The sequence below is a fragment of the Oncorhynchus kisutch genome, linkage group LG12 (genome assembly GCF_002021735.2).
Source record: "Oncorhynchus kisutch isolate 150728-3 linkage group LG12, Okis_V2, whole genome shotgun sequence".
Lineage (NCBI taxonomy): Eukaryota > Metazoa > Chordata > Actinopteri > Salmoniformes > Salmonidae > Oncorhynchus > Oncorhynchus kisutch.
Window position 1 is genome coordinate 27,893,263 of NC_034185.2, and position 72,089 is coordinate 27,965,351.

Here is a 72,089-nt window from a genome sequence, read left to right on the forward strand (position 1 = left end):
CACATTCCCAGTGGGTCAGAAGTTTACATACACTCAATTAGTATTTGGTAGCATTGCCTTTAAATTGTTTAACTTGGGTCAAACGTTTCAGGTAGCCTTCCACAAGCTTCCCACAATAAGTTGGGTGAATTTTGGCCCATTCCTCCTTACAGAGCTGGTGTAACTGAGTTAGGTTTGTAGACCTCCTTGTGTAACGGATGTGAAACAGCTAGCTTAATTAGAGGTGGTGCGCGCTAAATAGCGTTTCAATCGGTGACGTCACTTGCTCTGAGACCTTGAAGTAGTAGTTCCCCTTGCTCTGCAAGGGCCGCGGCTTTTGTGGAGCGATGGGTAACGATGCTTCGTGGGTGACTGTTGTTGATGTGTGCAGAGGGTCCCTGGTTCGCGCCCGGGTATGGGCGAGGGGACGGTCTAAAGTTATACTGTTACACTTGCTCACACACGCTTTTTCAGTTCTGCCCACACATTTTCTATAGGATTGAGGTCAGGGCTTTGTGATGGCCACTCCAATACCTTGACTTTGTTGTCCTTAAGCCATTTTGGCACAACTTTGGAAGTATGCTTGGGGTCATTGTCCATTTGGAAGACCCATTTGCGAACAAGCTTTAACATCCTGACTGATGTCTTGCGATGTTGCTTTAATATATCCACATCATTTTCCTGCCTCATTATGTCATCTAGTTTGTGAAATGCACCAGTCATCTCTAGGAGACAGAACGCATCTCCTTCCTGAGCAGTATGTTTATACTTGTTTGTACAGATGAACGTGGTACCTTCAGGCATTTGGAAATTGTTCCCAAGGATGAATCAGACTTGTGGAAGTCTACAATTTTCTTCTGAGGACTTGGCGGATTTCTTTTGATTTTCCCATGATGTCAAGCAAAGAGGCACTGAGTTTGAAGGTAGGCCTTGATATACATTCACTTGTACACCTCCAATTGACTCAAATGATGTCAATTAGCCTATCATACATTTGTAAAGCCATGACACCATTTTCTATAATTTTCCAAGCTGTTTCTCTTCCTCGTTTATGAGATAGACAAGTTGTTTTGCATCATATTGTAACGGTTCTCTTGTGGTGAAGGAGAGTCGGACCAAAATGCGGCGTGTAGATTGCGATCCATGTTTAATAAACAAATGTAAAACACGAATCAATACAAACACTACAAAAACCGTAACGAAAACCGAAACAGCCCTATCTGGTGCAAACACAGAGACAGGAACAATCACCTACAAACACACAGTGAAACCCAGGCTACCTAAATATGGTTCCCAATCAGAGACAATGACTAACACCTGCCTCTGATTGAGAACCATATCAGGCCAGACATAGAAATAGACAAACTAGACAATGAAACATAGAATGCCCACTCAGCTCACACCCTGACCAACCAAAACATAGAAATATACAAAGTAAACTATGGTCAGGGTGTGACACATATCTTGCTTTTTTGTTGTTCATTTTAGTTTTAATATAATCTTTATTCATTTTGTATATATAAGTACAGTGGGGCAAAAAAGTATTTAGTCAGCCACCAATTGTGCAAGTTCTCCCACTTAAAAAGATGAGAGAGGCCTGTAATTTTCATCATAGGTACACTTCAACTATGACAGACAAAATGAGAAGAAGAAAAAAAAATCCAGAAAATCACATTGTAGGATTTTTAATGAATTTATTTGCAAATTATGTTGGAAAAACTTTTATTGACCAAATACTTATTATCTCAATACTTTGTTATATGCCCTTTGTTGGCAAGGACAGAGGTCAAATGTTTTCTGTAAGTCTTCACAAGTTTTTCACACACTGTTGCTGGTATTTTGGCCCATTCCTCCATGCAGATCTCCTCTAGAGCAGTGATGTTTTGGGGCTGTTGCTGGGCAACACGAACTTTCAATTCCCTCCAAAGATTTTCTATGGGGTTGAGATCTGGAGACTGGCTAGGTCACTCCAGGACCTTGAAATGCTTCTTACGAAGCCACTCCTTCATTGCCCGGGCGGTGTGTTTGGGATCATTGTCATGCTGAAAGACCCAGCCACGTTTTATCTTCAATGCCCTTGCTGATGGAAGGAGGTTTTCACTCAAAATCTCACGATACATGGCCCCATTCATTCTTTCCTTTACACGGATCAGTCGTCCTGGTCCCTTTGCAGAAAAACAGCCCCAAAGCATGATGTTTCCACCCCCATGCTTCACAGTAGGTATGGTGTTCTTTGGATGCTATTTGGCATTCTTTGTCCTCCAAACACGCCGAGGTGAGTTTTTACCAAAAAGTTATATTTTGGTTTCATCTGACCATATGACATTCTCCCAATCTTTTTCTGGAGCATCCAAATGCTCTCTAGCAAACTTCAGACGGGCCTGGACATGTACTGGCTCAAGCAGGGGGACACGTCTGGCACTGCAGGATTTGAGTCCCTGGCGGCGTAGTGTGTTACTGATGGTAGGCTTTGTTACTTTGGTCCCAGCTCTCTGCAGGTCATTCACTAGGTCCCCCCGTGTGGTTCTGGGATTTTTGCTCACCGTTCTTGTGATCATTTTGACCCCACGGGGTGAGATCTTGCATGGAGCCCCAGATCGAGGGAGATTATCAGTGGTCTTGTATATCTTCCATTTCCTAATAATTGCTCCCACAGTTGATTTCTTCAAACCAAACTGCTTACCTATTGCAGATTCAGTCTTCCCAGCCTGGTGCAGGTCTACAATTTTGTTTCTGGTGTCCTTTGACAGCTCTTTGGTCTTGGCCATAGTGGAGTTTGGGGTGTGACTGTTTGAGGTTGTGGACAGGTGTCTTTTATACTGATAACAAGTTCAAACAGGTGCCATTAATACAGGTAACGAGTGGAGGACAGAGGAGCCTATTAAAGAAGAAGTTACAGGTCTGTGAGAGCCAGAAATCTTGCTTGTTTGTAGGTGACCAAATACTTATTTTCCACCATAATTTGCAAATAAATTCATTAAAAATCCTACAATGTGATTTTCTGGATTTTTTTTCTCATTTTGTCTGTCATAGTTGAAGTGTACCTATGATGAAAATTACAGGCCTCTCTCATCTTTTTAAGTGGGAGAACTTGCACAATTGGTGGCTGACTAAATACTTTTTTTGCCCCACTGTATCTATTTTCAATCAATAATTAATCAAATTCATGACTGACAATTTTATTTATACACATTGTAGAATAGAAGGCACACATTTCAAAAATAAATGTTGTTGTCATTAGACATAATCACTTCAATGTTTAGAATGTAGAATATTATTTGGCAGACAAATACTGGATAATAAAGAAGTCCTGTAAATATTTACCTTGTTTATGTTTTGCTTGTATAAAGTTGTTTATTATTTTTCTATTCATTGATACTCATTTAAATTATATTTTCTTTGTCTTTTTGTGGTCCCCTCGGGTTTGTGTTGTCTCTCCTCTTCACCATTCTCTACTGCCTTGTCCCCTCTCTTCCTCACTTCTCTGCTGCTCATCTGTTTGGGGACATGCTGTGGGATCTGGGGCTCTTCAGGCTTATCTACTATTGTTTGTTGCGTTTCAGGTTCTGCTTGCCTTCCACGGTTTTTGCTCTTTTGCTGTAGGCTTGTGGACAGTTGAAGTAGGTGTGCCCATCACCATTGCAGAGTGTGCACTTGCTTCCACTCGCACACTCTCTGGACTTGTGGCTGAAATCACTGCATCTCCAGCACTTGACAGTCTTACAATCCTTCACCTGGAGGTCCGTGGCATTACAGACTTAGCAGTGGTTGGTCTGTCCTGAGTAGAAGATTCTGCCACTGTGTGGACCCAACATGATGTTCTTGGGAATCTCTACAGCTTCACCATTGGTTCCTCTCTTGGTCCGGACCTTGTACCTCCTTAGGAAATTGTTGTCTACTGATTTCATGGCAAGCTGAAGGAGAGTGCAGTAGTATTACAGATATAGCTTTATGTCATGGTCAGGGACTCTTTCTGTCCAGAACTTGACCGTTATAGTCTTCTCATCCACATTGAATGGGGACTCCACTTCCCAGTCACTCCATTTCTGCTCATCTGCATTTGCTTTGCGGTGCTCAAAACTAGCATAGGGAGTTGGCTGAGAAAAAACACAATTCAAATTCTCACCGGTTTGGGAAGACTATGTAAGAATAGATGTCTGCAGGAGTGATCCACTGGGATTCAAGCAGTAGGTTTTCTGCCAGGTGCTCTCTACTAGGCACCTCTCCTTCCCCAACAAAGTGCAGCCTGATCCACAGTTGCCAAGGTTAGGTTCCACGAATGAATATTTGCTCAGATGTGATAAAGGAGGGGGACCACAGCACCCAGACCCTGTCCTGACATTGTATATTCACAAGTTAAGTTCAAGTGAATGAATTGTGTCAACTGAAAGAGTACTGTATCTCTCTTCCCAGTGCTGTGCATGAGAGTCCCATGTGGGGTCCCAAGGCTTGGGATCATTTCACTAACCACAGCTGAAGAGATACTCTCAAAAACAGTGCAGTGGGAGAGAAGAAAATCTCTCCTAAATATCTGGAGCTAGCGGCATGAGTTTGAGGCCATAACGTATGATCAAATACGATTAGTCCTTGGCAATGCCTCCCAGACTTGACACTTACCTTCAAGCACAATTCTGTTGTTCTTATTTTCTCACATCTCCATGTGACGAGGTGAGAAGGAGGAAAACGTGGAACTGAATTTGAGGTCCTCTGCCAGAGCATCTTGAAAACTTGCTGATGATCCAAAAAACATTCCTTACCCCAGGATACTTCAGCTGGTGACGATCCGGGAGAATAAATAAAAAGGAGCACTCTGTTGCTGCATAAATCTAATAGATTTATTGACAGGACAAGTAAACAACTAGCTTATGATTCGGCATGAATCGCCTTAATCAGGGCCTAGAGTAAGAAAAATGTGGGAGGTACCTAATAGTTGAAGTCGGAAATTTACATACACTTAGGTTGGAGTCATTAAAACTCGTTTTTCAACCACTCCACAAATTTCTTGTTAACCAACTATAGTTTTGGAAAGTCGGTTAGGACATCTACTTCTTGCATGACACAAGTCATTTTTCTTATAATTCACTGTATCACAATTCCAGTGGGTCAGAAGTTCACATACACTAAGTTGACTGTGCCTTTAAACAGCTTGGAAAATCCCAGAAAATGATGTCATGGCTTTAGAAGCTTCTGATATGCTATGATATACCTGTGGATGTATTTCAAAGCCTACCTTCAAACTCAGTGCCTCTTTGCTTGACATCATGGGGAAATCAAAAGAAATCAGCCAAGTCCTCGGAAAAAAATGGTAGAATTGCACAAGTCGAGTTCATCCTTGAGAGCAATTTCCAAATGCCTGAAGATACCACGTTCATCTGTACAAACAATAGTACGCAAGTATAACACCATGGTACCACGCAGCCTTCATTCCGCTCAGGAAGGAGATGCGTTCTGTCTCCTAGCGATGAACGTACTTTAGTGCGAAAAGTGCAAATCAATCCCAGAACAACCGCAAAGGACCGTGTGAAGATGCTGGAGGAAACGGGTACAAAAGTATCTATATCCACAGTAAAACGAGTCCTATATCGACATACCCTGAAAGGCCGCTCAACAAGGAAGAAGCCACTGCTCCAAAACCGCCATAAAAAAAGCCAGACTACGGTTTGCAACTGCACATTGGGACGAAGATCGTACATTTTTGAGAAATATCCTCTGGTTTGATGAAACAAAAATAGAACTGTTTGGCCATAATGACCATCGTAACGTTTGGAGGAAAATGGGGGAGGCTTGCAAGCCAAAGAAAACCATCCCAACCGTGAAGCACGGGGGTGGCAGCATCATGTTGTGGGGGTGCTTTGCTGCAGGAGGGACTGGTTCACTTCACAAAATAGATGGCATCATGATGTGGGGGTGCCTTACTGCAGGAGGGACTGGTGCACTTCACAAAATAGATAGCATCACGAGGCAGGAAAATTATGTGGATATATTGAAGCAACATCTCAAGACATCAGTCAGGAAGTTAAAGCTTGGTCACAAATGGGTCTTCCAAATTGACAATGACCCCAAGCATACTTCCAAAGTTGTGCCAAAATGGCTTAAGGACAACAAAGTCAAGGTATTGGAGTGTCCATCACAAGGCCCTAACCTCAATCCTATAGACAATTTGTGGGCATAACTGAAAAAGTGTGTTAGAGCAAAGAGGCCTACAAACCTGACTCAGTTACACCAGCTCTGTCAGGAGGAATGGGACAAAATTCACCCATCTTATTGTGAGAAGCTTGTGGAAGGCTACCCAAAATGTTTGACCCAAGTTAAACAATTTAAAGGCAATGCTACCAAATACTAATTGAGTGTATGTAAACTTCTGACCCACTGGGAATGTGATGAAAGAAATAAAAGCTGAAATAAATAATCCTCTCTACTATTATTCTGACATTTCACATTCTTAAAATAAAGCGGTGATCCTAACTGATCTAAAACAGGGAATTTAGGGGATTAAATGTCAGGGGATTAAATGTCAGGAATTGTGAAAAACTGAGTTTAAATGTATTTGGCTAAGGTGTATGTAAACTTCTGACTTCAACTGTATATCCCTGGAAATCAGATTTCATGTCAACATAACAGTTTCAAACATAGCTTGTCCAAAAGTATTATCTTGGCAAACAACTTATCATGGGGTAAGTTTAGCATAAGTACAGGGTAAATTGAGCTGCCTTGGGGTAAGTGGGTGATGGTTTCCTGTGACAGTGGTTGATGGTGCTGGGAGGTCAAAGATTAATTCATGGAATGGGGTTGTGGGATATTGTATATCTTAAATGTATGTATACATTCAGATATTCACTGAGTTTCCAGGACATAGACTGACCAGGTGTGAAGGTGAACGGAAAGGCACTGGAGCAACGAACCGCTCTCGCTGTCTCTGCCTGGCCGGTTCCCCTCTCTCCACTGGGATGCCTCTAACCCTATTACAGGGGCTGAGTCACTGGCTTACTGGTGCTCTTCAATGCCGTCCCTAGGAGGGGTGAGTCACTGAGGTGATCTTCCTGCCCCCCCCCCCCCCCCCTTGGGTTGTGGCGTGGCGGAGATCTTTGTGGGTTATCCTCAGCTTTGTCTCAGGATGGTAAGTTGGTGGTTGAAGATATCCCTCTAGTGGTGTGGTGGCTGTGCTTTGGCAAAGTGGGTGGGGTTATATCCTGCCTGTTTGGCCCTGTCCGGGGGTATCGTCGGACGGGGCCACAGTGTCTCCCGACCCCTCCTGTCTCAGCCTCCAGTATTTACGTTGCAGTAGTTTGTGTCGGGGGGCTAGGGTCAGTCTGTTATATCTGGAGTATTTCTCCTGTCTTATCCGGTGTCCTGTGTGATTTTAAGTATGCTCTCTCTAATTTTCTCTCTTTCTCTTTCTGTCTTTCTCTCTCTCAGAGGACCTGAGCCCTAGGACCATGCCTCAGGACTACCTGGTCCGATGACTCCTTGCTGTCCCCAGTCCACCTGGCCATGCTGAGGCTCCAGATTCAACTGTTCTGCCTGTGGGTATGAAACCCTGACCTGTTCACCGGACATGCTACCTGTGCCAGACCTGCTGTTTTCAACTCTCTAGAGACAGCAGGAGTGGTAGAGATACTCTGAATCATCGGCTATGAAAAGCCAACTGACATTTACTCCTGACGTGCTGACCTGTAGCACACTCGACAACCACTGTGATTATTATTATTATTTGACCCTGCTGGTCATCTATGAACATTTTAACATCTTGGCCATGTTCTGTTATAATCTCCACCCGGGAGAGCCAGAAGAGGATTGGCCACCCCTGATAGCCTGGTTTGTCTCTAGGTTTCTTCCTAGGTTCTGGCCTTCCTAGGGAGTTTTTCCTAGCCACCGTGCTTCGACACCTGCATTGCTTGCAGTTTAGGGTTTTAGGCTGGGTTTCTGTACAGCACTTTGTGACATCAGCTGATGTAAGAAGGGCTTCATAAATACATTTGATTGTTTGATTGATTGACCAGGTGAATCCAAGCTAGGATCCCTTATTGATGTCAATTGTTAAAAACACTTCAATCAATGTATATGAAGGGGAGGAGATAGGTTAAAGAAGGATTTTTAAGCCTTGAGACAATTGAGACATGGATTGTGTATGTGTGCCAATCAGAGGGTAAATGGGCAAGACAAACGATTGAAGTGCCTTTGAACAGGGTATGGTTGTAGATTCCTGGCGCACCAGTTTGTGTCAAGAACTGCAATGCTGTTGGTTTTTCCCGCTCAACAGTTTCCTGTGTGTATCAAGAATGGTCCACCACCCAAAGGACATCCAGCCAACTTGACACAACTGTGGGAAGCATTGGAATCAACATGGGCCAGCATCCCTGTGGAACCCTTCGACACCTTGTAGAGTCCATGCCACGACAAATTGAGGTTGTTTTGAGGGAAAAAGGGGAGGTCCAACTCAATATTAGGAAAGTGTTTCTAATGTTTAGAATAATCCGTGTTAATCTCTCTGTTCAGTATCACTTAGCCTTCAATTTCTTGACCAGTTGTCTGGGACAGCGATGGTGTTTCGATGTGCGAATTCGTAGTTCTCTGCATTTGAGGCTACTAAGCCCATGAAACTGGTCCGAGAGATTCTTGATATGTTCAGCAAGCTCAGACTCCATGTCATCAGATAAGACCTTGTGTGCCTCTGCTACTCTATCATGGCCTCTCTTTCGCTCATGTTTGTTTTCTTTTTTGACAATGTACATCTTCAGTGTCATTCAGTCTATTTGTTCATCCCTGCTGCTTAAATGGACTTAAATGGACTCCTTCCCTTCACTCACTTCCTTGGCTGCTCTCTCTAGAACCTCAAGGGAGGCTAGACCCCTGCTTGTTTTATGTTTGTATACACGGGGCATCTTGAGTTAATATGCATGACACATTGCAAAATTATTATGCATAAAACGGACAAAATCTAATCATCATTTGTATGGGGTATGGTGGCATCTGGCAAACATTTTGACTACATGAAAGCCAATTTATGCTTGAATCGAAAATGTGATCGGAGACCACAAAACAATCATAAAGCTATGTACTTTTACAAGGATCATGAAACCTATAACACAATATATAAATGTTTCCATGTGGTTTCTTCCTTCACAGAAAAATTATGACCTGACCTCTCCCTACATTTTTGGTCACATGATTCATTTTGTGTATGGTTTAATAGAAACAAGGGATCTAACCCATTGGGTCAACTCACCTTACTCTCCCCTATATATGAATGAGTTATCAGCTGATCCCATCACTGAAACATTGCTAACAAACCACCAATACAAAAACCCACTCAGCCAGCCCTCATAAAGTAGGGCAAAGGCATTTCAAAACTGTTTGTGTACCAGCTGAAAAGTTCTCCCTGAAATGCTTGCTACATGAGTAAAATCAGCATATTATAATGATAAAACATTTGTATTTCCTTGTGAGCAGATCAGTACCGTGGAACAGCATTTCTCTCCGATCATTAGAGCCAGACCCATTTGGTCAGTAAAGTCATGATAATTTGATTATTCAACTTGGTTCCAGTTGATAATAACAGGGTGCCTACCAAGTAAACTTTAATAAACCAGGACCATAAAGCATACAAATTATAACCAAGGCATGCAAACACAGTAACCTTTTGAAAACTGTGCTAAACTCAGCAAAAAAAGAAATGTCCTCTCACTGTTAACTGTGTTGAGTTCCAGCAAACTTAACATGTGTAAATATTTGTATGAACTTAACAAGATTCAACAACTGAGACATAAACTGAACAAGTTCCACAGACATGTGACTAACAGAAATGGAATAATGTGTCTCTAAATAAAGGGGGGGGGGTCAAAATCAAAAGTAACAGTCAGTATCTGGTGTGGCCACCAGCTGCATTAGGTACTGCACCAGATTTGCCAGTTCTTGCTGTGAGATGTTACCCCACTCTTCCACCAAGGCACCTGCAAGTTCCCAGACATTTCTGAGGGGAATGGCCCTAGCCCTCACCCTCTGATCCAACAGGTCCCAGACGTACTCAATGGGATTGAGATCCGGGCTCTTTGCTGGCCATGGCAGAACACTGACATTCCTGTCTTGCAGGAAATCACGTATAGAACGAAAAGTATGGCTGATGTCATTGTCATGCTGGAGGGTCATTTCAGGATGAACAGGAAGGGTACCACATGAGGGAGGAGGATGTCTTCCCTGTAATGCACAGCATTGAGATTACCGGCAGTGACAACAAGCTCAGTCCGATGATGCTGTGACACACCGCCCCAGACCATGACGGACCCTCCACCTCCAAATCGATCCTGCTCCAGAGTACAAGCCTCGGTGTAACGCTAATTCCTTCGACGATAAACATGAATCCGACCATCACCCCTGGTGAGACAAAACCGTGACTCGAAGAGCACTTTTTGCCAATCCTATCTGGTCCAGTGACGGTGGGTTTGTGCCCATAGGCGACGTTATTGTCGGTGACATCTGGTGAGGACCTGCCTTTACAACAGGCCTACAAGCCCTCAGTCCAGCCTCTCTCAGCCTATTGCGGACAGTCTGAGCACTGATAGAGGGATTGTGCGTTCCTGGTGTAACTCGAGCAGTTGTTGTTGCCATCCTGTACCTGTCCCGCAGGTGTGATGTTCGGATGTACCGATCCTGTGCAGGTGTTGTTACATGTGGTCTTGCCACTGCTAGGATGATCAGCTGTCCGTCCTGTCTCCCTGTAGTGCTGTCTTAGGTGTCTCACAGTACGGACATTGCAATTTATTGACCTGGCCACATCTGCAGTCCTACTACATGCCTCCCTGTAGCATGCCTAAGGCACGTTCACACTGATGAGCAGGGACCCTGGGCATCTTTCTTTTGGTATTTTTCAGAGTCAGTAGAAAGGCCTCTTTAGTGTCCTAAGTCTTCATAACTGTGACCTTAATTGCCTACCGTCTGTAAGCTGTTAGTGTCTTAATGACTGTTCCACAGGTCTTTGTAGAAGTGCTCAGAAAGTGACTTTTTGGACATTCAAGAGATGAACATGCTCAAAGTTTACTCGTTTTGCATACCCCACCATACCATGTCTTCATCACTGCAAAATATAAACGGATTGGAATTGATATAACTTAAAAGCTTACAAACTGGGTTGAACTGGAGTTCACTCGTTTTTAGATCATTTACATTAAAGGTTTAAAATTGACATCTCTTTTATTTAAAAAAAATGTTTTTTCATGAAATAGTCAACTAATTTGGCACCACTGTTTGCTAGCTTTTAAATTATATCAAACTCAACTGTTTATTTTCCAGTGATTAGGACATGGATGTCTCATGGCATGGTATTCAAAATCGGTCAACTTTGAACACCTTTATCTACTGAATATTTTGTCATTCAGGTCTGACCACTTCTTCCATGGGCAAACATGTATAGAATGTTTTGTTAAGGGATGGTGTCAAAAAGGGATTGAATTTAAATGGATTTACCCAATATTCTTAGTGGTTCAGTGTTTTTACACTTGAAGACAAACAAGTTCTGAGAAAAAGTCAGTCTTGACTTGTTGGTTTTCCTGGTCCATTTTTTCCCACTGGTGGAATTCTAATGAGGTGTTTTAACCAGGGCCGGCCCGCCAGTTAGGCAAGATTATGTGGCAGAAAATTGACGAGGGTGCAATTTTCCAGCCTAAACTGACCAAGACGTACATCCAACAAGACATAAAACCTCACATACAATTTGGGCATATGGGCTATTTAGGTTAGCGCTGATGTGTGATAAGAGGTGTCCTCTTTGTCAAAAGTGGTGGCGCTCCACCAACATTCCGTCAAAAACAAATCTAATATAAATCATGTAGCATATGGCAGTAGAAAGAGTGGCAGACTCAACATTAGACAGAAGAGTTAATTGCATCAGGCCTCACATCATCAAGAGGCCTTGTGAGCTGGGCATACCCATGCCCTGTATACCCATGCTCCGCTAAGTCCTCAACTGGCAGCTTCATTAAATAGTACCCGCAAAATACCAGTCTCAACGTCAACAGTGAAGAGGCGACTCCGGCATGCTAGGCAGAGTTCTTCTGTCCAGTGTCTGTGTTATTTTGCCTATCTTGTATTTTTATTGGCCAGTCTGAGATACGGCTTTCTCTTTGCAACTCTGCCTAGATGGCCAGCATCCCGGAGTTGCCTCTTGACTGTTGACATTGGTGTTTTGCGGGTACTATTTAATGAAGTTGACAGTTGAGGACTTGTGAGGTGTCTGTTCCTCAAACTAGACACTCTAATGTACTTGTCCTCTTGCTCAGTTGTGCACCGGGGCCTCCCACTCCTCTTTCTATTCTGGTTAGAGACAGTTTGCGCTGTTCTGTGAAGGGAGTAGTGCACAGCGTTGTACGAGATCTTCAATATCTTGGCAATTTCTCACATGGAATAGCCTTCATTTCTCAGAACAAGAATAGACTGATGAGTTTCAGAAGAAAGTACTTTGTTTCTGGCCATTTTGAGCCTATAATCGAATCCACAAATGCTGATGCCCCAGATACTCAACTAGTCTAAAGAAGGCAAGTTTTATTGCTTCTTTAATCAGCACAACAGTTTTCAGCTGTGTTAACATAATTACAAAAGGGTTTTATAATGATCAGTTAGCCTTTTAAAATGATCAACTTGGATTAACTAACACAACGTGCCATTGGAACACAGGAGTGATGATTGCTGATAATGGGCCTCTGTAATATGTAATAGATATTCCATTAAAGATCAGCCGTTTCCAGCTACATTAGTAATTTACAACATTAACAATGTCTACACTGTATTTCTGTATGGACAAAAAATGTGCTTTTCTTTCAAAAACCAGAACATTTATAAGTGACCCCAAACTTTTGAATGGTAGTGTACATGTTATTCAATCATTGCACCCACACTGCTTGCGCGCCTCAGCTAGCGTCTGCGTAGAAATAGATTCTATTTGTGACGCTCAACACGCTGCAAGTCCGGCCTCTCCCATCTCCTCATTGGTGTTAAGGAGCATATATCCACGTGGGTGATTGAAGTATGAACTGAAGTCCACACTCCAATCGGTTGTGGTAATGCACCGTAAAGTTGGTTGCCAACCGCCATATAAAGTTCAAAGTAAAAAAGAAGCCTGAGGATTAATTGTCAGAGTAGAGGATTTTGTGCATTTCAGGTAAAATAACAACCCAATGTTTATATCCCAGGACAAATTAGCCAGCAACAGCAAGCTAGCTAGCTAAATTGCCATACATGTTTAATGCTTTTCGACCTGTCCCCAGATGTATATAATTGATTCAGAGTTTGTTTTGATATTTAAACCTGTGTATCCTGATCGTGTCTGGGGTGGGGGTACAAAATCAAAATGGTCAGCATGTTAGACCGCTGCGCCACTTGGGAGGCCCAATCCACAGTTTTGAATGCTTATCAATTGCCTTGCATGAAGTATCAAAATACTAAAATACTATTTAAACAGGACTCTCATTTAAATGTTAATTTTATTCTTTGATCACAGAAACAATGAGAAAATATGTAAAAATAAATAAATAATAAAATTTTAATTATATAAAGCAGCCCGTGTAATCATCTGCCAGATAACACACCGGAATCGGCCCGAGCCCCAAGTAATACATTTGGGCCAGATAACACACCGGAATCGGCCCGAGCTCAATCCCTGCATCCTAGACATAATACTGCCGAAGGTGGCCCAGACTCAGGCCACATGACCACATGACATCTGCCAAGTCGGACTCTCAGCCGAGTGCCCCGACTCTCAGCCGGAATCAGCCCAGATCCACTGTGCTAGCTGGGATGGTACTCTGTAGCGGTAAGGCCAAATTCAATCAAATAATACAAAGTAAAAATATATATACCTACAGGGATCCTAAAATTCATAGCTAAATGATCCTTGGTATGACCATCTTAAAACAATTCCATATGTTAGCTTAGTAGAAACCCAGCCCCGTAGGTAGGAGGCCTCTCCCTGGGGCCTCCAAATTAAGAAGGCCACCCCTGCCTATAGCCTATGGTAGAAAGAGTATATGGACTTTTGACAATGTCATGAGACAGACACTTTTACATCACTCTCCTTTCTCCAATCAAATAGCCTAACCTAAATGGTGCCCAATTCAATAAAAAAAATGTGCCTCTATGAATATGGCATGTTAAGAAACATCATATCCTGCAAACAGGACAGGTCAGAGTAAAATGGACAATATGGAATGGAAAATCAGGCTCCTCACAACTACTGTCCAGGAGTTTCACCATGTGGGAAAATAAAAATACTTCTGCATTTCCCGTTGTGTAAACACATGGATTCACTCCTGATAAAGTTGAGTAGGTGGTATTCAGAGCTTAATAGTCAGAATTATTAGCCACAGGAATAATAAAGCCAATGCTGTTTTACAAACAGCAGGCCTACCACGTAGATGGGCATCACAGGAGGCTGCCGAGGGGAGGACGTCTCATAATAATGGCTGGAACAAAGCAAATGGAATGGAATCAAGTACATGGAAACCATGTATTTGATATCATTCCACTCATTCCGCTATAGCCATTACCATGAGCCCATCCTCCCCAATGAAGGTGCCTCTAACATCCTGTGATGGGCATTCATAAAATTCCATTGTGGGCCGACACTGTAGGCTAAACCCCAGTAAGCACAGACCAACGCCGACTACGTGTACTGGGGGGGGGGGTGTTCCGGACTGTCCTTGATTTCAACATCCACAGACCGGGTCCAAATCTGAACCAAATCATAGACATCTATGTTTCACAAGTTTGGACAACACAGTACAGCAGAGTACAGTACATTACAGTAAAGTACAGTACACTGGAGCACAGTACAGTAAAGTATAGTTCTGTACAGTAGAAGAGTACAGCACAATAGAGTAATGTATAAAGTACTGTATTGTACCATACTTTACTCTAATGTACTCTCTAAATGTGTTTTCAACTTTTGTTCAGAACCTGAAAAAATACTTGTTTTCAACGCCTGTAAAATATGTATTTTAAGCGTCCGTGAAATGCATATTTTCACCTTTCTATCAGAACCTAAAATTAACCTAACTTCAAAGTCTGGAAAAAAGACATCATTAAAGACGTCTTCAACATAATTTTGCTTACTGGGACTATTCTAGTTCCGTGGGGGTATACGAGGAGGGCAGCAATTTCTTTTGGTTTTGTATTGGTCGGCAGAATGGCCAAGACCAGGCCTGGTTTTAAAGGTTCATGGATGCCTGCCAGGTGGATGTGAGTGGGTGGGGGGAGTCCAGGTCCAGATCTCCTCCTTTTGTTTTTTCCTGTCTTTTGGTCAGAGTAAATTTCTCCAAATTAGTCTGATGCTTCAGACCAGAAGCTCTTGACTGACTGCAGTTCACTGTGCTGCTCCCCACTCAACAAATACCCAAGGCAAGAAGAGAGGGGAAAAAAACACAGAAATAATGTCCTTAGTCAAGGAAAACTCTTTGGACATGGTGGTGAAGAAAGACAGTCTCAAGTTGTTTTTATGAATGACCCCCAACTGGGAGAGGAACAGAGCTGGGGACAAAGATCACGTCGGAGGAATGATCTTCACTGAGAACTATTCAGAGAGGATGTCTAAAAACCCGAAGAACAATAACCCACATGGACAAAAAATGTGAATTTTTCACTTTCTTCAGGAAGTATTGTAGACTTGAGAGAGAAAGAGTAATTTATCCCCTGTTTATATTTCAAAGCCGAAAGGGGCTAATGCAGTTCACTGATAATAGCAACAATCTTTTATAAATACTGTATGTTGTCATCTTATCTTTTAACTTAGGAACCTGTCAGTGAGGCATGGCTCATTCCTCTGCATGGTTTCCAGAGCTGTTCTGTAAACTCCCTAGACTCTGATTACTTTAAAGGTTTGTATATATTTCTATGAGGGCTATACTTGATCTGGACCATGAAAAATAAAGACCACATCTGCTTTTATCAAAGGTATGGCTATAAATGCAAGTGACCTCAGTAATATCCAGTTGAGTTTCTTTCCACACTGTCTGCTATGTTTGGCCTTGCTCCAGTCCTGCAGACCTGGGTATGTCGAACATCTCAACAGGGATAAAGACAGTGTGATAGTAACCTAACGTAGTAGGCATTGAAAGTCACCTGAATGAAGTCTCCTCTTCCAATTTTCAGGGGAGAAAGTGAAGTTGAAATGGCTGTATCCTGAAAATTTATTTCTTTCCATTTTGGGGATTTGTGTGTATTGTTTTCCATAGTTAGATATACTGCACGGTTGGAGCTAGAAACAGAAGCATTTTGCTGCACCTGCGATAACATCAGCAAAATATGTGTACGCGACCAATAAAATTTGATTTGATTTGACTACATGGAGAGTGGTCTGATGGTGTCCATTGAGTGAAACAGCAACTGAGATTCACCACTTCCCCCTGCTGGGCTGAATGTATTACACATGGGGTCATAACACCTACTGTACTGTACCTTGAGAAAGTTTTCACACCCCTTGAGTTTTTCCACATTTGGTTGTGTTACAGCCTGAATATAAAATGGATTCGATTGAGATGTTGTGTCACTGGCCTACACACAATACACCATAATGTCCAATTGGAATGATGTTTTTAGCAATTTTTACAAATTAATTAAAAATGGAAGCTGAAATGTCTTGAGTCAATAATTGTTCAATCCCGTTGTTCAAGCCTAAATAAGTTCAGGAGTAAAAATTGGCTTAACAAGTCACAAAATAAGTTGCATGGACTCACTCTGTGCGCAATAATAGTGTTTAACATGATTTTTGAATAACTACCTCATCTATGTACCCCTCACATACAATTATATGTAAGGTCCCTCAGTCAAGCAGTGAATTTCAAACACAGATTCAATCACAAGGCCAGATACATTTTCCAATGCTTAGCAAAGGAGGGCACTTTTTGGTAGATGATGTGCCCTTTACTAAGGAGTGCCTTCCGTCTGGCCACTCTACAATAAAGGCCTGATTGGTGGTGTGCTGCAGAGATGGTTGTCCTTCTGGAAGGCTCTCCCATCTCCACAGAGGAACTCTAAAGCTCGGTCAGAGTGACCATCTGGTTCTTGTTCACCTTCCTCACCAAGGCCCTTCTCCCCCAATTGCTCAGTTTAGCCGGACGGCCAGCTCTAGGAAGAGTCTTCTTGGTTCCAAACTTCTTCCATTTAAGAATGATGGAGGCCACTGTGTTCTTGGGGACTTTCAATGATGCAGACATTTTATGGTACCCTTCCCCAGATCTGTGCCGCGACACAATCCTATCTTGGAGCTCTACGGACAATCCCTTCAACCTCATGGCTTGTTTTTTGCACTGGCATACACTGTCAACTGTGAGACCTTAGATAGACCGCTGTGTGCCTTTCCATATCATGTCCAATCAATTGAATTTACCACAGGTGGACTCCAATCAAGTTTTAGAAACATCTCAAGGATGATTAATGGAAACAGGATGCACCTGTGCTCAATATCGGGTCGCATAGCAAAGGGTCTGAATACTTATGTAAATAAGGTATCTGTTTTTGTGTTTAATACATTTGCTAAAATTCTAAAAACCTGTTTTCACTTTGTCATTATGGGGTAGTGTGTGTAGATTTCTGAGGATTTTTACTTTCATAGAATTGAAATACTTTCAAGAAGGCACTGTATAATCTAATGTATATTAACATATCAAATATTACTGCCTACTACATGTACATGTAGTAAGTACCCTTGCACGAGCATTGGCGGGTGCAAGCTATCATGGCTTTTAGGAACAGGAGCCTATCTCCTGTTTCTTTGGCGTGAGCCAGCTTGATGCACAAGTACACCCCCTGGAGGGACACAAGTGTATCGCTGGGCCTTACCTCCATTCTGTCTCCTTAATGCTGAATGCCAAGCAGAGATGTACCGGATCCCATTTTTACAGTCTTTGGTATGACTCGGCCCGGGGATCCAACTCGCAACCTTTCATTTTCAGAGTGAGCACTCTAACCACAAGGCCACAAAGTTGGTATAGCACCTATTAGACTTCTGCTCAGTTAGGCCCATGAGAGGCACTTGGAGTGCAATTGTTAAGTTTCCCAAGGCAGTGAGCAGAGACCTTTGTCAAACTGAAAATGTCACTCATGACTCATGTCTCGATGGTCTACCTCCATATTGACAATCCACCCCCACCTCCACATTCTGACCACTCAGAGGATTCTTGAGACTCATAGGACTCTAAAGGGTCAACCCAATACATAAGGGTAGAATAGCTCATGCTCCATCGAGCAAGACTCTGGCATATTTGCTATAGTGCAGGCTAAAAGCAAGTAATCTTGGCTATCCCCGCTGTGCTGAGAGAGATTAAAGTGCCAGTTCCTGTATGTTTAATGGTGCTGGTCAGCGCTGAGGTCACATGACCACCTGTTAGCCACCTGTGGGTAGCTTTCACCACTGAGGAGAACTGTGTCAGGAAACCATCTAGTCTGTGTGAGAATGCCGCTCTGGGGCATCTGCAACGCACAAAGAGGAAGTGAACAGCAAAGGGACAACAGCAGTGGGGGGAATCTAATCTGGGTAGTGCTTCACAGATCTGCACAGCATGAGAAACCCTGACATCATACCAGAGACCTCTTGCAACTTAATTGAATCATCGGTTATGTTTGTTGTCCCTGAAACCATTTGGTGGAGATGTAGTGACGGTCCTGTGCCAGGTCGATGTGACCTTTGGTGAAGCTTAATTGTTATTCCTTCCTGGGCAGCCCTCCTACTGAAATCTAATCAAGTCTCAGCAGAGGCACGAACTTAAACTAAATACACAGCAAAAATAGACACAAGAACATTTGGATACACAAGCACTTCGGTTCAGCCAATATGGAAACATTTTATCATTGTATACCTCAGGCTCTTGATAATATTTTCCTTTTTACAAAAATTGGTCTTCTCACTGGCCACCTCCCAGGGGTGACCCTTTTAAAAAGGTCAGACAAACACAACTCAACCAAAGAATAATACTGACCTCAGGAGATACTCCAGAAGCTCCAAACTAAAACAAAAATGCACCCCGCTGCAGGAAGAGTTGAAAAGTTTTCAAACATTTAAATGAGAGCTCTCAGGAGCCTATAGCGTCATTGTATCACAGGCGATGTGTCCTGCATGGGATTTACATTTAATGGACCCAGGGGCCAGCTGGTGGCATGCAAAGCACAAAGTTTGTGTTTGTGTGTGAGATCATTTGTATTTCTGTGAGCAGTATGTCTGTGTGCGTGTGTGTGTGTGTGTGTAACAAAGGCGACATTGGAGTACGTGAGGATAGAAGCTGGCGCTCTGGGAGAGCCAAGCGGAGGGGGAAGGAGAGGATAAGCACCTCTCCAGAGCATTTATTTTTCACAGGCCCCTTCATTTGGCAGACAAGGGTATGGGAGGGGTGCTTGGCTGGGCAGAGAGAGCGGGAGAAAGACAGTGAAAGGGGGGATACCCTTGTTGGTGCTCAGATGGGTGAAGTTTCACGTCGCTGGCACATCAAGGCACCGCCTGGCATCACATCAAAAGATGAGCGATGAACACACACTGTGGATATTGTGAATGTCATCATTCAGTCATGCCTCTCTCTTTCAGGCTAGACTTGGAGCTGACTGACAGGACAGAGTCTGAGAGGACTGCTGTTCTAGTAAATCTTTGTCTGTGTGCTTTGCTAGTTTTATTTCACAGTTAATATTACAGAAAGGGGCCTTTTTGCAAAGCCCCTTTTCTCCATATAGGCTAATTGTGTCCAGTTGACTTCATTGGATGCAACAGCCCTTACAAGTTACTCACCCTGGAAAGCCTCTTAGTGACAGCTACACCTTAATTGCATACCAGACTGTGCCCATCAATTTGGAGAAATCCAGATATTCCACCGCATGGGAATTAAATAAACTAGCTTTGCCGTGCTTCAAGTACGAGATAGGATCATGTTAGATTTTAACATAGACATGGACCTAGTAATTTATTCCTGGCGTCATGCCAATCTCTTATATTTTGGGGTTCTTCCTTGGGGTAACAGCCAATAGATCATCCCCATTGGCAAAACATTGATTGCAAAACAAACTATTATGCTATTTCTTCCCACAATGACATTAAGTAGTGATGGGTGGATCACGAAACAGGGTTGCGTGTGGCGTCATTCTCTCTATTTTGGTTCCTCTGACCATTTCATGTTGTGCTTAGCAGTTTTTCCAGAGGAGCAGGGTTAGGAAGGTAAAATTTCCACACAGCCATAACTTCCCATCATGACATTAAACCAGGGAAGGGCAACCAGTACCCCCTTTTGAAGCCCCCCCACCCCAAAATGTGTAAAACAGCTAATTTTCATCTCCACCCCATAGCAAAATGAGCAGAATTGCATGAAATGAGTTAGAGAATGTTTTGCAATTTTCTCCAGCCCATGGAAAAATGTGTAGAATTGCATGAAATGAACTCTGAAATGTAAATAAATGTATCTCTGCTGTCAAGAGAGGGGCCACTAAAATGTTTTGCTCGCAGTGTGTGTGTGTGTGGCGGGGGGGGGGGGGGGGGGGGTATGGATGTGGGTACACAGACCAGAGAGAAACTGCGGCCCCTCACGGTGAGTTCAGATTTTTTTGTGGCCCCCATCCCCATCAAAGTGGCCCATTAAACCAACATTGCCTGTGTCCCCCAGTGCTCACTATGAAAATGTCAGAGCAGCTCTTTTCATCCGAGCGAAATCCTATATGATTTACTCCCTGTTCCTCTGCCGAGGCGCCTGTTTGTATAGCACTGTGTTTCATTTGAATATCAAAGCCCACGAGAAGGTGTCCAGACACTTTAAATGCCATTTTTGGGGGGTGTCTTTCAAGAACTTTAACTGATTAAGTGTCCACGACGAAAGGAGAGGGTCACCGAAACAATCCCTGCTTTGTCATTACAGGTCCATAGTAATCTCTGTCTTTCAACCTTCCACACCATTGATGAGACGATTACCGGAAAACGTACATTTGCATCTCGGTATACAGCTCTTTTAAGGTTTCACCATTGGGATGAAATTAAATTGGTAGAATTTTTGAATAGCAGACCACTAGAGTTTGTGCAACAAAGCTGTGAGTGTTAACATGCCTCTGACGCCCCCTTGTCACATTCCAGCACATTCAGTCTCCATACTGTTCTTCCTGTCAAAGTGTACATGGTGACTATGGGAAATACTGAGGAGAGAGAGACACACTGGGGCCTCTGGTGACAGTTGTCACAATGCAAAAAGACAAATGGGTGAAAAAAGTATTGTAAATCATTCAGGAAACAAAACATCAAATGCTCTGTTTGACAAATGGGTGACTTGTCCTTGTTGAATCCTTTATTTCAAGGAGTAAGCTCAATTCCAATGCTGTGTTCCAATGCTCTGCCTCAATCCAATATCAGTGAAAAACCAGGAATTCATCCAGACAAGTTTTGTCATCTCAATCAATGCATTAAATGAATCATAATAATTGACTGGATTTATATAGGGCCTTTCCACCTACAGTAGGTGCTCAAAGTGCTTTACATAGTAAGGGGGGAAACTCACTTCTTCTACCACCAATGTGTAGCACCCGCTTGGGTGATGCACGGCAACCATTTTGTGCCAGAATGCTCATTGCACATCAGCTATCATGGTTAAAACTGATATATGTCAATTGGGAATCAGGGGGATGATTAGGTGGCCATGATTGAATGGGGACAGGACACAGGGGTAAAACACCCTTACTTTCACAACCAGTGCCATGAGATCTTTACACCCACTTAACGTCTCATCCGAAAGACGGCATTCTACACGGGCAAATTCCCTTTCACTGCCTTGGGCATTAAGATCTCCTTAGACCAGAGGGAAGAGTGGATCTGGTCTCGCATGTAGGGACTGACCAGGACCAACCCTGCTTAATTTCAGAGACAAGACAGCAGTAGGATGCAGGGTGCTATGCTGCTGACTTTATCTCCACTAAAATGGAGAAAGGCATTGCTATTGTCCTGGAATTTATTTTTGTGCTATGTTGACCTCTCTCTGAGGCAGATCCTGAAAATGAGGTACACCTGTAAATCATGTGAGATCACCCTATATTTTCAAAGGGGCTCCGGGCCATATCAATGGTTTCCCTTTCACAAATTCCCAAATGAATAATTCTACTGAAGGTGTCAAAAATCAAAGGGATGGTAAAACCAAGGGGCAGGGGTGTAGAGGCCAAGAATATTATTCTTGGATTTATGCATTTGTACTTGCACAGAAGAGGTGACCAGCCCATCCCTCCCCTTCCACTGGGAAAAGACTTGAGTAAATCAGAAGTCTATGCAATTTTATGTAGTTAGTTGTTAAACTAAGTTGCCTGAGAGCATTGAGTTCATTCAGACCCCTGACAACAAAATATCTCTAGCCTATAAGCAGATCTTACCACAATGAATGGTTTCTTTCATGCCAGTGACAGAACCCATCTAAATCCTGAATGAAAGAAAACAAAAACATAACAGTTCTGTTCTATGGTCTTTATTCTTCTTTAATTAATCTCTGTGCGGTTTCTGTGACGTTTATCATCAACCTGCTTTTATGCTCTCTGTCCTCTGCTTATGTAGGAGGAGGCAGAGGCATGCAATGGTCTGATAACACTATCAAGCATCAGCTGAGTCTCTTTATCTGGCTGTCTGGGCTTAACAAATCCACCTCTATCTTAGTTTTTTTGTAACAAAGTCAGGACATGTTCCTTCATTGTCTTTCTCAATACCTCATCGTTTCATCTGACAATGAGCTAGAGCATAGCAACAATATCTACATCCCTATCTTTGCCGACACGATGTAAATCTTAACAACAGCAACGGGAGAAACCAAATGCGTTGAGAACTTTGTGGTCCAATAGACATGTTATATGTTCGTATACATTACAGAACTATACCTTTGCAACGGCACATGCTGATAAATTTGGACTTACATCTTCACATGGGTACAAATCACAGCGTGCATGTGCTGCACACATCTGGAAATTCTGTGCTTCCTTTACATGACCGATCGTAAATTCCGAGGGACGTGAAGTGGGGCAGGAAGTCTTAGCTCATGCTGAAAGAGTAACATGAATTGAGTACATGCAAGACCCTGTCCCACTTCACGCCTGTGTATGGCATTTCATCAGAAGTTATATATGCCTTCAAGAGGTATCTGCGTATATAACTTAGAAATAAAAGTGTAGTCCATTAAAAAAAATTGTCCACTTGAAAAAAGATTTGGCAAAGTCAGCTGTGCTTACTGAATAGTAAAAGGCCAAGACAAAGTTCCAACATAAACTGAAATATTGCGTTGCGGTGGTTGAGGTGTTTTTTCCCTGCCTGGTCTTAAATAGATAAATTAAATAAATAAAAAATGGCTATCACTGAGCAATTTTTCGTGGTCACTGATTCGATTTCAAGGTATCATCACAGAGTAGCCTATTTAGGCCTCAGGAATAGGCCAACGAACTGTTGCCATTCAGAGGAACCTAGTGTTACTGCTATGACATCACTCCCTTGCTCCTACAAACATACAGTACTGTTAATACCCTGCCTGAGGCAGGGTATTACCTGCCTCAGCTAATGGGGATCCATAATAAATACAAAATACATACAGAAAACCTATTTCTCTTCTATTTTCTCTTATCCAATCCAGAAGATAACATGGGCCTCCTGTACAACACATGGTGAAATGGAGCTACAGGGGAGTTATTGTGACAAGAGACCCGCTTCTACTTGTTTCATTCTTAAATGTCTGAGGACAAAAAACAAATATCTGTGCCCTTTAGCCCTGTGTCTCTGGAGTTTCCTGCTTCAACATTAGTATCTAGTCTAATCATGCAGTACATGGACCTTTTCTCATTCATATCAGTTTAAGGTAGGTCAACGTCAGAAAAACAGCAAATACCTCCCCTTTGTACGTCCCCTATTGAATACCCATTGCTCATGCACTAGGTTGATTCTACTGCCATTAGGCTAAATTTAACTAGGCCAACAAGGTCCACTAACAGATGTGCTCAAATGTGTTGGTACCCTTACAGCTCATTGAAATAATGCTTCATTCCTCCTGAAAGGTTTTGAAATTGAAAGCCATTTCATCATGTATACTTGCATGCCTTTGGTATGTCATAGAATAAAGCAAAGAACCTGTGAAAAGAGATGAATTATTGCTTCTTCTACAAAGATATTCTAAAATGGCATGGACACATTTGTTGGTACCCCTTAGAAAATAAATAACTGGATTATAGTGTTATTTCAAACAAATGTGTTTATTTAATTAGTATCACACATGTCTCCAATCTTGTAATCAGTCATCCAGCCAGTTTAAATGGAGTAAAGTAGTCACTGTGCTGTTTGGTATCATTGTGTGCACCACACTGAACATGGACCAGAATAAAGTGGTCACTGTGCTGTTTGGTATCATTGTGTGCACCACACTGAACATGGACCAGAGTAAAGTAGTCACTGTGCTGTTTGGTATCATTGTGTGCACCACACTGAACATGGACCAGAGTAAAGTAGTCACTGTGCTGTTTGGTATCATTGTGTGCACCACACTGAACATGGACCAGAGTAAAGTAGTCACTGTGCTGTTTGGTATCATTGTGTGCACCACACTGAATACGGACCAGAGAAAGCGAAGGAGAGATTTGTCTGAGGAGATCAGAAAGAAAATAATAGACAAGCATGGTAATGGTAAAGGCTACAAGACCATCTCCAAGCAGCTTGATGTTACTGTGACAACAGTTACAAATATTATTAAGAAGTTTAAGGTCCATGAAACTGTAGCCAACCTCCCTGGGCAAGGCAGCAAGAGGAAAATCAACCCCAGATTGAGCAGAACGATAGTGTGAATGGTAGAAAAAGAACCAAGGATAACTGCCAAAGAGATGCAAGCTGAACTCCAGGGTGAAGGTACGTCAGTTTCTGAACGCACCATCAGTCGCTTTTTGAGCAAAAGTGGGCTCCATGGAAGAAGACCCCGGAGGACTACTTTTGAAAGAAAAACAAAGCCAGACTGGAATTTGCTAAGACGCACATTGACAAGCCACAATCTTTCTGGGAGAATGTCCTTTGGACAGGTGACCTGCAAAAATATCACATTTTGACTCATATCAGCTCTGTGTTCAGAGACAAAAAAATGAAGCTTTCAAAGAAAAGAACACCATACCTACAGTGAAACATGGAGGCGGCTCGGTTCTGTTTTGGGGCTGCGCCTGGCACAGGGTGCCTTGAATCTGTGCAGGGCACAATGAAATCAAGGCCATCAAGGCATTCTGGAGTGAAACGTACTGCCCAGTGTCAGAAAGCTCTATGGAAAGGGCTGAAACTTGCAATCTGGAGAAGACACCCATCAAACCTGAGACAGCTGGAGCAGTTTGTGCAGGAATAGTGGGCCAAACTACCTGTTAACAGGTGCATAAGTCTCATTGAGAGCTACAGAAAACATTTAATTGCAGTGATTGCCTCTAAAGGTTGTGCAACAAAATATTAGGTTAAGGGTCCCATCATTTTTGGCCATGCCATTTTCATTTGTTTGTTTTTTACAATATAATGTTGAATAAAAAACATCAAGGTCTGATTTCAATTAAATATGGAATAAACAATGGTGGATGCCAATTACTTTTGTCAGTGTCAAGTTATTTCAGAGAAAATTGTGCATTCTTCATTTTTTTGTGGAGGGGTAATAACAAATTTGAGCACGTCTGTACAAGCTCCACTTAAGAACCAACCATCATCCAGATATATCAAAGAGCTTGGAAATATGTTATGAGGATTCTGCTGCCTAGACACTGATCACAACAATCACTAAACCAGGTGCTTCTATAAGGAACGGTATGTGTCGGGGCGAGACTAGACGCAAATACTTTCAGAATAAACCAGGTTTGAGCATTGACACCCGGATGACCAAGAGAACCACACCCACGCTCTATTCAAAATAACAATATTTATTAAATATTCTAAGGGAAGAGGAAAGGGAGTCACAAAAGAGGTTCTTGATTAAAAAGGATTGCCAGCAGTCCAGTAGGCTAGTTCAGTTCATCCGTTGCTGTTGGGGTGTTCAAGCAGAGCGGCCCACCGTAGTCTGCTTCACGTACTGCACACATTCAGTTGAACTCAGTTCATTTAGTAGCTCAGTAGCTGCTCAGCGGCAGTATCTACAGTAGCATCAACAGTTGCGTGGATAGCTCACGGGCAGCTCAGGGTTTCCCAGCACAGACCTTGCCACATACACCCGATATCAGACAGCATTCCAATAATTATACAATAGGGCACACGACCATGAGGAAAAGGATAGCGGACCAACCTTAACAGAAACACCTGGTGTCAGACATTGTTACCAGAGAACTGACTGGAGATCATTATGTAGGAAGGGAAGAGAGAGAGAGAGAGGGGTGTAACCAGCACTGTACACACCTTAAATCAATCGTGAAACACAGCAAACTATGGTGACGTGCGCAAAATCAATCGTTAAGTGCAGAATTCTCAATCGTGCAAATAATTCAAAATGTGAAAACATGTAAAGTATGTGCTCAGTCAAACCACACTAGTGAAAGAAGTAATAACGTTAAGCAGGTTTGTAGAACCCTGTTACATCCTTCCCCGCTGAAAGGTCAGTGTCCCCAATGGCCATAACATAACCCAACCGTTTAACCTAAGTCTCTGTTTCTTATGGGGTGAACTCCCTTGGTGGTCCTTGTAGATCTCTTGGTTCATGAAGGTTACATTGGCCATTTTCAGCCCTGCCACAGTGGTCCCCATCTTCAGATTGGAGTCCCACGGACACCCATCTCCCACCTGCAGTCTTCCGTGGCACAATGGCACCCATCTCCCGCTCGTGGTTTCTCTGCATCACCATGGCACCCATCTCCCACTCATAGTTTCTCTGCATCACCATGGCACCCATCTCCAGCTTCCGGCTCAGCACCTGTAGGGACCCAAAACCCAATCCAGGAGACAGCAACAGGGGCTATAATTGTATCTCTCAATGGCGTGTTAGTCAGAGGGTGGCTGGGGGCTTTGTTTAGTCTAAAAGGGAGATCAACTTCCCTAGGGGGTTGTGCTGGTCTCTCTACTGGGAGAAATGAACAAGATTACGGTGCAAAACCCTCTCCCATTACTTTTTCTGGTCTGACCACATAGACCGGCAGTTCTGGGTCAGATTGTTTTACTACCACATGAGGGAGCTGCTCCAAATTGTCTGCAAGCTTACCCCGGCCCCTTGCTCTAATGTCTCTCACGAGTGTCTACTCCCCAGGCAGCAGAGGGGATTCTTCAGCAGGTGTACAGTATATCCTGTAGTGTTGTGCAACGTGTTGTTGTATATCTCAATCATTTCCTGCAGGAAATGCCAGCGCCGTCTTTCCGTCTTTCCACTCCAAGCGTCCCCAGCAAACCTATGGTCATTCCATTAAATCTTTCACACCCGCCGTTCCCTGATGGATGATAAGTAGTGTGACTTTTTGTTATTCCATACAATACACATAGATTCTTTATAAACTGATATTCAAAATGTCCAATAAGCGCCAGGGAGCACCAAAAGGCTGAATTACCTTCTGCCACAGTGCATTTGCAGTAGTAGTCTCCGTCTGGTCCCTAGTAGGGGTGGCCCAAGTATATTTAGTGAAATGGTCTACGATTACCAGCACGTTGTGATGAGGGTCTCTGGATGACCTATGCTCAGGTAGTCTATAGACATTAGTTCAAGAGGGGCTGACATTTTGATTGGCACTGAAGGTGCTTGTTTCAGACAAACTGGGCCTTTCGTAAGACACAAAGCTGACAAGTGGCACACCAATTTGGAATGTCTCTGGCTAGGTTTGGCCAATAGAATCTGGCATGGATTAGCGCTGTGGTCTTTTCTGCCTCCCAGTAGCCTGCCCTCCCATGATACAGTTCCCAGCTGTCTCTCACCAGTAGGGACAACCAGCTGGACAATCGGCTCTACCTCTTTGAGGTCCTGGAATGTCCGACACAACACACCCTCTTTCCATGTAAGATGATTCCATTCCCGGAGCACATCTAGGGCCTCTTTCGACTCTCGTTCCTGTCTGTCAGGTGGCTGCCCTCATCCTCTCCCAGAAGTCACAGCCCACTGGGCACAGACGTCAGTTCAATGTCTATTCCATGTTGGTTCAGCGTAATTTAATTGAAATGACGTGGAAACAATGTTGATTCAACCACTGTGTGCCCAGTGGGAGTGTTTAAGAATTCTTTATGGAAACCGTGCCTGACCTGTGTTAACACAGCACACATTTAGACATCTACTGTTATTGGAAAGGTTTTTGAATGTACATGTAAACTAGGCCTACCATATAACAACCATTTCAGTTTCTAACTATCTCATATTTTCATTTAAAACTCTTAAAGTACTATACCATGTTTCAGTAATAGGAATGGATCTCTGATGGAGATCATGTAAAAATGTAGCCTTAATAATCATGTCATTTTTCTCTTATAAGTATGAGAAGATAGAAAGCACAGTGCGGTTCTTGAAGGCTCTTCTTCGGAGCCAGTTATCTCTGGTATGAGTGGCTTGCAGTGACCTTCTTCTGCTTCCTGGTCTTCTGACGGCTTGTTTGTCCTCCACCCCACCCCCACACACAGGGTCTTTACCACTTTGGGTGGCATCTCCTGGAATGCCGGGTCTCAGTCCTCCAGCTGGTTTGGGATTGTGTTTTCTGGATGGAAATGAGACAAGGCATCTGCACTCTGGTTATTACGTCCTACACAATACTTGCCAATCTGGCTACCAATCTCTGCTTTCCAATTTAGCTGAGTTTAGATGTACCAGAGGATTATTGCCTGTATAAACCACAATAGGTGAGGCATTGAGGTATTCTGCAAACGTTTCAGTAACGGCCCACTTCAGTGCAAGGAATTCAAGTTTAAATGTATAGTTACCGTAATTTCTTTGAGGGATGGGGGCTTCTACTTGCAAATGAGATTACCCGTTCTTTACCCTCTTGTACCTGGGCTAGAATTGCCCCTAAGCCTCTCTTACTGGCATCTGTATACAGATGTCAGCTAGAGTTGGAGAGGTAGTGAGGGACCGTTTTAAGATTGCAAAAGACATATTACATGCCTGATTCCAGCCAGTGTGGGTAGGAGAGTCGAGATACTTTCTTGTTTGTTTAGGGGCCATCCCTGTTAACAGCTCAAGTAAGGGGCTGGCACTCTGGCAAAGTCCTTTACAAATCTAAAGTAGTATCCTGCTAAGCCAAGAAATGACCAAAGTTCCTTTACCGTTTTGGGTGTGGGCCAGTCCTGCACACACACACACTTGACCTTGTCCGGGTCTGATGATACTCCTTCAGGAGATACCCGATGCCCCAGGTACTGTACTTCTTGCTTCAGAAAGATGTATTTGTTTGGTTTCAGTTTGAGTCCATAGTTAGCTAGTCTGCTGAAAACTAAATCCATGTGATTTAGATGGGCTGATGTAGATATTTAGAAAACACAATAACATCATCCAGATAGATCAAAAGTGATACTAGAGTTTGCTATCCTAAACATGTTTGGATCAATCTTTGGAATGTAGAAGGCCAGTTGCATAACCCCAAATGCCATCCGATCAAACTCGAACAAATCCATTGGAGTTGTTAAAGCAGTCTTTTCCATAATGTGCTGGAGACATCTGGGCCTGCCAATAGCAAGGTCTAAAGTTGAGAAGTACTTGGCTTTGGTCAAACTGGCTAGAGATTCCTCTATACGAGGGAGTGGGTAAGCACCATTGTCGGTTTGTGACTTTAGTTTAGCTTAGTTTACGATAGTACACACAAAATCTCAATATGCCATCCTTCTTTCTAACCAAAACAATAGGGGCTGCCCATGGGCTAGTGCATGGGTTAACTATTCCTGAGTTCAACATACCTTGAATCAATGCTTTCTGTAACAACAGAAGCTGGAAGACAAGAAGCAAGTACAGGGTGTAAGTAAGTACAGGTTTAATCAGTAATAGCCATAAACCAAGACCAGCGTCTGGACTGGAGAAACATAACAACATCAATGCAGACACAGGAATGAAACAGAGGAAGTGACAGATATAGGGGAGGCAATCAATGACGTGATGGAGTCCAGGTGAGTCTGACGAAGAGCAGGTGCGCTTAACCATTGTGACAGGTGTGCGTAATGCTGAGCAGCCTGGCGACCTCCAGCGCCAGAGAGGGGGAGCAGGAGCAGACGTGACAGTTTTCACTTCTTGGTACATTTTTGGGAGGGATTTGTCTGTGGCGCTCTCTGACTGGGGCTATATCTCCAGTGGAGATCACATGCTGCACTTGTTACATCTTCTCCTGCCATGCCCTCTGCTTCTCATCATGTCTCCCTAACCTGCCGCCACTCCCCCAGTGCTCTCTCCCTCTGTGGGTTTATGTGATTGTGTGAGTAGAGACAGGTGTGCTGGAGGCTGAGCGTATCCCCACCAGCTGCAACCTGTTCCATAATCAAGACCTCTACAAATACTCAGCCCCACCACTTCCACGCTGCTAGATCGTAGCCTCTGCTCAGTCATTTCAAGCCGTTTGTTCCTGCTTAGATCTTGTTATCCTGTTGTGCCAGTTTTTCCCTAGCCTGACGCTGCTTTTCTCTCTGCTACAGTTCAGTACGCTCTGACTCTGGTACCTTTCTCAAGTCCCTCGTCTCGTCAGTCCTGCTTCCCTGCCCTGGACCCCCGCTCTACTGCTTCCTTGGATTCCACTTCGGACCTGGTCACCCTAACCCTACTCCTCTTGAGCCAGCCTCAGTTCCTGGTTCCATGCTACCCGCCTGAGTTTCACCTGGCCTGCACCCCATCTCCCCCCTGCTTTTCAATACATACCTTAGTTACCTTACTCCTGTCTCCTCGTATGAGTCTGCACTTGGGTTCACCTGCTCCGCCCCGCCTAACAGCACTATGGTTGTATTCCATTATCTTTACCATGGGCAGCAAATGGAGCCTGGTGCTTTTGTAACAGTGCTTGCAGTTTCATTCTCTGTTAAGGGGAAATGTCTACACCTGTCAGGTCAACTAGTATAGGCTGTTCTGTAGTCGGTTGATGTATAGGCTGTTGTTGGTGGTTATACATGTGCTAAACTGTCTTGCAAAGCCTGTTCCCCCACCCTGGATATACTCACATCATTCTATATGACGTCTGCAGGGTTCACTATGAAGGCCATGGCAAGTGTTTGGTGTCGACGTAGGGCAGTCTCCGATGTTCCTCAGTCGGATAGGCAGCCTTCCCTGCTGGACTCTGAACACAGCTTGGGTGATGAGCAACTCATTCTCAATGATTGGCTCCACTAGACACTGGTAGTTCTTGCCCTCTTCTCCTGCTCTGGTCCGACCCCACACCAGGATTTCACTTTTAACCTGGAGTCTTCAGAGGATAGCAATTAATGGTACGTACATAACCTGTAATCCCATTGGTGGCTGCAAACTTTGGTGCACACCTTCATGGCCTTTACCACACCTGCTGCTAGACGTGTCCACTAAAGAGGCAAGGCACAGTCAAATTGTCTTTTGTTAAGGTGTCCAGGCAGTTTTTTATTATGTTTGTTCCCACTAGGCCATCTGTATTGGCTAAACAATGGTCTTGGACAACCACAATACCACAGTCAGGAACGAGAACATCACCCATTTTCACATCCAACAGTACATACCACAAATATGAAATGTTCAATCCATTAGCTGCTTTTAGGGATAACCATGCTGAGGGGTCTTCCAGTAGTGTGCCCTGCTGGAAGTGTTTCTGAAAAAAATGTCATTGTAACTTGTGATCCTGTGTAGACAACAGATAGCCCTTAAAAGGTCAACTGGGCAAAAAAAACTTTAAACTGTATCTGATCAATGCACTATCATACAAATGACTGATTGGCTGAGGGAAATTGATGATAAAAAGATTGTGGGGGCTGTTATGTTAGACTTCCGTGCGGCTTTTGACATTATTGATTATAGTCCGCTGCTGGAAAAACCTATGTGTTATGGCTTTACACCACCTGCTATAATGTGGATAAAGATGTACCTGTCTAACAGAACACAGAGGGTGTTTTTAACAGAAGCCTCTTCAACATAATCCAGGTAGAATCAGGAATTACCCAGGGCAGCTGTCGAGGCCCCTTACTTTTTTCAATCTTTATTATCGACATACCTTGCGTAAAGCCAGTGTGTTTATGTATGCGGATGACTCAACACTCTACATGTCAGCTACTACAGCGACTGAAATGACTGCAACAATTAACAAAGAGCTGCAGTTAGTTTCAGAATGGGTGGCAAGATCGCAGTGCTTGAGGTGTCCCTACAGAGCCGGATTCAATCCCAGGATGTGTAACTGGCGGCTCACAATTGGCCCAACGTCATCCGGGTTAGGCGAGGGTTTGGCCCGGGAGGCTTTCTTTGGCTCATTGCGCTCTAGTGACTCCTTGTGGTGGACCGGGCGCCTGCAAGCTGACTTTGGTCTTAAATTGAAAAGTGTTTCCTCCAACACATTGGTGCAGCTGGCTTCCGGGTTAAGCCGGCGGGTGTTAAAGTGCGCGGTTTAGCGGGTCATGTAGCTAAGCCTTCAACACCATAGTACCCTAAAAGATCATCATTAAGCTCGGGACCCTGGGTCTGAACCCCGCCCTGTGCAACTGGGTCCTGGACTTCCGGACGGGCCACCCCCAGGTGGTGAAGGTAGGAAACAACATCTCCACTTCACTGATTCTCAACACAGGGGACACACAAGGGTGCACACATGACTGTGTGGCCATGCACACTTCCAACTCAATCATCAACTTTGCAGACAACACAACAGTAGTAGGCCTGATTGCCAACAATGGTGAGACAGGGAGGAGGCGAGGGCCTTGGCGGAGTGGTGACAGGAAAATAACCTCTCCCTCAACGTCAACAAAACGCAGGAGTTGATAGTGGACTTCAGGAGACAGCAGAGGGAGCACGCCCCCATCCACATCGACGGGACCGCAGTGGAGAAGGTGGAAAGCTTCAAGTTCCTCGGCATACACATCTCCGACAATCTGAAATGGTCCACCCACACAAACAGTGTGATGAAGAAGGCGCTTGGCTGTATAACTTCTTGAGGATCTTGGGACCCATGCCAAATATTTTCAGTCTCCTAAGGAGGAAAGATGTTATCGTGCCCTCTTCACGACTTTCATGGTGTGTTTGGACCATGATAGCTTGTTGGTGATGTGGACACCAAGGGACTTGAAACTCTCGACCCGCTCCACTACAGCCCCATCGATGTGAATGGGGGAGTGTTCGGCCCTCTTTTTCCTGTAGTCCACGATCAGCTCCTATGTATTCCTCACATTGAGAAAGAGGTTGTTGTCCTGGCACCACACTGCCAGGTCTCTGACTTTCTCCCTATAGGCTGTCTCATCATTGTCGGTGATCAGGCCTACCACCGTTGTATAATTAGCAAACTTAATGATGGTGTTGGAGTCATGCTTGGCCACGCAGTCATGGGTGAACAGGGAGTACAGGAGGGGACTAAACACACACCCCTGAGGGGCCCCCGTGTTGAGGATCAGCGTGGCAGATGTGTTTTTGCCTACCCTTACCACCTGGGGGTGTCCTATCAGGAAGTCCAAGATCCAGTTGCAGAGGGAGGTGTTTAGTCCCAGGGTCCTTAGCTTAGTAACGAGCTTTGTGGGCACAATGGTGTTGAACACTGAGCTGCAGTCAATGAACAGCATTCTCACATAGGTGTTCCTTTTGTCCAGCTGGGAAAGGGCAGTGTGGAGAGCGATTGAGATTGTGTCATCTGTGGATCTGTTGGGGCGGTATGTGAATTGGAGTGGGTCTAGGGTTTCTGGGATGATGTTGTTAATGTGAGCCATGACCAGCCTTACAAAGCCCTTCATGGCTACCGACATGAGTGTTACGGGCGTAAGTCATTTAGGCAGGTTACCTTCGCTTTCTTGGGCACAGGGGCTATGGTGGTCTGCTTGAAACATGTAGGTGTTACAGACTCGGTCAGGGAGAGGTTGAAAATGCTCTGAGTACACATCCTGGTAATCCGTCTGGACATGCAGCCTTGTGAATGTCGATCTGTTTAAAGGTCTTGCTCACATCGGCTACGGAAAGCATGATCACACAGTCATCCTGAACAGCTGGTTCTATCATGCATGCTTCAATGTTGCTTGTCTCGAAGCGAGCATAAAAGGCATTTAGCCCGTCTGGTAGGCTCGCAAAAGCAGCAGCTCTAGCCTTTAGCTCTGTGCGGGTGTTGCCGGTAATCCATGGCTTCTGGTTGTGATATATACAGTTGAAGTCGGAAGTTAACATACACTTAGGTTGGAGTCATTAAAACTTGTTTTTCAACCACTCCACAAATGTCTTGTTAACAAACTATATTTTAGGCAAGTCGGATAGGACATCTACTTTGTGCATAAAACAAGTAATTGTTCTAACAATTGTTTACAGACAGATTATTTCACTTACAATTCACTGTATCACAATTCCAGCGGGTCAGAAATTACTATACACTAAGTTGACTGTGCCTTTAAACAGCTTGGAAAATTCCACAAAATTATGTCATGGCTTTAGAAGCTTCTGATACGCTAATTGACATAATTGGAGTTAATTGGAGGTGTACCTGTGGATGTATTTCAAGGCCTACCTTCAAACTCAGTGCCTCTTTGCTTGACATCATTGGAAAATCAAAAGAAATCAGCCAAGACCTCAGAAAAAACATTGTAGACCTCCACAAGTCTGGTTCATCCTTGGGAGCAATTTCCAAACGCCTGAAGGTACCACGTTCATCTGTAGAAACAATAGTACACAAGTATAAACACCATGGGACCACACAGCCGTCATACTGCTCAGGAAGGAGACGCGTTCTGTCTCCTAGAGATGAACGTACTTTGGTGCGAAAAGTGCAAATCAATCTTAGAACAACAGCAAAGGACCCTGTGAAGATGCTGGAGAAAACAACTACAAAAGTATCTAAATCCACAGTAAAATGAGTCCTATATCGACATAATCTGAAAGGTCGCTCAGCAAGGAAAAGGCCACTGCTCCAAAACAGCCATAAAAAAAGCCAGACTACGGTTTGCAGCTGCACATGGGGACAAAGATCGTACTTTGTCTGATAAAACAAAAATAGAACTATTTGGCCATAATGTCCATTATGTTTGGAGGAAAAGGGGGATACTTGCAAGCTGAAGAACACCATCCCAACCGTGAAGCATGTAGGTGGCAGCATCATGTTGTGGGGGTGCTTTGCTGCAGGAAGGACTGGTGCACTTCACAAAATAGATGGCATCATGAGGCAGTAAAATTATGTGGATATATTGAAGCAGCATCTCAAGACATCAGTCAGGAATTTAAAGCTTGGTCGCGATGGGTCTTCCAAAAGGACAATGGCACCAAGCATACTTCCAAAGTTATGGGAAAATGGCTTAAGGACAACAAAGTCAAGGTATTAGCGTGGCCATCACAAAGCCCCTGATAATTTGTGGGCAGAACTGAAAAAGTGTGTGCGAGCAAGGAGGCCTACAAACCTGACTCAATTGCACCAGCTCTGTCAGGAGGAATGGGCCAAAAGTCACCCAACTTATTGTGGGAGCTTGTGGAAGGCTACCTGAAACATTTTACCCAAGTTAAACAATTTAAAGGCAATTCTACCAAACACTAAACTTCTGACTCATTGGGAATATGATGAAAGAAATAAAAGCTGAAATAAATCATTCTCTCTACTATTATTCTGACATTTCACATTAAAATAAAGTGGTGATCCTAACTGACCTACGACAGGGAATTAATTTTTACTACGATTAAATGTCAGGAATTGTGAAAAACTGAGTTTAAATGTATTTGCCTAAAGTGTATGTAAACTTCAGACTTCAAATGTGGGGATGACATTGTCAATGCACTTATTGATGAAGCCGGTGGTATACTCCTCAATGCCATTGAATGAATAACGGAACATATTCCAGTCTGTGCTAGCAAAACAGTCCTATAGCGTCATCTGGCCACAGCGAGTCACTGGTACTTCTTTTAGTTTTTGCTTGTTAGCAGGAATCAGGAGATAGAATTATGGTCAGATTTTTCAAATGGAGGACGAGGGAGAGCTTTGTACATGTCTCTGTGTGAGGTTTTTTTCTTCATCTGGTTACACGTGACATGCTGGTAGAAATTAGGTAAAACGGATTTAAGTTTGCCTGCACTAGGAGTGCCGCTTCTGGATGAGCATTTTATTGTACGCTTATGGCCTTATACAGCTCGTTGAGTGTGGTCTTAGTGCCATTGTCAGTTTGTGGTGGTAAATAGATAGCTCCGAAAAATATGGATAAACTCTCTTGGTAGGTAGTGTGGTCTACAGCTTATCATGAGAGGCGAGCAATACCTCGAGACTACCTTAAAATTAGACATCGCACACCAGCTGTTATTGACAAATAGACACACACCACCAACCCTCGTCTTACCGGACATAAGTGTTCTGTCCTGCCGATGCACGGAAAACCCAGCCAACTGTATATTATCTGTGTCATTGTTCAGCCATGATTCGGTGAAACATAAGATATTACAGTTTCTAAATGTCTTTGTCTGGGAGCAACATTATATCCTTTGCGTCAGACTGATTAAAGAAAAAATCTTTGTCCAGTTCGAGTTTAGTAATTACTGTTCTGATACCCGGAAGAGACGGTAGCATCAAGATTATGTACAAATTAAGTTACAAACAATGTGAAAAAACACAAAATAGCACAATTGGTTAGGAGCCCATAAAACGGCAGCCATCCTCTCCGGCGCCATTCTTAGATATTTGGGACAAATCATTCACTAAACCCTGAACCTCAACTAAATCTTGTAATGAATCATGTGGAAATTGAGCAAGTTGGAGTAACCCTGGATTTTAAACTTTTATTATTTTTTTACCCTTTTTTTCTGCCAAATTCTGTGATATCCAATTGGTAGTTACAGTCTAGTCCCATCGCTGTAACTCCAGTACGGATTTGGGAGAAGCGAAGGTCGAGAGCCAAGCGTCCTCCGAAATACAACCCCGTCAAGCTGCACTGCTTCTTGACACACTGCACTCTTAACCCGGAAGCTAACCGCACCAATAATGTGTCGGAGGAAACACAGTACATCTGGTGACCAAACTCCATGGGACCAACACGTTTATATTTTTGTTCAGTTATAAAGTTGGGAACGTTTTGTTTTCATCCCGCACAGTACCTGGCAGCAATACAAGTTTTTGGGTGTAGGCTGCCAATAAACCTTCAAAGAAGAAGCAGGAAGGAGAGAAGGTCACAATTCCAAGATGGCAGCGCGCTGTGTGCTGGGGTCTATTTGGACCTCTCTATCTGGTGTTAAAAGTATGGCCAGCAGCAGCAATATGAGTGTCTTTCAGAGTATAACCAATTACCCTCAACTCTCGGTTTTTGGGATTATTCAAAGTAGAGGAATTCGACAAGGTGAGATTCTCCTTGAATCCTGTTTTAGCCATATGACAGCTCGCGCTGCTAGCAGTAGCGCATTCATTCGGTAAGCTTTGCCCTTCGATAAGGGTTATTTTAGGCGTTAAAGATAGTTGTGGTAGTTGATTAGAAGAATAAAATCATTAGAACGACCACCTTGTAGTTTAATTTCTTTTTTAAAACTCACTAGAAGCACACGCTAAATTAGCTTGCCGGTGTTATGCCGAAAATCCCCCCTCGCGTGAACGCGCACACACGATTCCCTCAATGTTGCGAATTGCTTGCTAGTTAAGATTTCTGCTCTTCACTCCGTTGTCAGTTTACCTTTAGGATTTCGGCAGGCAAGAAAATGGCCTTGCCGAAACACCACACCCACTTTCTATTTTCCTTAGTTTTGTGGCTAGAGTCAAATACTTTGAGGCACACATCATTGTCAACTTTCTATAGAACAAACGTCAGGATAGGCAACCGAAATTAATAATTCATGTATGTGTGTTATATTAAACATAGGGAGTCAAATGTAGGCAAGCAATAAACATTTAGAACAACTACTAGTCGAACAAGACATGGGAGAGATCACGAATTCTGGCAAAGAGATTTATTTAGACTAATACACTTGAAACATAGCCAAACTGCAGACATTACTAGTGCCTCCCCCGCGATCAAACCGCCATACTAAAATGAAACTCAGCCTAACGTGATCATTGACAGCTGCCTTGAAGGACACAATAAAAAATACTTTCTGCTACTAAGATCAGTGAAATGTAGGCTAAACTGACAACGGAGTGAAGAACTTGCAATGAATAATTTATGTATACGCGAAGGGGGGTGGGGTGATTTTCGGCACAACACCTGTTTGTTATGAAACGGCGGCCTGGAATTGTACTAACTGACTGCCTATTTTGTTTGTTTTCAGTCGTGGAAAAGAAAGAAGGAAAAACAACAATAGTAAGTGATAAGCTATCTAACCTGTTGGTTCTTCATTGCACGCTACTCATTTTGTGTTTTCTGTGGTGATGTGATGTGTTGCGTTTATCTCTAACTATGTCGATGTATTGCTTTTAACTTAATAGTACTAGTCAATATGGTAGCCACACATTTCAAGATATTTAAGACAATCTCTATACCATGTTAGCTATCAACACTTATCTAGCTAGTAAATGTCTACAGTAGATTGGAAGTATTTGTGCGGTGCTTATTTAGTTATTGACTGTCATTGCATTCTTTCTCAGATTGAGGGGTTAACACAGGATACTCTAGCCGGACCACAGCCACCCAACCCCACAGCCCAGTGCCCCATCTACCAATGGAACCTGCAAAACAAATACAACTACACAGTAAGTGTTTTTATTGACACCTGACTGAATACTTAGCTACTGCCTCTCGACTGCTCCACAGAAATAATACGGTGGCCATGATCAGTGCTGGTCCCCACACTCACATCTCCTATGTGTCTCATGCATTTTATATCAGTATGTGTGCCTGTGTTTCTGTCTACCAGTATGTGTGCCTGTTCTGTGAGCTCAGACCTACAGTAATTCCCTGTGTTTTGTCTTTGTCAGGATGTCCTGTTGCTCAGTCAGTTCATCAGGTCTGATGGAGGAATGCTGCCTCGTAGAGTCACTGGTCTCTGTGCCCAAGAGCACCGCAAGATTGCCATCTGTGTGCAAATGGCGCATAGAGCAGGTACGATACTCTGTGTGTCAGCTCTGGATACTCTACTATTGTGACGTGTATTTTCTTCAAGATGGTAAACGTACTCTATTCCAGGTCTTCTCCCCGATCACAAACCACCTCTCCCAGAGGGACACGTACCAAAGAAGCCCAAGCCCCAGCTCAACAGGTAACTAGTGTGTGTGTTTTTGACTCCTGAAGTGTCTCCGAATGTACCTTCTCACACCTGTATTGTTTCTTGTTAGACCTCTCATAACATTACCTTTAACATTAACACTTGTACGTCGTCTTTCGCTAACCTTCTGTTGTCTCTGGCCAACTCACACCTGTGTCGTTTTATCACACAGATACCTGACTCGCTGGTCCATTGATTCAGTGAAGCCCATCTATAGGGCAGGGCTGAAGTGGTGTAAGAATCGCATCTCTGTCGGCCACCCAGCTCTCAGAAACAATGTACAATACGGCAAGAAAATCCTCTACCTGAAACATTGACGACATGGGGGCATGTCAACCCACAGCAGTAGGAGTCGGTGTGGGAGGGACATAGAATTGCTGCACCCCATCTATCGGATGTCTATCCCCATGGAACTCCTGCCTCATTTGGGACTCGTCCATTGACTTTGAAAACTAGCCTTTTGAACAGCTGAGGGAGCGTTTGTATTTGTCCAACCTATTTAGTGGCCGTTACCCAATTGGAACAAGTCATTCGGCGCAATACCCAGAAACAACACCCATTCCGTCATTCGGCCTTTGAAGATGCCCTGAAAATTAACTCTGGAAAAACTAAATTTATCCCAAGGGCAATTGGGCCAGTGGAACAACTCTTTCAATGTAGGTGGTATGTTGACATTGTGTACTTCAAGACAGATGTGCAAATAAAACAGATCTGCTTACTCTCCCTCCACTAGCTGTATACCGTGTGGGATTGCATGAGTAAGCATTTACTGGGCCTATTAGCAGAAGTAGCCAAGTGCATGTGAAAGTAAACTGAATGATTTTTGTTTCTGTTTATTTATGTTAAATAACAGGAAAGAAACATCTATTGCATAAATATAACTCAGTTCTAGCTGCTTTCAATGTGGGTGGGGATGAAACACTGCTTTTCTCAGATGAGTGGTTGATGGTATTTTTTAAATATTTTTTTCAGTGTCTCACTGGCTCGTTTAAAACATGAAGTGCAGGCCCAGGTTCTTTGAGACTGTCGCCCATGTAGATGAATCTGTGCTAGGGTGTCAAGGGTTCTTCATAGGTGGTCAGGCCCAGCCACAGCATGCTGCTGATCACACACAGTACTGCTGTGCTCAAACCGCTAGAGCCACAACCCTACACACACACTGATGGTTTGAAAGTCTTTATAACCCCCATCTGCTGCTCCTCAAATGACTCTTCATAAATCGGGACCACGTACAGGTCTCACATTACTCCCATTACTGATTCCGCTATTCCCAATGGGGGGAATCAAGTCCCAAGATACGCAGGTGTAAATGGAACTTATTCCTTTTTCTCACTGCGCATTCTGACCTTGAACTTAAGCATGAGGAAACCGGTACCAGGGAGCTATTTGTTTGGGGTGGAGATCACAGAAATGGAGGTGTGGCAGAGGTCTGTCTACTGATATACTTATTCTGACCTTAACTTAATTCTACCATCTTTACACGTGAAGAAATCATGAATAAGGTCAAGTGAACCTGTCCGTTCCAAGTGGAAAAACCTCTACTTTCTCTTTTTAGATAGAAATAACAGCCTTCTCCATGCACTGTAATTTATACATTGGTCATATACCTAGCTCTTATCAATCTGGTTGGATAAAACTATTGTAAATACAGTGCCTTCAGAAAGTATTCACATCCCTTTTTCCACATTTTGTTGTGTTACAGCCTGAATTTCACATGTATATTTTGTGTCACTGGCCTATCCACAATACCCCATAATGTCAAAGTGGAGTTAAAACTGTTTTGAAATTAATCAAAAATGAAAAGTTTAAATATCTTGAGTCAGTAAGTATTCAACCCTTTGCTTTGGCAAGCCTAAATAAGTTCAAGTGTAAAGATGTGCTTAACAAGTCACATAAGTTGCATGGACTCACTGTGTGAAATAATAGTCTTTTAACATAATTTTTTAAAGGACTACCTTCTCTCTGTACCCCACACATACAATTATCTGTAAGGTCCCTCAGTTGAGCAGTGCTGTATCACATCCATCCGTGATTGGGAGTCCCAAAAGGTGGCACACAATTGGCCCAGCGTCGTCTGGGGTAGGCTGTCATTATAAAGAAGAAGTTGTTCTTAACTGACTTTCCTAGTTAAATAAAGGTTCAATTTACATTTTTCTTTTAAAAGCTGTGAATTTCAAACGGACTCGATCACAAAACCAGGGAGGTTTTCCAATGCCTCGCAAAGTGCTATTGGTAGATGTGTAAAAAAAATATTGAATATCCAATTGAGTATGGTGAAGTTATTACACTTTGGATGGTGTATCAATACACCTAGTCACTACAAAGATAAAGGCGCCCTTCCTAACTCAGTTTTTGGAGAGGAAGGAAACCTCTCAGGGATTTCACCATGAAGCCAATGGTGACTTTAAAAGACTTGCAGAGTTTAATGGCTGTGATAGGAGAAAACTGAGGATGGATCAACAACATTGTAGTTACTCCACAATACTAACCTAAATTACAGAGTAAAAATAAGGAAGCCTGTGCATAATGAAAATATTACAAAACATGCATCCTGCTTGCAATATGGCACTAAAGTAAAACTGCAAAAAATGTGGCAAAGAAATTAACTTTGTCCTGAATATGAATGACTCTATTTTAACAAACCTAATGCAATGGTAAGTCTAAGAAGCACAGGCATACTGTTGGTTCAGGGGTGTGTCAGAAATATTTGAGCTATTTTCAGTATCACAATTATCGGCGCACTTGCTGGTGTGGGCGCAAAAGGGCTGGGTTTTGATGAATTAACAAGTTGTGGGTGGGTCGAGGCTTGGCCCCTCACTTGTCAATCAGAACGCGCTCCATGGCAAAATATGTGATTGCTTCAAGTTGTCCACAATAGCATTCACACTGATATAGGGGAAAGTCTTACTGTAAATTTGATTATTAAAACGGCCCAAAAAGAGACAGAATAATTTTTATTAAATTCTTAACACTCGCTATTATACTGCTCCCAAATAGGCCTATGTTTTACGAACATAACCGGAACCATGTTACACATCAGATCGCATTCACATATCTCCAGAAGTTGCAGTGCATGCGCGCCACAGACGTAGTAAACATAAATCCAGGAAGTTCAATCATTCTAATAAGATTGCTTGTTTTTCGTTTATTTTTATTATAACCAATCTGTTTAAAAAAATAAATAATAATAAATACATGTAATTATGTTTTGAACAAATGAAACGGAAAACAAGCAATTATTACAGGTTACAGATAACTTCTAAATACGAGGTTCAGGTGTTTTCACCAAGGTTCTCATCTCTCGTTTAATGATGCTCATGGACACGTAGCCTACATCATGGAAGGGGTTTTACACACGTTCAAAACGGGACCTGCATGGCTAAAATAATGTGGGGCCTGCCTACAATTCATAGATAAAAAGGGAATGTCAGCTCACTGTTTTACTCTGCTCAAACTTCATATTTAAATAAAGCTTTGGTGAGAAGGATTAATTTCCAAGTGGAGGAGCCAAAGCCTTTGTTGACTGTCTTGACTATGCGATTGCATTGGGCAGGACAAGAAAAAAGCCTTAATTGAGAGGAGGGGAGGCTATGCTTGATTTTTAACCTAGATGCGAAGTACACAGGCACCAAAAGCACATTAGGCTTCTCTTGGATAGGCTGTTTCCACTGTCAAAATGCATGCCATAACCAACTGCGTTACCGATAAAACCAGCTTTTGGTTGGTCTTAAATATCCTAATTAGCACTTTGGATCATGTTTTTAAGGACACACGACAAATATTTCCATCCCTCCCATCTGAGCACAAGCAAGCTGATATAAGACAGGTAAATTGCCAAACCTGGTGTTAGGGCTTGAAAATGCCTGTGCTCCAGTTTTTGCATGATGAAATTGCAAACTAACGTGCGTTTGACACTAGCACCACCTTAACGCTCGCCAGAAATGGAGCCCTAAGCGTTATGTTTGGGGCAAATACAACACAACAGATCACTGAGGTTTTTTTAGGGTAAAAAGAAACGGAATAGAGCTAAGCACAGGCAAAATCCTAGAGGAGAACCTGGTTCAGTTTGCTTTCCAACAGACACTGGGAGACAAATTCACCTTTCAGCAAGACAGTAACCTAAAACATAAGACCAAATATACACTGGAGTTGCTTACCAAGATGACATTTAATTTTCCTGAGTGGTCTAGTTACAGTTTTAACTTAAATTGTCTTGAAAATCTATGGCAAGACTTGAAAATGGCTGTCTAGCAATGGTCAACAACCAACTTGACAGGGCTTGAAGAATTTAAAAAAGAATAATGTGCAAATATTGTACAATCCAGGTGTGCCAAGCTCTTACTTACCTAGAAAGTTTCACAGCTGTAATGTGATTCGAACATGTATTCACTCAGGGGTGTAAATACTTACTTTAATGAGTAATTTCTGTACTTCATTCTAAATAAATTTGCAAACATTTTTAAAAACATGTTTTATTTGGTCATTATGGGGTATTGTGTGTAGATGGGTGTGAGAAAACCCCCGATTTAATCTATTTTGAATTCAGGCTCTAACATAACAAAATGTGGAATAAGTCAAGGGGTATGAATACTTTCTGAAGGCACTAAATAGGCTACATTACTATTGTTTTAGGTCAATCTTTTTAATTTTTTTATTTTACCTTTATTTAACTAGGCAAGTCAGTTAAGAACAAATTCCTATTTTCAATGATGGCCTAGGAACAGTGGGTTAACTGCCTGTTCAGGGGCAGAACGACAGATTTGTACCTTGTCAGCTCGGGGGTTTGAACTTGCAACCTTCCGGATACTAGACCAACGGTCTAACCACTAGGCTACCCTGCCGCCCCGTTACCTTATGATCGCTGGAGAAGAACGGGAAACCAGTTATATGGCATGAATTTGAAAGGCATATCATAACATGACAGGTATTTATGCCCCTTTACCACAGTGAAGTATGAAATGCTGTGTCATTATACCAAAGTGTAATTGTGTGGCCTACTTGCAAGGATCCAATTTGGAGATGCAAACCAAATGGGATGACAAGGCAGACTAACAACAAATGTAACATTTGTGCTCTCTAGATTTTTTAAATCATATGCCCTGACTGTTATTGTTTCCTTCAATTTGTAGGGTATATGTTCAATATTATTAGCCACTATTGTTAGCGACTGTAAGTAATAAGCACATACAGCATATTTAACTACCAATTTAGTGTTTGTTCCCATCAATTGGTAGTGGTGCTGTGGGATTATTTAAGATACTCTTTGAAGATGGGCAGGGACTCTGCTGTCCTAGCTTCAGGGGGAAGCTGATTCCACCATTGGGGTGCCAGCACAGAGAAGAGCTTGGACCTGGCTGAGCAGGAGCTGCCCTACCGTAAGGGTGGAGGGCCAAGAGACCAGAGGTGGCAGAACGGAGTACTCAGGTTGGGATGTAGGGTTTGAGCATAGTCTGAAGGTAGGGAGGGGCAGTTTCTCTTGCTGCTCCGTAGGCAAGTACCATGGTCTTGTAGTGGATGTGAGCATCGACTGGAAGCCATTGGAGTGTGCAGAGGAGTGGGGTGACATGGGAGAACTTGGGATGGTTGAACACCATGTGGGCTGCAGCGTTTTGGATAAATTGCAGGAGCTCCCCGCTTGTGCCAACAGCGAGCTGCAGTAGTCCAGACGGGAGATCACAACTGCCTGGATTAGGACCTGTGCTGCTTCCTGTGTCAGGTATGGTTGTACTCTACATATGTTGTAATGTAAAGCATGAACCTGCTCTGTGCCAGAGCTATCAATGACAGCTATTCCAGTAAATTGGGTCTGTTATTCTGTTGATAATATACTTATCACGTATTGCAGTTCCATGACCAAAATAAACTCTCCAGTCAGGTTGATGTGATTTCATCAATTCAGTTTTAGTCAAGGGCCAAAAAATTCTTATTGATTACAACTTTTTTCAGAGAAACCGCTCTGCGATGGTGTCTACTTTCCACCGAAACTCACATAGGTGGTTTCAAACTCAGCGTGTGGATGTCCCATACTCGAGGCATAGGGAGGAACCTCGTAGGAGGACAGGCATGGCTGGTGTATTAGCATAAATGTGGAGTCGATTACAGAAACTTGCCACATACTTCCAGGCAAGTCTAGAGGATATATATGGTGAGAGGGGGAGCTTTACTCAGGAATCCCAGAGGAAAGCACCTGTCATTGGGTGGAGATCTACCACGTTGTCCCTAGAGACTGTCATCAGCCTGGGTCTCTCTCTCTCCCATTCTGCAAAGCTGGAGGTCTGGCCAATAACGAGTTCTCAGTGAGGGCGATGCTGTCACGTGGCACAGATATCAGTTCAATGTCTAGTTTTGATTTACATTTGGTTGAGTTGTCAATAAACATGAATTCAATGTGAAATCCACCCCCTCCCCCCAAAAAAATACAATTTAATTGGATTTAGGTTAAAAGTTGATTGAAAAAATACAAAATGCCTTTATGTTGATTACTCTTTGCAGGTTTCCACGTTGATTCAATGTCATCACATAGATTTTTGGGGGTTGAAATTATATGGTAACAACGTTGATTAAACCATTTTTCCCCCGGTGGGGTATAATGAACAGTAAGCTGATTTGGAAAAACTATACACACTTGCAGTGGCGACCCGTCATTCAGGGCAGGTGGGGCAGATAATATATATATTTTGTTGTTATTGCCTGTTTTGCATGTTATTTTTGCATTAATGTGTCACATGTCAGTTTGCAAACAATGTAAAAAATAATAATAATAATAATAATTGAGTTAATAAAGCCGCATACAAATATGGTCTATTTTTTGCTTTCTTGAGTAACGCAGCTCCAAAATGCAGGTGTTTCAGCCCAGCTCAGTGCTTTCTGTGGTGGTGGTGGGGCAGCCAGTGGAAAATTGGGAGCGTAGTGGTTGGTAATGTTCTCTAGTTGTGCCGTGATTGGCTCAGTGTTCTGTCACTCATGGGGACACTACGTCACCGCAAAATCTACGGGGAGAGCAAAGAAATTCAAGCCCCTTGGGTGCTGCCATAGAGTTACATTAGAAGTGCCCATCCAAGAAGGCTCAAGGTCATTGGCCATAGATAAAATGACTTCAAATCACGTTATATCTACTGTAGCTTTGATTGGACTGATCATGTCAACATCATACTTTCAAAATCTTAGCTAGCAAGCTAGAAGTCATCATCGTGAATCAAGTTGACAATCTACTGGCAAATACTTTTCAATCCTTGTCATAGGAAGAGAAATTATGAAGAGAAATTATAGATAAAACGAATCAGTGCTCATCAGCCATAAACATTACACAACAGTGGTTTGGTTTGGAAGGAATCAGTGTCTAACTGCAAGCATTGCAAAGCAATCACTAGTCTGCTACTCAGTGGAGTAGTTGTGTGGTCCAAGTCTGGGTTTAAGGGTCTCTTTTCTAAGTTTAAAAGGTAAACATTCAACATTGGCCATGCTGTCAATCCAGCATGACTTCTGCCGCTTTCAAAACACCTGGAAACTCAGAACTGGGAAATCTCAGACTTCAGTGAGTTCAAGAAAACTGGGAACTCGGACAAAAACGAGCTCCGACTGGGAAAATATGTTTTGAACGGTCATCCAACTCGAAATTCCAAGTCGGGAACTCTGGCCTTTTCCTAGAGCTCCAACCTGAATATCACTAATGTCATGACTTGACGTTGTTGTTTTTTTAAGGCTGTAAATGAGGTTGAATGAACTATTTTTCTTCGCTCATAGCCAGATGTAACAGTTGTAAGGTGTTGGTACCGCTGTTGGGACAGCATTCTGTAGGCCCTAACAGTTTGTGGGCACCGTTTGTCACTGTTATAGTCCAATTAATGTATTGTTCAGTTTTGTGTAGTGGCTTTGCTGGCATGCAGATTTACATGCTAAAATCACCAGCGCACACACACACACACACACACACACACACACACACACACACACACACACACACACACACACACACACACACACATTTACACACCGCAGAGACACTCATCCCTGTTAAATGAACAGCTGTGAGATGTTTTAGACACAGGGTCAGGACACACACACAGTATTATTTATCACTTGTCCATAGCAATCATTCTGTTGAGCACGCAACAAACACATTTTGATACATGTTCAGACTAACTACATCCATATATACTGTATTACATTTATCCCTGGCCCTCTGTTTTGGCTTCTGGTTTAATCATGTTGGCTTCCCTTGTGAAAAATATGGTGACTGTATATAATATTGTCTGAAATGTATCATTCTAAAACTCAAGGCTAGACTAACAGTGGGTGGTGTGCCCAAGGCTTGGCCTGAAATATAACTATCTAAAGGGAAAGGCTGTCAGCTTTCTTTCAATCCCATCCCAGATTGAGCACTGAAGACCAGGTTGAATACTACCCAGGGAATTACTTAACCATGTTCTAGAATGTATATTCCATCTGGTGAAGATCCACAATCAGCAGAGCAAGGCTTCCATTGACCATTTTGCAGACTCATGAGTTTATCCATTCAGCCTTGCTCACGTCCTCGCTACTGACCCACGACTGGAACTGCTGTCAGCAGATAGACCTACAGCTGTTTTATATGATGTGTTAGCCAAAACAGCCAGCTTTACAGAGCAGAACAATAAAATATGGAGTCAAGATCCAGAAGAGGATGCCTGGATAGTTTCCTCACAGAAAGACTGGGCTCTCAACTGCCAACCCAAATCATTGTCAGCGCCAATAACAAGGCTGGTTTAGTATAATAGTGCATGGCCACCAGAGCATGTCCAACAGAAGTAACCTCATGCTCATATTACATTTTGTCTCCCACAAAGACTCTTTGAAGGGCTTTTCAAGGAACTCAAGGAACTGGATCTATTTGTAAAGACAGACAATTTATTGGAAGGAAACTTCTCCCATGGGGGGAAAGTTAGACCGACTGTACCTGTTAGAATGGCCCTGGTAAAGAAGTGGTGTAGTGAGAGATTTGGCACTCTGTTACCTTTGGGGATGTCCTAACTCAGAGGGTCCACAAAGTTGATGGAGGGATCGAGGTCAGCCAAGTCCAGGATGGATTTTTTCTTCAGGTTTTTCGGCTCAGTGAAGTGCAGGAAGCACCTGAGTTTATCCATCTCTGAGGAGGACCTGCAGGATAGACAGAACACACACAAAATCACTCATTCCCTCACTCAGTCACTGACAGCATGATATGATTCTGTCCAGGTATGAGAGTGAATACACAGTACAACATATGTGTACACTACAGATGCACAATGTGCAGTGTGTAATATATGATGGTCTGGATTCTGGTTCCAACTTCCAACACACTCTGGGCTAAAAACCACACAGCTGAGTCATCATCTCCAGGCAAAAACACACACAGCTGTGTCCCATCTCCCAAAAGACTGAGCATATTCTCAACTGGTAACCACCACACTCTACGTGGAGCCACCCATTTCATTAACTACTTTGAACAGTAGCGCTACCCTCTGCACCAGACCATGGGGACTCTTAATGGAGGTGCCACGCAGGACCACAGACACCTGCTTATCAATGGTGTGGACAGTGGTGGGCAGCCTATTCTCCTCATTCCCCTTGATCTGCAACCCAAACCAAACATCTGTCACAACATCCATTACTCATCACTCTGCAATAATACCACACACAGTCACCACGGTCATCTGCATCAAGTTACTGCACATTCATCACTTATTAATAAGCAAAACACCATTAGCCTAGTTCAACATTCAAACAACATCATTTGTCACACACTTCTCCTCACCATGACGTCCTCCTCCATAGCCTCGCCCCTCTCCCCTTGTCTATGTGTGCTCATACTTATGTGAGGTGTCTCCCACGTAGCGACCTTTTGCTGCAGAAGAAACCTCCGCTAGCATTGCCTCAGTGCGGCAGGGGGAAGCCGGTGCCAGTCCACACAGTTGAAACTGGAGTGGGGAGAGGATACAAACACATGTGTACAACAGGGCACACAGAGAAAGTAGAGAGAGAGAGATATAGATCAAGAGAGAACATCTGAAAAGAAGAAGGGATCACAACCCCAAAGCCACAAGAGTGACTTGCTAAAAGCAAGTTGGCTATAAATATTGTGGTGAAAGAGGTTCTAAACTATATCCTTTGCACCGCAAAAAAAAAAGGCTATTATTATGACTCATCTCGTCATCTGAGACCCCTTGTGCAATGAAATAGTCACCCTGTATGCCCAGAATTTGTAGATAGTTCCTCAGGATGACCAGGGAAGTCTGCAGGGCAGCTTTTTGTTCACTGCTCAAAGTTAAACCGTTGCCAGAAACGAGGTCCAGAGAGTAGAATAACGTCTTGGATTCCATTGCATATATACAGTCTGTATCACTGAAAAGTAAATACTTTTATTTCTATAAAATAAAGAAGGGGACAGCTGCTAAGCAGGCTCAGTTGCCAGTGTAAACAAATCTCCTTAGTTACGTTTAGTCACAGCAACTGCTGGTTGCTCCCCCAAAAGGAGGCCGCGTTCCAGACCGCGTACAAAGCAGTCGCCATAGAGATCCTAATTCCGAACCCTTTAAAGTTCAACAATGGTCTAAAAATCGCAGCCGTTGTGGTCAGGGAGAAACCTAAACCAGTCCAATTGGAATAAATAGCAGGTGATTATTTCCTGATTTTACTTATTCAGAAAATAAAAGTAAGGCATGTGATATATGAGAAATTGTGTAATAGAATTATTGTCAACATAAAATACTGTCAAACAATTATAAATACAGTTTATAAGGGTTTTATACCAATTTTCTGTATAAATAGCCTCTAAAAATATATGTAAACAGACCATAAATGTATACATTTTTGTTTCCTTGGAAAGCTATGAGTGTTATTATATGATACCATATCAGTACTTGTTGCATTTAAAACTTGTCTAAGTCCTATCTTCAACTGACTTCAGACAGTGTATGGCTGTGGATTGACTGTAGTTGTTTGAATGGAATGTTGACATATTCATACAGGAAACGCCACATATTCGTTTAACCAGTTATTCGAAGGTTACATGCAGTACATTAGTCTTGGTGCTAGGCTCTGCTCCTTCAGGGGTAGCTCACTGCCAGAGCATGCATGTAATAATAACAGGCAGAGAACATGGTATGCCAATCCCCCGGACTAAACAAAGCTGAGCCCAAGCAGATGGAGGCTGGGTTGGGTGGTGAAAAAGCAGAAAACAGACATGCATAGCGAGTAACGCATGTAACAGGATGTCACCAAGACTACTAGCACATAGCTTGCGGATTGCAGCCATCAGTGTGTGCAAACCTGGTCAACTAATAGACTGACATATTAAGGTTGTGTGATGACTCTAATCGGTGCAATATCACCTGATGCTATCACTCGGGTTTCCTGTATAAACCTGCTGCACTTTATTTATTTTGAAAAAAATAATGAAATGATTCCTTTAAAACTGTCTGGCTAGCTAGCGAGCAAACAATGCAGATAATCTTCAAATTCATTGTTTTACACAATATCTTATCACAGCACTGGCACCAAGGTTGACCAACTCCCTTACCAAAATGGCATGACCTTTTATACCATAATAAGAAAATACTTGTCCATTTTGTATTTGAAATCCTAATTTATGGCAGTCCTGCTGCACAAATTACGTAGTGACTGCTCGAATCTGACTTTTCTGGACCTTTCTTCTCAGCAGCTAAAGGTCCCTGAAGCTTCTGTAACTTGTGCAAGATTCTCTACTTTATGCTGTACCCAGTTCCACGAGGGGGCTAAAGGAGGCTTAGAAGGAGGCCCCCCCCCAATTCAAGCTTGTGCCCTCTCAGTTTTATGTTTTTGTCCCTATATAAACATAGAAAAACATGTCAAATGATTGAGTGACAGGTTGGCGGCCCAAAACAATCGGTATCTCCGCTGCCCTGTTTCAGCACAATGGACAGAGCGAGCTGCGGTGTGTGTAGGGGGCTATGGAAAGCCACTGGGGCGGTTAGGTATTACTCCTTTTGGGTTCCATAAAAAGCGGGGAAAAACACTTGTTGTCTCTGTGGTAGGCGACGTGAATAACGTGATATGAGTCCGACTGTAATATTAGATTTAGATTTATATGGGCAGGTTCAAGATTACCAGTCGGGCTCTGGTGAGGAAGCAGGGCTGGATGCCAAACTATCCTGCTCCTCTACTGTTCCTATGGGAGGCACTCTGCAGGAATGTCTGCCCTATGATGGGGTGTGTGAGGTGTGTTCATCCCGACATTGACCGACACTGAATTGATTATGACAGAGCTTTTTGCCGGAGACTGGAGAGGGGAGGGTGTGCTCTGACCCTTTCCCCAGGCTTGGATAAAAAAGGGGAAGGGTGTGTGGCGAAGATAGGCACTTCTCTCTCCGCTATTGCTCACTGACTCCCACCTATTTGTGCGCGCTCTTTGTTTCATTGTGCCAATTGTTTGTCAATGTTTATCAATACCCCGTGAAATACATATTCAAGTTACTGTTAATCACAAAATATCCCCCCATTAATTTAGAATGTTGGATTCTGTAAATGTTGATAATTCATTCAATATAATATACATTCATAGCATTCTCATTCTCCAACTGGAGAATTGTTTGATGAGCTCACAAACGGCACATTACTTGTGCAAAGAACTTTTGGTTTATTTAATTGCATTTACCAGTTTAGGCCTACTGTCTGTCTGAGATCTCATGAAAGGAGGATTTGGGACCGGAAAGAGAGCAGAGTGGATGCAACAGAAAGGAGGAAGAGAAGTATGCTCACATGTCCCCATCACTTCCATTCAGTGTTAGCTTGTGGTGACTAAAGTTAGCTGAAGTTTGTATTGACTACTTAAAGAAAACTGAACCATGGATTACAGTTTCTCCTGGTCCATACACTACTTTCAGTGTGATGAACCATCTAATATCAAGTTGTAAAATAGTGAACTATATTTTAAACTGTCCATAAAGCACTCAGGACGCCCCCGACGGATAGAGGGCCGTAGTAGGGTACTCCTATAGCGGTGAAGAAGGGTTCCATGTGAACAGCAGGGTCTGGCCCAGTAGGTAAAACGGTTCTCATAAATCCTGCTTTGTGTTCTCTACCCATTCTGTCCTGGCTGGCTATTCCCATGCCTTCCGCCAGGGCACCAGAACCTTACTGTTTCCCAGGCTCTGTTTGTTTAGTGTAATTGCCTCAGGCGGAAATCAGGTGCTACTGCCTCAGTGGAGACTGGAGACTACAGTGCCCTCACTCATCCTCCTACCTTCCTACCTCCCTCCCTCCCTTGTCCTCCCCATGGCCCTGACTGCAGCCAGAGAACACAAAGAGACCGAGTGGGGTGACTTTTCCTGTGTATACACACTCTCTCACAAACACATACACAAACATATACACAGGTGCAGCTCATGTTTACTTTCTGCATACTCTACATGCGCATGAGCATGTACTCGCACACAGTCATACTGAAACACACTAATGCTCAAACACTTTCAACATATGTCTCTTTATTACACCCACAGAAGGCTTTGTCACCCCCCACCGCCCTGATGTTGGAGTTGGTAGGCTGTGGTCCCACTCCTCTGGGAACCTCACCTCCCAGGCGACCAGTGTTGCCAAGGAACTAATCCTGAGGGACAAAAGGTGGGAACGGGGTGGAATACGATGCCTCCATAGCAGGGATCATCAACTAGATTAAGCTGCAGGCCGATTTTTGGTCACGGGGCCGTAACATAATTGCAAATAATTTTTTTAGACTGCAATTTGACTTCCCAAACAGATATAATATTTGACTAAAACATCATCATTTCAAACCTTGCTTACCTTTGTATACGATCACGTATATCTATCTATTATGTGTGGGAATAGTTTAGAACAGATTTCCAAATTTAAAATCACTTGAAGCTGATTTGTTGGTGTTTTTACAGTATTTTATGAACAACCATGAAAAGAAACTCACAGAAAACTTGGAGGGCCAAATAAAATCAGAGAGAAACCTTGCTCTACAGCATCTGATCGTCTGATTAGCTGGAACAAACTCACAGGGTCAGAGGTCAGATCCATCGATCATGGCGGTGACATGGAGTAAGAGTGACCCCCATGGAACTCAAACATGATTTATACCAATGATGTGTTTAAACCCTGGATGACTGACAGGGGGGCTGTATTGAAACCACCACGCAGCCATCTTGGTACTCCTCCAGTGTAAAAAAATAGAGTTTGGAAGCTATAGAAATGCATTTACATTCGTTTTTGACACATTTATTATATTACAGACACCTTAATGCATACATTGAAATTATATTAAGTGAGATAAAAATTCAAAATTCAAAATGAACAAATATATAGGAAGATTTTCCTTAAAGTTTTTTTGTTTGAGAATAATGTTACTATCCACCTACAACAACAAACATACTTAAATACATGTAATTCTGTCTTTGAAATACTGTAGAATTCCATTAATTCCTTTGGAGGACTGCTCCTACTGGGGAGTGACAATATGGCCAAACAGTGGCTTCATAGCCTCTTAATGGCTAATACATAGCATTGGTAATGCAGAGTTTATATTCAGTACCAGTCCAATGTTTGGACACACCTACTCATTCAAGGGTTTCTCTTTATTTTTTACTATTTTCTACATTGTAGAATAATAGTGAAGACATCAAAACTATGCAATAACACATATGGAATCATGTAGTAACCTGATGCAGCACTCCATCACTCTCCTTCTTGGTCAGATAGCCCTTACACAGCCTGGAGGTGTGTTAAGTCATTGTCCTTTTGAAAAACAAATGATATTAGTCACACTAAGCACAAGCCAGGTGGGATGGCGTAACACTGCAGAATGCTGTGGTAGCCATGCTGGTTATGTCACGCCCTGACCATAGAGAGCCATTGTTTCTCTATGGTGTAGTAGGTCAGGGCGTGACTAGGGGGTGATCTAGTATATCTATGTCTATGTTGTGTTCTAGTTTCTTTTTCTATGTTGGTGTTTTGTATGATTCCCAATTAGAGGCAGCTGGTATCATTGTCTCTAATTGGGGATCAAATTTAAGTAGTTATTTTTCCCACCTGTGTTTGTGGGATCTTGTTTATGTGTAGTTGCCTGTGAGCACTCATTGTCGTCACGTTTCGGTCATTCGTTATTGTTTTTGTGCGTTTCCGTTAATAAACATGTGGAAACCATATCGCGCTGCACCTTGGTCCGATAATTCTTACGACGAACGTGACAGGTTAAATTGAATTCTAAATAAATCACTGACCGTGTCAGAACAAATTTCCACCGCTCTAATGTCCATTGCTCGTGTTTCTTGGCCAAAGCAAATCTTTTCTTCTTATTGGTGTCCTTTAGTAGTGGTTTATTTGCAGCAATTCAACCATGAAGGCCTGATTCACAGTTTCCTCTGAGCAGTTAATGTTGAGATGTGTCTGTTACTTGAACTCTGTGAAGCATTTAATTGGGATGCAATTTCTGAGGCTGCAGTTAACTCTAATGAACGTAACCTCTGCAGCAGAGGTAACTGTGGGTCTTCCTTTCCTGTGGCAGTCCTCATGAGAGTCAGTTTCATCATAGCGCTTGATGGTTTATGCGACTGCACTTGAAGAAACTTTCAAAGTTCTTGAAATGTTCTGCATTGACTGACCTTAATGTCTTAAAGAAATGATGGACTGTCGTTTCTCTTTGCTTATTTGAGCTGTTCTTGCCATAATATGGACTTTTACCAAATAGGGTTATCTTCTGTATACCACCCCTACCTTGTCACAACACAACTGATTGACTCAAACTCATTCATTAAGAAGGACATTCCAAAAATGTACTTTCACCAAGGTACAGCTGTTAATTGAAATGCATTTCAGGTGAGAAGCATGTTGAGATAATGCCAAGACTGTGCAAAACTGTCATCAGGGCAAAGGCTGGCTACTTTTAAGAATCTCAAATATAAAATATATTTTGATTTGTTTAACACTTTTTTGGTTACTACTTTATTCCATTTGTATTATTTCATAGTTTTGATGTCTTTACTATTCTACAATGTAGAACATAGTAGAAACCTGGAATGAGTAGGTGTGTCCAGATTTTTGACTGGTACTGTACATACTTGGTTTATACCCATTCAACACATCTCTCACACACACACACACACACACACACACACACACACACACACACACACACACACACACACACACACACACACACACACGCACACACCACCCCTTCATCTTGCGATAGGCCATGGGTAAGTTATTTGCACTGAGCTGAGAGTAGACAGAAAGATCAAGAAAAGAGAAAGAGGGAGAGAGATGACTTAATAAAGAAGTGTCTGTGGTGTAATGGAGCGCTGAGACACAATGCCAAGAATGTGGTGAGAGCCCTGGGTTCGATGGGTTTCTCACACACACACACGTTCATAGTGTGTGAATGTACACACACATCTTTGCACGTACGTGGATAAACATACTCCTTGCAGCAGTGAAGTCTGGATTAGCAGTGGATAAATGTCTTGATCCAGACTAGGACTGCATCCCAGTCTCAACTGATCCGCTATCCCCTTTACATGGTGAATGATTCTGCCTTGCCCAACACCTACATATTCAACACAGCAATGGGCTGTGTCACAATCACAGTACTCTAAATCATTCATTCATTTCCAAAGGGATTGTGTGTTGGTGTAGCGGCCTTTTGACTCAGTGCATTGGTCCATATCCCACTTCATTATGATAGGCTAATTTATTGAAACTGTCACACATTTTCTCACACCCCTCCACTGCAGCCCAAACCCAATTTTGTCAGAACAGATCCACTGTGTTTGCAGTCTGACCGCTGCTCAGGTCAGGGTCAGGCTTCACTGTGAGGTTTGAACTGCTTCTCAACTGCTGGGTCTGGAGTAGGCAGGTTCCCAGGCTCCTTTGCTCTTAACTCCAGATTAATTATGCTCTACTGAGCTGGCAACAAACTGGTGCTCTTCCCACTGCTCACCAGCAGTGCTGGCTATCTCTCTCTCTCTCACACACACACACACACACACAAATACACTGAGTATACCAAACACCTTCCTAATATTGAGTTGCACCCTTTTGCCCCCAGAACAACCTAATTTTGTCAGGGCATGGACTCTACAAGGTGTCGAAGGTGCACAGGGACACTGGCCCATGTTGACTCCAATGTTTCCCACATTTGTGTCAAGTTGTCAAGTTCTTCCACACCGATCTCGACTAACCATTTCTGTATGGACCTCGCTTTGTGCACGAGGGCATTGTCATGTGTGATGCACACAAAATGTATGGTCACATTTGTGTTTATGTATTGTTTCTTTGTATTGGGGAAGAATCCTTTTACTGAAATGTCAGTCCTCCAAGGTTTTGCCATTGCGATACATTTATTCTACTGTTGGCCAGTAGGGGACAGTGACACGTGTTCACTTCACACTGGGACTATATGTGATCCTGGACCTGTGTGTTCTCATAATTGAGAGAACCTTAGAAAGAGGAGCCACTTTCTCCTGTTTCATCATTAATCCTGTGTTACAGGTCAGTAAAGTGCAAAATTACGCTGAATACAAAAATATAGTTTTGTAACTTGCCTGATGAAGTGAATGTAATGGGTGTGAAAAACATAGTAATTGTAAAACTTTGTGCTATACAGAAAACGCATGTCGAGTGTAAAATGAAATGATGGCGGTGCTTTCCTTTGATCTAGGAAAAAACTAAGTTAACTCATGACCATTTATATTTTTGAAAAAGACACTCCTGACAATATCCTAAGGGTTTAGAGAACATAATGTTGTAACTGTGATGTTTAAGAACTGTTTAATTGTTGTGCTGTAAATGTTAGAAAAGCCGCTAGCTTTTGGCTAACTCCTGTTAGCTGTTTGCTAACTCCGGTCAGTTGGTTGCTAGCTTGCTAGGTTTTTGCTAGCTTGTTCAGTAATTTCCCAATAATTAGCATTAACGTCATTTGTAATAGTCTGGTCTTTCTATCAGCCCTTCGTACACTGGGTGAATGTATTTTGATCATGGGTATGAAGTAACTTCAAATAAATTATACCAGTCTTTAAAGGCTTTCATGATTTAGAGTCTCCTATGGGGCTATAGTGGGCAACAGCCAACTACATCATTATAACCTAAACAGGTGAATTCAAGTTAAGAGTAAATGTGTTTGGGGTATAAATGCAAAGAATTTTCGGATGTGAATTGAATTGGAATTTAATATTTTTTTATGTGTAAATGTATGTATTTTTGATATGTTTATTAAATAATATGTCAGTGATTTCTGAGACAAATTAGTAAATACACTTTAAAGAAAAAAAAACAACAACATTGAAATACAATGAAAAGACAGAAAAATACGATTTGCACTTGAGGGAATATTAAATAAAATAATTGAGAAACTTTGAAAGAGAAGCCACGTTCTCCTGTTCCATCATTTATCCTGTGTTACATTAATTATTATCTACTGCACCAGTCTCTAAACTGGGACCTGTAACACATGCTGAAACAGGAAAGGGCCTTCAGCAAACTGTTGCCACAAAGTTGGAAGCACAGAATCATCCAGAATGTCATTGTATGCTGTAGTGTTAAGAATTCCCTTCACTGGAACTAAGGGGCCTAACCCGAACCATGAAAAGCTGCCCCAGACCAGTGGAGGCTGCTGAGGGGAAGACTGCTCATAATAATGGCTGGAATAGAATGGCATCAAACATATGGAACCTATGTGCTTGATGTATTGGATACCATTACACTACGAGCCCGTTCTCCCCAATTAAAGTGTCACCAACCTCCTGTGCCCCAGACCATTATTCCTCCTCCACCAAACTTTACAGTTGGCCCTATGCATGGGGCAGATAGCGTTCTACTGGCATCCGCCAAATCCAGATTTGGCGGCCGGACTGCCAGATGGTGAAGCGTGATTCATTAATCCAAAGAAAGCGTTTCCACTGCTCCAGAGTCCAATGGCGGTGAGCTTTACACCACTCCAGCCAAAACAAACACTTCAGCACTCGCTTTGGCACTTGTTGCTCCTAGATGTTTCCACTTCACAATAACAGAACTAAACAGTTGACTGGGGCAGCTCTAGCATGGCATACATTTTACAAACTGACTTGTTAAAAAGGTGGCATCCTATGACGGTGCCACGTTAAAATTCACTGAACTCTTCAGTATGGGCCATTTTACTGCCAATGTCTGTATGTGGAGATTGCATGGCTGTGTGCTCGATTTTATACACCAGTCAGCAACGGGTGTGGCTGAAACAGACGAATCCACTCGTTTGAAGGGATGTCCATATACATACAAAAAATCACTAAAGCTGGAGACTCTTATCTCCCTCACAAGCTTTAAGCACCAGCTGTCAGAGCAGCTCACAGATCCCTGCACCTGTAAATAGCCCGTCCAACTACCTCATCCCCATACTGTATGTATTTATTTATTTGGTTCCTTTGCACCCGAGTATCTCTACTTGCACATTCATCTTCTGCACATTCTACCATTCCAGTGTTTAGTTGCTATATTATAATTACTTCACCACCATGGCCTATTTATTGCCTTACCTCTCTTATCCTACCTCATTTGCACATGCTGTATATAGATTTTTTCTACTGTATTATTGATTGTATGTTTGTTTATTCCATGTGTAACTCTGTGTTGTTGTATGTGTCAAACTGCTTTGCTTTATCTTGACCAGGTTGCAGTTGCAAATGAGAACTTGTTCTCAACTAGCCTACCTGGTTAAATAAAGGTGAAATAAAAAATAAATCATATTAAACCCTTGAATGAGTAGGTTTGTCCAAACTTTTGACTGGTACTGTATAGTGTATCAAGCATTCATCAATTCCATCACCTCCCCAGATAGATAGACACACACCAGACAACAGGTGTCCCACTCACACACATCTCTTTCCTGACTCATCCTTAGCGCTTCCAGCATGCCTGCAAGCAATTAGAGCCCCCGCAGACACTTACTGTCTAACACTCTCATGTTTCGTGTGTGTGTGTGTGTGTGTGTGTGTGTGTGTGTGTGTGTGTGTGTGTGTGTGTGTGTGTGTGTGTGTGTGTGTGTGTGTGTGTGTGTGTGTGTGTGTGTGTGTGTGTGTGTGTGTGTGTGTGTGTGTGTGTGTGTGTGTGTGTGTGTGTGTGTGTGTGTGTCATACACAGGCATAGAGATTTTAATAGTAGTTGATACATTTGCCATTATGAGTTGCTGGTGCAGATTATTGCCTGCAGTCTCAATGACTCTTTAATTGCTTTCTGGGTGTTCTGCTACCCAATTACCCAATACACACTCCAGGGAGGTACAGGCTGACAACAGTAATCCATTCTGATGAAATCTACCATTTATTAACGGACTTCACGCACGCAAAGGCACATACATAAGCATACACTCTCACACACACACACACACACTGTACACCGCATGCTGCACACACACTCTCCCTCTTTCATATTCACAAACACCAACCCACACACAACCTTAACATAAAAAGGGAAAGAGTTTCACTTCTTGTGCAACTGAAAATCTCTGTCCAACAATGGCCAAACAAACCTATACCCATATGACCCATGAGCTCCTTGAGCGTTCAACAGCAAGAGAATGAAAAGTATGTCTTAAGGGCCCCCTAAATTTAAGTATGCTCAATTACAGGTTTGTTTGTATGTACTGTATGTGTGTAAATATTCACGTGTACATGTGATAGGGGTAAGGAGATGGTGTCTAAGCGTAATACTGCCAAACGTTCTTTCCCAGTCTCTAGAGATGGCTGTTACACAATGGTTACTTTACCTGCTTTATGTTGCATCTTTGTCCATGAATGAATGAAAGACCTTGATCAGAGCTGAGTTGACCAGATCACAGCTGGGCTAAAACAATTTGTTGTGCTGATTATTCTGTTAGTCTAAGAGGCTTTTGGGGGAACTGAACTATGTCTGTCTGTCTCTGTGTGTGTGTGTGTGTGTGTGTGTGTGTGTGTGTGTGTGTGTGTGTGTGTGTGTGTGTGTGTGTGTGTGTGTGTGTGTGTGTGTGTGTGTGTGTGTGTGTGTGTGTGTGTGTGTGTGTGTGTGTGTGTGTGTGTGTGTGTGTGTGTGTGTGTGTGTGTGTGTGTGTGTGTGTGTGTGTGGGACAGCTAATTAATAGTGAATAACAAAGTGTGTCAGTAGTGAAACTACAAAACCAGGAAGTACTCATTTGTAGTAAGCCAATAAGACCCACTTCTGCAGCTCGCTACTGTTCCTGATATGTTCCATTCATTCCTCCCCAAAAACAAGGTGAATTTACACTGATCCCAATCCAATAACAAAACTTTCTCTTTCTGTCCTGTGAAAAGCCTCCAACCAGATATCTGGCATGTTTAGCACTTCATTAACCCTACTTGGCTAATCTCATGTTCTAAAAAACATATGACCTAAAAGAGGCCTTTTGAAAACTTGACACACCCTGGTGAGAGAGAGAGCAGAAAGCAAGGGAAAAAATTAAGAAAAGTCCTGTGGTTACAAGACACTGTTCAAGATAATGTTAAATACTAATAGAACAATATCTCAGGCAGTGCCCCTGTTGTTATGGATACTTACTTACAGTATACATCAATAACTCATACATCAATAACTCTTTGACACATGAGCTGAAACACTAATAATTGAACCGTTTCATTCTGAAATGGTACATAGAATGTATAGTAAACATGGCCCCCAAGAATGCATGTGTTTTATTTACATGGGTCTAAAACATTAGCAATTTTGAGGAACATAATTATTTTGAGTGATGATTTGGACCTTTCAATAATTATTTTATTGTTTGAAATGTTTTTAGTCGCTCTTCAACAGTTTGATACTCATTTCAATGATAACATATTATGAAAATTCATAACGGCTATTGAAAATGTTAGCATATTTTTCTTACAGTCAATCTTACAATCAAAGTTTCACATTCACCCTTTTAGTGTGAAGAACAAAATAAAACCACCGTAAGCATGTTTTATAATATTTCAAAATGTTTGTTTGAAAATCGAAAGTTCATTATCAATATAAACGACAACACTAACAATTGTGAATTTAGAAAGCATGAACACTAAAAGGAACAACATGTGTGTGATGCTTACTTATGCTGACTTAGCCCATGCATTTGTTACAAACCAAAAGCCTGTGACTGTGTTCTTTGCAGACGGGTGTGTTGTAATGAGAACACCAGCAGCTGACTTTTCTATCCTTTGCGCTTGGGCAGAGCTGGCACCTCTTCCTCTTCTGGCCCTGGCTGCTCTGAGTGGTGGTGGCATGGCTCTCTTTCATCACCCCACATTTTCCATTGCCTCAGTTCTTCTGTGGAGATGGGAGAACCTTCCAGAAGGACAACCATCTCTGCAGCAGTCCAACAATCAGGCCTTTATGGTAGAATGGCCAGACGGAAGCCACTGCTCAGTAAAAGGCACATGACAGCCCACTTGGATTTTGCCAAAAGGCACCTACAAAACTCTCAGACCACGAGAAACAAGATTCCCTGGTCTGATGAAACCAAGATTGGAGGGGGGGGGGGGGGGGGGGGGGGGGGGGGGGTTTCACTCCAGTAAGACACCTTTTTACTCAGTCTATTTGACTGGTTTTCACTCTCCTCCTCATCTGTAGAATCATCTAAGACAGATGAAATATATACTTTTATCTAGTCATGACATGGGGTTATTCAGTGACAGACATTTATTTGTTGAAAATCAATTAAATATTAGGAAGGTGTTCCTAGTGTTTGGTATCCTCAGTGTACAGGATACAGGATACGAACAATGGATACATACAGTATATATTTTCATTCACATCTAAAATCTATTAATAAAAAATCTGAGAGCAGTCATATCTTACACACTCATGAAGGAACACATAAGCAATAATGTCTGATAAAAAAAAACAGAAATGTGAAAAATTGGTGGATATAGCGTTTTGGAAATAACTCTTCAATTATCAACAAAAGCTCATAATGTATTAACCATTTGACCTTTCAACGAGTTCAGAGCATTCTATTTAACACTGAAAAGTTCCATGATGTTTATTTGCACACAAATACTCTCATTTATAATCAATTGTCATCTGTCAATTCATGACAGATTTTGTCGGGGTCAAAAGTCTAATAGAAATGTCAAATAAATGTTATGTTCAATATCAGATTAGTATTAAACATTTGTAAAACATGATTCAGTCAATGAAATAAAAGGTCCTTGTTAAATAATACAAAAAAGTATTTGTAAAGATATTGCATGGCTGTAGTTTTTTAAAACTTTAAAACGTGATTTCCATGTACAGTACCTACTGTATGTGCAAAGTATGAAGAAAAGCTACTGGTTCGCTATTCCCAAAACACTTGACAGTATCATTCGTATTCTATGCATAATGCTTTTAAACGGGCAAATTAAGCTTCTTAACTACAGTAACAATGATGTAATAAATAATCAATCACAGCTGCACTATGGTAGGATTTTCTACATTTGAAATGTTGTGTTTCTGGTTTCAAATATAAGGTTGCTGTAGAAGAAAGGTTGTTCAGTCTTGTTCTGGGGTACTCAGGTAAATATTAGAGTGGAAGGATGAGAGGCAGCAGTACTGCGAACCTTGAGGTCCAGATTTGAAAGGCCCTGGTTTAGTGTGCAACAAGAGTGCCCTCTGTCGGTCAGAGAAACAAAATGCCTTTGATTCTGGCAACCTGGATATCAAGAGCAAACTGGAAATGCACTCTGGGTTGATCTTTAAAATGTCATTTCTAAACCATGTTATGCTATAAAGGCACTTTTCAGCCGAGGCGGTCCTTATATGCAGGTCTTCAGAAAATAATCTATGCTAAGGCAAGCTTGGCAGGTTTGTCTATTAGGGCAATTCGGACGGATGGCTTTGCTTCTGAGTGGCTCCCAGCTCTTGGTGGTGCCTTGGCAGAGTTGTCGCCGGAGCCCCGTAACCACTTCTTCTCTCCTCCCTTCCTGGAAAGAATCACTGATCGAGCACTATTGAATAAGTGAGAGCAAAGGCCAATCTATTGATATAAGATACATGCTAAGTTCAATGAAAGGGGAAAGAAAGGATGCATTTTCAAGATCATTGGAAGCGTCTGTGGTAAACTCTGTTGGATGGTACAGCAATACATTTAGGGATCTACTCCCCTATGCCATCACCTCAGTTCTGGGGTGCCCCACCAGAGGGTAGCGTCTCAGGTTCAGGGGTTCACTAACAATTCATCAGCTACCGGGCTCTGACAGACTGGGCTGCTGTCTGTGGTCCCGTACAACTGAGAGGTGTTACACCTATCTGGTGACGCAGCCGTCAAGTCGGGGGAGTCAGTTCTAAGCACCCTGGGAATGTAAACCTGTGACCACAGAGAGAAGTGTTCGGAAACTCTTAAATGGGCTTTTCCTAATTTTTGTGAAAGAATTGGGCAGAACAAGGAGATGGCTTACACTATATTGTTTCTCCCCTTCAACAGATTTGAGGTTCCCTAAATAAATGAATGATGAAGGAATAAAGCTGTTACTGACCATGCTGCTGTCTGCCGATACATCCACGGCATCCTCATCCTTCTTCACCTACAGATACCAAGGATGCAAGCTTTTTTAACGGAAACGCTGCAAAAATTCTGAGTGCAAGAACATTTGCTTATTTTCAGTGAATAACATGATCCCTAACTGACGCGAGCCTACCAGATGAGCTAAATGCCTTTTATGCTCGCTTCGAGGCAAGCAACACTGAAGCATGCACAAGAGCACCAGCTGATCTGGATGACTGTGTGATAACCCTCTCAGTAGCTCAGGACAGCTATTTTCCATCTTCATATCATTGCAAAAATATGAAACTTTTTGTCCAAAAAATGATGCAGAAAACCTAATCCATGTTTTTGTCATTTCTAGATTAGACTACTGCAATGCCCTACTCTCCCGCTACCTGGATAAAGCACTAAATAAACTTCAGATAGTGCTAAACACGGCTGCTAGAATCTCGACTAGAACCAAAAAAAATTATCATATTACTCCAGTGCTGGCTTCCTGTTAAGGCTAGGGCTGATATCAAGGTTTTACTGCTAACCTACAAAGCATTACATGGGCTTTTTCCTACCTGTCTCTCCGATTTAGTCCTGTCGTACAGACCTACACTTACGCTACGGTCACAAGATGCAGGCCTCCTTATTGTCCCTAGAATTCTTATGCAAACAGCTGGAGGCAGGGCTTTCTCCTATAGAGCTCCATTTTTATGGAAGGGTCTGCCTATCCATGTGAGAGACGCAGACTCTGTCTCGATCACCTCAGTAGGTCCTATGATTGAGTGTAGTCTGGCCAAGGGGTGCAAGGCACTGGAGCGACGAACCGCCCTTGCTGTCTCTGCCTGGCCAGCTCCCCTCTCTCCACTGAGATTCTCTGCCTCTGACCCTATTACAGGGGGCTGAGTCACTAGCTCACCAGTGTTCTTCCTGCCATCCCTAGGAGGGGTGTGTCACTTGAGTGGGTTGAGTCACAGACATAATCTTCCTGTCCAGTTTTGCGCCCCCTCTGGCTCGTGAGGTGGAAGACATCTTTGTGGGATGTACTCAGCCTTGCCTCAGGGTAAAAAGTTGGTGGTCTGTTGATATCACTCTAGTGGTGTGGGTGCTGTGCTCTGGCAAAGTGGGTGGGGTTATATCCTGCCTGGTAGTCCCTGTCAGGGGGTATCCCCCCCCCCCCCCTTGCAATAGTCTATGTGCCAGGGGGCTAGGGTCAGTCTGTTATATCTGGTGTAATTATCTGATATCCTTTGTTAATTTAAGTATGCTCGCTCTAATTCTCTCTCCCCCTCCTGGAGGACCTGAGCCCTAGGACCATGCCTCAGGACCACCTGGTTATGATGCTGCTCCAGTTTCAACTGTACTGCCGGCTGCTATGGAACCCTGACCTGTTCACTGGACATGCTACCTTTTCCCGGACCTGCTGTTTTTGACTGTCTCTCTCTCTACCGCACCTGCTGTCTCAACCTTTGAATGCTCAGCTATGAAAAGCCAACTGACATTTACTTGTGATGTACTGGCATGTTGCACCCTCTACAACCACTGTGATTATTATTTGACCCTGTTGGTCATCTATGAACGTTTGAACATCTTGAAGAACAATCTGGCCTTGATGGCCATGTACTGTTATAATCTCCACCCGGCACAGCCAGAAGAGGACTGGTCACCCCTCAGAGCCTGGTTCCTCTTTAGGTTTCTCCCTAGGTTCCTGCCTTTCTAGGGAGTTTTTCCTAGCCACCGGACCTGATTTAGTTAATTGAATTGGGTAATCTTGGTTTTGATGACAAAGTAATAATGTGGTTATGGAAAGGAGGTTTAAATATAACTTATAGTCCTGGTCTAGTGCATCTAATAGCCTACGATCTAGTAGCATAGTTCTAAACTTGGCTATAAGCCCTATACTCCACATTTTATGACAATGCAGGAACCTTTGGTAGACAAAACATTTAAGTATTGTTTTTTTCAAACTTTTTTACTGTGTAAATAGATCAAATTAGAATGACACGGGTGCATTAAGTTAGCTGAGCAGACAAAATGGTATAATAGGCTAGTAGACAATGTAACTCCCTTTGACCATGATCCTTAGTGATTTTTTGGGGCCATTCAGCCCCATTCAGCAATATGGCACGCTTCAAATTCAAATACTTCCGACTTCATGTCCCATAGGGAGTTTCCATAGGAATATGTGGATGATGACAGCCCTATAAATACTGGTTTTAATGTATGCGTAAAATGCAAACATCTAGCAACCTAAAGGTTGCGAGCAACTACTTACTACTTAGCATGTTAGCTAACACTTCCACTAGCCCTAACCATATCCCGTAGTTAACAATATCATTTGTCACCTTGCCACCAGCTAAAGTTATCCACAAAAAATTGGAATTATGTTTAAGTGCCTTGCTCAAGGGCACATCAACAGATTTTTTACCTAGTTAGCTTAGGGATTCGAGTCAGTGACCATTCAGTTACTGGCCCAACACGCTTAACCGCTAGGCTATCTGCCAACTGGTTTCTGTGCCAATGCACTACACAGCCGATAAACAAAAATACCGACTTCTGGCACTTCAATATCATGGTTTGTGTTTTCAAGACCACAATAGTCTAGCACAGTGGACTTGTCATAATACCCATAAAACCTAGTGGTAAAACCCAATAATGTTTTTTTCACCGTTAATTTTTGCGTCTGGGATTTTAGAACTACTTCATATAAGGTTTGTGTTTGGTGTAGGCTTACCCTGGCGTAATGTTATGATAACGATGTTCTACTCTCTTGCACAAAATGCGTTTGATCAATATTAGCCTCAATATTCTCTCAAAAATCTTAAATGCTATTTAGCAACTGAGAAGGCCTTAGAAAGATTACAAATTGTCACTGTCAGCTACAGTTCACCAGCACGATCTGAGACCTTCTGTGTCCAATCCATGAACTTCTTATGTCCCCTTTCTCTGTCTTAGCTTTAGGTAGCTACACTTTAGGTAGCTAGTTAGCAGAGAAATAGATCAAAAAATACTTTTGTTTTCCTTAGCCTAGATAATTGTTTCTACAGTTGACTTTGGTGTCCATTTCAGACCTTATGGCATTTTTAAAGGATGAGCATAAGAGCATTAAAAGGGATGGGTAGACCACTATAAGTCTGGATGGTACTGTTGCTCATTCCGTGCACCAGTTTCGGAGGTCTATGTCACCGGCCTCTAGGAACTGAACTGTGTCTTTACTCACACCTGGTCCCCATATTCTTTCCTGATTGTAATTGTATAAATGTGCCATTTGGTTCACCATTGGGCTGTTGATTATTGTTCCAATGTCCTTTGGTCGTGGGTGTCCCTGTGCTGTGTTGTTTTGGCTTTCATGACGCGTGTATTGTGCAGATGATTACAGGTCTCATCCCATGTGGTAGTGTTTTGTATACGTGTTTGTTTGGTCTTCATCTCCGTGCCTTTACATGGCACGCTGTAATTTGGGTGAATAAAAAACCCTAATACGCATTCCTGCGCCTGTCTCCCGATCCCTTTATACCAACGTGACAGGTTTGGTCAAGGCCAGCATGATGGATGAAGTTTATCCCGTGTCAGTGAGTGTAGCTATTAAGTTAAGTTTGCATAGCAATACAATGTGTTATATAAAGCTGTCAACAAGGAAAGAGCCACATAATCCATTTTATAATCATTAACCAAATTACCCCGAATACCCAGAATTTGATGAGTGATAACTCAGTTCAAGAATGTTGTCATTAATGGGAATTAATATAGATAGATAGATAGAGAGAGATAGAGAGAGAGATAGAGAGATAGAGAGAGAGATAGATAGAGATAGAGAGAGAGAGAGAGATAGAAAGAGATAGAGAGAGATAGAGAGAGAGAGATAGAGAGATAGAGAGAGAGAGAGAGACCAACCCTGAACAGATGCAGGATCTTTATTTGAGCAAGTGTGCTACAGCAGGAAAACAATCCTGCAGCGACCGGAAATATTAATTATTATGTGGATTGTAATTCATGGACATTTTTGTAGGGGTTGATACATTTTTTGTAAGGGAAAAATCAACTCCTACAATCAATTTCTAAATAGAAATTACAAACTTCAAAAGCCTTTTAAACCCCCATGTACCTTACAACTTTTACATGTCCTGCATTGCAGGAAAGTTATCCTGCAACAGGGTAATCAAATAACAGTTCTACATCTGTTTACTATATCAGTTTCAGTGGAACTGGATAGACCAGTGTTAGGTATAATTATCTGCAAAGGAACAGAAGGAAGATATAACTAAAGTAATTCTTCCTCAAACCTCTTCATCCTTTGAACATGAAACCATAAACCAACTGAGAGAGTTCTAGGATCAGATAATGCATTTATAGGTAATGACATTTTCTTGGAAGACTAAAAATGACTCATATAGACATGTCAAATAGTTCATAGGTATCTTTATTAAAAATAAACAAAATGTCCCTTCTAAAAAAAAAAATCCAATTAGGTAATATTGGCTTCTTTGACTATGTCTGTGTTATTGTCTACAATCCCTCAAAACATGAACAATGGTAATTCTTTTTAAACAATATAACAGTGAATATGCCAAAATGAGATCCCAAGGCAGTATGATTCCAACATAAATTACCAACGCTTTAAAAAAATCTGAGATATGACTTGTATACTGGAAGCTTCATTAAATAGTACCCGCAAAACAACAGTCTCGACGTCAAGAGTGAAGACACGACTCCGGGATGCTGGCTTTCTAGGCAGAGTTGCAAAGAAGAAGCCATATCTCTGGCCAAAAAAATGTAATATTAAGATGGGCAAAAGAACACAGACACTGGACAGAGGAACTCTGCCTAGAAGGCCAGCATCCCTGAGTCGCCTCTTCACTGTTGACGTTGAGACTGGTGTTTTGCGGGGACTATTTAATGAAGCTGCCAAATGAGGACTTGTGAGACGTATGTTTCTTAAACTAGACACTCTAATGTACTTGTCCTCTTGCTCAGTTGTGCACCGGGGCCTTCCACTCCTCTTTCTATTCTGATTAGCCAGTTTGCTCTGTTCTGTGAAGGGAGTATTACACAGCGTTGTACAAGATCTTCAGTTTCTTAGCAATCTCTCGCATGGAATAGCCTTCATTTCTCAGGACAAGAATAGACTGACGAGTTTCAGAAGAAAGTTCTTTGTTTCTTGCCATTTTGAGCCTGTAATGCTGATGCTCCAGATCCTCAACTAGTCTAAAGAAGGCCAGTTTTAATGCTTCTTTAATCAGCACAACAGTTTTCAGCTGTGCTAACATAATTGCAAAGGGGTTTTCTAAAAATAAAATAAAAATTATGAACTTGGATTAGCTCACACAACGTGCCATTGGAACACAGGAGTGATGGTTCCTGATGTCTGTGTAGATATTCCATTAAAAAATCAGTTGTTTCCAGCCACAATAGTCATTTACAACATTAACAATGTCTACACTGTGTTTCTGATCAATTTGATGTTATGTTAATGGGCAAAACATTAGCTTTTCTTTCAAAAACAAGGACATTTCTAAGTGACCTCAAACTTTTGAACGCTAGCGTATCTCTTTGGCCACGCACACCAGTGGTAGGTTTGGTGTCGAAATGAGATCGTATGAGCAAAAAAGAACCCTGTATCTACTGTAAAGTATGGTTTTGGATCTTTGATGTCATTGGGCTATTTTGCTTCCACTGGTCCTGGGGCCCTTGTTAAGGTCAACATCATCATGAACTTTACCAAGTACCAGGACATTTTTGACAAAAACTTGGTTGCCTCTGCCAGGAGGCTGAAACTTGGCCGCAAGTGGATCTTCCAGCAAGACAATAACTGTCCCCAAGCACACATCAAAATCCACAAAGAAATGGTTAATTGGTCACAAAATCTACATTTTGCAATGGCCATCTCAGTATCCGGACTTGAAACCCATTGAAAGCCCGTGGCTTGAACAGAAGAAGGCAATCCATAATCGCAGGCAAAGGAAAAGGTCTGGAAAGGTTTTTCATTGAGGAATGGTCTAAGATCCCTCTCAACGTGTTCTCCAACTCTTAAAACATTTTAGAAAAAGGCTCAGTGCTGTTATCCTCGCAAGGTGAGGTATTATAAGGTATTGAAAACGGGTGTGAATTTTGATCCCTACCTTATTGAGATTTGTTTTTATTACATGTTAAAGAAAATCTTTCTCTGAGCAATTGTATTAGTATAAAATAATATAATTTCCCAATTTCTTTAGCATACAATATATCTATTTGAATTATTTATTTTATACAGTCATTTTTGCTCACCTTTATCAAGGTTGTCAATCATTTTAGACCCCACTGAGCTTATGATTCTCTTAAAGGAAAAGCTCACCCGCATGTAAATGTTTTTTTGTTTGTTGCTGATTTCATACTTCAAAACAAGGTCCTCAGCACTTTCAGCCCATTGTACACATCACGGCACACTGTCACACCTCTTACAGACCTTATGGACCTCTCTTAGCTTCCTGATCTCATTGTTCCGGTGTGTGCTTGGAATGACACTGCTCTCTGGTACCATCTGAGGAATAATGAGTGAGGGGGCGTTCACCGAATCCTTCTCCTTATGATGATGATGATAACATCTCAGTCTCCGAACTTGAAACCCATAGAAAACCTGTGGTTTGAATTGAAGAGGGCAATCAATAAGTGCAGACGAAGGATATCAAGGACCTGGAAAAATTCTGCATTGAGGAATGGTCTAAGATCTATCCCAATGTGTTCTCCAACTCATTTGAGAAAAAGGCTCCGTAACATTTTCCTCGCAAGGTAGAATAAAGAGCGAGGGGGCGTTCCGGCTGAAAACCCAGGTTCTCCACCCCTCCCGAGAGTTATTCCTTGTTATTCCTTATTATTCCTTGTTATTCCTTGTTATTCCTTGAAGCTCCAAATCTTCCTCTGGAAGGCACATTGTGTGTTCGCTTCCTTCTTGAAAAGGATGATGTAGCACTTTGGCAGGAAGTGACAGAACAGGATGCCATAGGAAGAGATGAGGATGACCACCATCTCCAAGGCAGGATGATACTGTCCCGGGTGTTGGTGTAGACAAGGCCGAAGATGACCCAGCAGATTAAGTAGATGAGCATGCCGAAGGTGATGAACTCGGCTTCGTTGTAGCTGCCTGGCAGCTTCCTGCCTTTGAAGGTGAAAGCAAATCCGACGAGGGCCTTTTGTTGTAATAGAACTGTCTTTCCTGCTTGTGCTCAAGACCCTCGCACTTGGTCTGCTGGGGCTTGATGGACAGCCACAAGGTGCAGATGACAACCTACAGGGACATGCAAACACCGATGATAACGTAGGGGGAGTAATGTCTTTCCAGGAGAGAGTAGGATGAAGAGGGAGATGGGGCCCACGGACGCTCGCACCATTCGGGTGTTCCAGCGCGCCACAGAGATTACGGTGCCTATGAGGGTTAGCAGGGCCCCCAGGACAGCCAGTGCCAACAGGACGTTGACGTAGATTTCATTCCAGCCAAATAAATACATTTTTGGTGTGCAGGAGTAATTGTTCAAGATGGAGTAGTGGTTGTGTTACAGCCATAGGAGAGAATGTTAAGGATGTTCATTAAAACTTCTTAGGGCTGAGATCCCGCTAACGGGATCGATATGACAACAGCCAGTGAAAGTGCAGGACGCCAAATTCAAAACAACAGAAAACCCATAATCAAAATTCCTCAAACATAGAAGTATTTCACACCATTTTAAAGATACACTTCTTGTTAATCCCACCACAGTGTCCGATTTCAAATAGGCATATGGCGAAAACACCACAAACGATTATGTTAGGTCAGAGCCAAGTCACAGAAAAACACAGCCATTTTTCCAGCCAAAGAGAGGAGTCACAAAAATACAAAATAGAGATCAAATTAATCACTAACCTTTGATGATCTTCATCAGATGACACTCATAGGACTTTATGTTACACAATTAATGTATGTTTTGTTCGATAAAGTTCATATTTATATCAAAAAATCTCAGTATACATTGGCGCGTTATGTTCAGTTGTTCCAAAAACATCCAGTGATTTTGCAGAGAGCCACATAAATTTACAGAAATACTCATAATAAATGTTGATGAAAATACAAGTGTTATGCATGGAACTTTAGATACACTTCTCCTTAATGCAACCGCTGTGTCAGATTCCAAAAAAGCTTTACCAAAAAAGCAAATCATGCAATAATCTGAGTACCGCGCTCAGAGACCAAACAAGCCAAAAAGATATCAGCCATATTGTGCAGTCAACAGAAGTCAGAAATAACATTATAAATATTCACTTACCTTTGATGATTTTCATCAGAATGCACTCCCAGGAATCCCAGTTCCACAATAAATGTTTGTTCGGTTCAATAATGTCCATCATTTATGTCCGAATAGCTACTTTTGTTAGCGCATTTTGTAAACAAATCCAAACTCACGAAGCGCGTCACTAGGAGCAGACGAAATGTCAAAAAGTTCAGTTAC

At 42.5% G+C, this 72,089-nt stretch overlaps 1 protein-coding gene and 1 long non-coding RNA gene across 2 annotated transcripts; one reads left to right on the forward strand and one right to left on the reverse strand.

The window, feature by feature from the left end:
• Positions 1-25,885: 25,885 nt before the first annotated feature.
• Positions 25,886-32,519, reverse strand: LOC116376515 (uncharacterized). The gene is made up of 3 exons (XR_004211925.1): positions 31,562-32,519; positions 27,475-31,278; positions 25,886-27,357 (listed from the first exon to the last, which is right to left on the reverse strand). It is a non-coding gene; the product is annotated as an uncharacterized LOC116376515 (long non-coding RNA).
• A 4,411-nt stretch (positions 32,520-36,930) lies between these two features.
• On the forward strand, positions 36,931-40,836 carry mrps18a (mitochondrial ribosomal protein S18A). Its single transcript, XM_020496660.2, has 6 exons — positions 36,931-37,318; positions 38,238-38,269; positions 38,554-38,658; positions 38,884-39,007; positions 39,092-39,164; positions 39,343-40,836. Exons 1-6 carry the CDS (start codon positions 37,165-37,167, stop codon positions 39,485-39,487), a joined length of 633 nt encoding a protein of 210 aa, XP_020352249.1. The 5' UTR covers positions 36,931-37,164; the 3' UTR covers positions 39,488-40,836.
• Positions 40,837-72,089: the final 31,253 nt, after the last annotated feature.

Excerpts from the sequence above, each read along its gene's own strand:
- mrps18a (XM_020496660.2), top strand. The coding sequence starts at position 37,165 with ATGGCAGCGCGCTGTGTGCTGGGGTCTATTTGGACCTCTCTATCTGGT. Across the intron at positions 38,270-38,553 it reads AAGAAGGAAAAACAACAATA|ATTGAGGGGTTAACACAGGA; the intron begins GTAAGTGATAAG and ends ATTCTTTCTCAG. Across the intron at positions 39,165-39,342 it reads CCCAAGCCCCAGCTCAACAG|ATACCTGACTCGCTGGTCCA; the intron begins GTAACTAGTGTG and ends TTTATCACACAG.